The sequence below is a fragment of the Magnolia sinica genome, chromosome 13, assembly GCF_029962835.1.
Source record: "Magnolia sinica isolate HGM2019 chromosome 13, MsV1, whole genome shotgun sequence".
Classification (NCBI taxonomy): Eukaryota; Viridiplantae; Streptophyta; class Magnoliopsida; order Magnoliales; family Magnoliaceae; genus Magnolia; species Magnolia sinica.
The window spans coordinates 49834848-49906936 of NC_080585.1; the positions used below are offsets into that span (position 1 = coordinate 49834848).

At 39.0% G+C, this 72089-nt stretch overlaps 1 pseudogene; it reads left to right on the top strand.

Moving 5' to 3' along the window:
- The first annotated feature begins 5628 nt into the window (after positions 1 to 5628).
- LOC131224276 (uncharacterized) lies at positions 5629 to 48042 on the top strand (annotated as a pseudogene).
- The last annotated feature ends 24047 nt before the right edge of the window (positions 48043 to 72089 follow it).

Here is a 72089-nt window from a genome sequence, read left to right on the forward strand (position 1 = left end):
AGAAATGAAGGGGAGGATGTTCCCACTGAGAGTCACCATTTTGGCGTCTATACATACGCCAAAAAGTGATAAATGTTCTTTGAATATTTTCTAAGTTATCATTGAAAAGATCACCAACAGAGTCGCCATTTTGTTTCGATAAGAAAACAAATGCGTTCGATTTGGGGGAATTATTCAATGATAACAAAGAAAGAATGAGAGAACAATGATCACAAGAAGGCTATCCTGAATTCATTTACATCCTTAGATTCCCTTGATTCTGAAAACAGAGTATAATCAATCAAAGTAGTGAATGAAAGATAAGACAGTCCGAGATGGCAATTTTGGCAGCATTTTGATACTTTTGATCTTCCTCACCAAGGCGAAAAGGTTGTGCGGGCTTGAAACCCTTGATCTGGCTGTTGAGATTAGTTCTAATCATCCTTCCATTCATTCTTCATTGATCTGACCGTTGAGATCAGTTCTGATCATCCTTCCATTCATTCTTCCTTGATTTGACCATTTTGATCAGTTCTGATCATCCTTCCTTTTATTCTTCCTTGAAACCCTCAAAATGTGGAGCAAACATCCCTTGAAATGTGGAGCGACAATCATCCCTTGAAATGTGGAGTGGCGATCATCCCTTGAAATGTGGAGGGATGATCCCCTGTAATGTGGAGCGAAGAGCATCCCTTGAAATGTGGAGCGATGATCATCCCTTGAAATGTGGAGCTATGATCCCTTGAAATGTGGACTGATGATCCCTTGAAATGTGGAGCAATGATCATCCCTTGAAATGTGGAGTGATGATCATCCCTTGAAATGTGGAGTGATAATCCCTTGAAATGTGGAGTGATGATCATCCCTTGAAATGTGGAGTGGCCACCATCCCTTGAAATGTGGAGCGATCATTTGTCTGAGGGTAGGAGTACACAGGCTTAGGCAGGGAATGTAGAGTGCATAAAGCTTACTTTAGGACAGAAGCTATGCATCAATACAAGTTCCCTCATAAGGTGGCACATGGGTTATCTGTTAAGACAACATAAGCCTCTCCTTAAGACAAAAGGAGAGAGAAGTGGCGCATGGGCTATCTATTAAGACAACATAACCCTTCCCTTAAGACAAAGAAAGAGAGAGAGAGAAGTGGTGCACGGGGTTTCCTTTGCACACATAGTTGTGTGGACTCGCACAAAGAACTCCTTTTGCAAAAGTGGTTGCGCGGGCTCGCACAACGAACTTCTCTGCAAACATAGTTGCGCGGGCTCGCGCAACGGACTTCTCTGCAAACATGGTTGCTCGCGCTCGCACAATGAACTTCTCCAAGGCTTTTCTCCAAGGTGCTTTGCGCGCACAGGCGCAAGGGGTCTTTTCTCGAAAGTGCTTTGCGCGGATAGGCGCCTCTCCACAAAAAGTTGCGCAAGGACTTCTTTTTAAGACAAGGAGTCCATGAAAAGTGGTGCACCCCCTTTAAAAGTGGCGCAAAAGGCCTTTCACCCTTTTGTTGCACGTAACGGCGCAAGACTTCTCTCTCTTTCTTCTTTAGTTGTGCAGAGCCGTGCAATCACTTTACATTGCCCAGAGCCACGTAAACCCTCTCTCTCTCTCTTGTCTTCCTTCTTTCTTATCCCTCTTCCTTCTTGTCTTCCTTCCTTCTTGTCTTACAACCAACAACAACTAATAACTCAAATGTGGCATGGGGAGGGGTATTTATAGGCATCCCAGGCCCCTTCCTCATTAAATTGTGGTGATCACCACCACTTCTTCCTTCACACAATATCCAACCTCCTTTCTTAAAAAATGGTGTCCACCAAGCTCTCCCTTAAATAGTGGTGTACAACCACTTCCTCCTCCATACAAGGCAATACCCATCCACTCATTTTTACCAAAATACCCTCACTCACTCCCTTTTACCAAAATACCCTAACTTATTGATTTTTACCAAAATACTCCAACTTACTGATTTTTACCAAAATAAGGAGTGAGTGACCCTTGAAAAGATCTGCACCATGGAATTCTCTGATAAATGCAATGAAATATTTTTTGTGCCTTAACAACAGTGAAACAAAGGTCACAAACGAATGAGTAAATATTATATTAGAAAGTGTAATAACAAAAGGTTTCAATATCCATGGTCAGGATTTCTCTTAGAAATCTCTGAGCCTGATCGAAAGCAGTCATGGGGGTTACAACCATTGGAAAAGGGGAAAATACTTAAAGATAAGAATGAAATTAGATATGCAGTGGAATAAGCACTGGTGATTCCTTTAAATAAGCATTCAACATGAACAATCACATTGAAGAAGAGGTATCGTGTTGGTTAAAGTGTCTCATTAATGGTGTGAAACAATTCCTAAAGAAAGAAAATGAATAGGTGCACAACTTCTCATAAATAGTTTGCCATTAATACAATTACACACAGAAAAACGCTAAGTACCAGAGAACACAACATAAATAAGAAGTTTTATGGTCGATTGCATTAAAGATAAAAAAATTACATGATTGATAGCGGACAAGTACAAAGCAATAAAAAATTAAAAGATGAAAAAGATCCAATTACATCTTAAAGCTTTAAGCACTTGGCTTCCTGCCAATGGAGAGCAGCTGTTGAGTGTGAAATATTACATATTTCTCCCTATTTATACCTTGGTTTTATAAATATGATAGTGCTTAATCGATTTAATTATGCATGTTTTCATGTGCGAGGTGATTTCGAGAGCTTAAGGTGAAATTCATGCCAAAAGAAATATTTATGCTCAAAAGATTACTAAATGAAGATTTAGAGATTTGGAAGTCATTAATGAATAATTCAAATACCAAAGATCCAAGAAAACCAAGTGAAAAGTGAAGAGAATCAAACATTTGAAGTGAAGAAAAAGAATTCTGAAATTGTCCTGAAAACAAACATATTCCTTAAATTGTCCTGAAAAAGAATATTTTGAAACTCGGAGTCTATTTTAGTTGTGCAGAGTGAAGTATATTTTGGAAAATTACGCAGAGTGAAGTTTAATTTAGCAAATTGTGGAGAGTGTGTAAATTTGAGGCGATTTCTAGATTTTTTCAACTAGGTGCGAAAGTTGGAGTTTCATAACTATAAATAGGACTCCTTAGGATGCTCCAAAGCATCTTCTAGGGTTTGAAAAGGTCTCAAGGAGCATAACAAAGGGGTGGAGCAGTCGCCAAAGAGTTTTTCTTCTTCCCTAGTTTATTTTTCATACTTAGTTTAAGAAATTTGGTTTTAATCATGTCTATGGTTAACTACACCTCTTAGATAAGGCTAAGAGGTGAAACTTGTAGTGTGTTGGGATGTCTATTTTGCTTTGATTATTGTTCTTATTGAACTTCATTGATTTCTAGTTTGATATTAAAGGAATAATTTCAGTTTTCTATGATTTATTATGACTCAAATTACAATAGATGTTGTGATAGCTTTAGATATCTTCTTTTCCTATTTCAAGATAGTGAGATTGGTAAATCCCATTGTTCACCATCATCTCCTTGGCATGGTAGGGTGATGGAATCCCTTCCAATCTTCACAATTCTCCTCCATTGAGAATTAGGTTAATAAAAAGTTCAGATTTGATTTAAATTGCTTTATCTTCTAATTGGATAGGATATGACTCTAATTCCAATTGTGTTTATTGAATCAACAAGGTAGCATCTTAATAGCTACAAGTGGATCCTTGACACCCTATTTATCACCTTTAATGGATAGTTTAAACATTATTCACAGTTACTCTCTTTTATTCCAGAATTCAGATTTAGATATTTTTCTAGTTCTAGTTCTAGTTCTATTTAGAATACGTACAAGTTTAGTCCCTGTGGATTCGACCTCGTTCTTACGAGTTATTACTACATCGTGACCCTGCACTTGGGGTTGTGAATAAGTTTTTGGCGCCGTTGTCGGGGACTATGGCTACATGTTTTTGAAATTAATTGGTATTAAAATTAGGTTAAGATTAGGGTTAAGTTTCTACTTTGATTTTATGTTAAGATTTTTTTCTTTGAAATTATTTTTAGAAACTAACATTGTTTTCTGTTTTGTAGGATCCTAACATAGCAACTCAAATCTGGTAACCTCTTTCCAATTCTCTCTTTCTTTTCTTTTTTAGATATCTTATTTGTTTTAATTTTTCTAGTTTTCTTTTTAAGTTTAATTGTTTAGTTACTTGAGGGTTGTGCGTATTTCATTCCTAAGTGGATTCGTGAGAACACTCAACGTCTCTTGAGTGAAGGAGGATTAGTCGAAGGGTTGCCTATCCATCAAAGGATTAGACACCAGTTGAGATCCTCTCAGTTAATCAAAGTGATGGATGTAAATCAACCTCAACCTCAACTTCAACCTCAACCATTGGTTGAGGAAGTTCAAGATGAAAATGAGGTGCATCATGCACCCCCGCCTCGTACTCTACGCGATTATTTACAACCAGCGGGGGTAAATACACCTTCCTGCATGGTCTTTCCACTTAATGCAGGAAGCGTGGATATCAAACCTGGAGTGATACAACTCCTTCCTACGTTTCATGGACTAGATTCTAAAAGTCCATATTTACACATCAAGGAGTTTGATGAGATAATCGCTACATTATACTTTCCAAATGTGTCTGAGGACATAATGTGACTTAAATTATTTCATTTTTCATTGAAAGAGAAGGTTAAGATGTGGATGCACTCCTTAAAATCAAGATCCATTAGCACATGGGTCGAGATGACCCAGGAATTTCTCAAAAAGTTTTTCTCGTTTAATAAAACTAACACTTTAAGGAAGGCAATCATGAACTTTGCCCAAAAAGAGGAAGAGTCATTCTTCCAATGCTGGGAAAGGTTCAAAGATCTCATAAATTCCTGTCCACATCATGGCTACAAAGTATGACAATAAGCTTTTTCTATAATAGATTGACTTTACCGATGAGCCAGTTCATAGAGATGATGTGTAATGGTGAATTCATGAACAAAGAGGTAGATGATACGTGGGATTACCTTGATCAATTGGCAGAAAACGCACAATCATGGGACACCTCTCCAAGACTCACCACTTCTAAGCTTACTCAATCAAAGGAAAGGGGAGGAATTTATGTTCTAAAAGAGGAAGATGATATGAGTGTAAGAGTGGCCAATCTCACAAGAAAAGTCAAGGCCATGGAACTTAAGAAGGCAGAACCTATCAAATCTGATAAGGCTGCGGAAGTTGTTTGTGGTATTTGTGCTTTTAACATACATACAACTGAGAATTGCCCAACAATTCCTACTTTTCAAGATATATTGAATGAGCAATTGAATGCTGTGAACAACTACCAAAGACCTTTCAGAGGACCCACCTCAAATACATACAATTCCAGCTGGAGAAACCAACCAAATTTCAGTTGGAGGAATGGACAAACAGCTAACCTACAAGAGACCCTTACTCAAATTTTAAATCAGAAGAGGCCTCAAGAGGATACGGTTCAAAAATTCATGTAAAACCAAGAGCTATTCAACTAGAATACGGTACAAGCATTACAGGATATCAAAACAACAATGAGAATGTTTGCATCGTCCGTTCAAAAGATTGAGTCACACTTAGTGAGTGGGGAGAAAGGGATGCTTCCAGCCCAACCTCTCCCCAATCCAAGGCCACAATGTGAAATTAGTAACCCAAGCTCTTCAAATCAAATGGAGTAAGCCAAGTCTATCACCACTCTTAGGAGTGGATAGACAATTGACAAATCTATTCCAGTAAGGGCTGAAAAGCCTAAGGACCCTGAAGAAGATAAAATGATAGACCTAACATTACTCCACATGGGTTAGACTCGAAACCTCAAAGTAAGCCAATTATGCCATTCCCTCAACGATTGATTGCGCCAAAACCTCTATCTAATTCTCAGGATATTCTAGAGGTGCTTAAACAAGTGAAGGTCAACATCCCTCTATTGGGTGCCGTTAAATAAACCCTTCATATGCCAAATTTCTGAAAGATCTATGCACTACCAAAAGACGAAAAAATATATAAAAGAAAATCTTTTTGACAGAAAAAGTGAGTGTCATCCTCAAACAAGATGTGCTACAAAAATACAAAGATCCAGGTAGCCCAACCATCACTTGTGTAATTGGGAATTATTGGATTGAGCATGCACTTCTTGACTTGGGGGAGAGTGTAAATCTAATTCCTTACTCAGTCTACGAACTACTGGGTCTTAGTAAATTAAAACCCACCCGGACCACATTACAACTTCCTGATTGATCAGTTCGTGTACTGAGAGTGATGATCGAGGATGTGTTTGTCCAGGTTGATAAATTCTACTACCTAGTAAATTTTATTGTTCTGGATACTCAACCCATCATGGATGTGAGCACTCAGATACCCGTCATTCTTAGTCGCCCATTCCTTGCTACATCAAATGCTATCATTAATTGTTGGAATAGGATTATGAATCTATCTTTCGAAAATATGACATTGGAGCTCAACATCTTTTTCAATATGAGCAAACAGTCAGAGGATGATGACGATACCCATGACATTAACATGATCGATTCTTTCATAGAAGTAGAGCACTTTTGACTTTATATTTTGACACTCTAGAGACGTGTTTGGCCCCCTCCAATGATTTGGATGATGACACAATTAGGGAGATGGATGCTATGCATGATACTACGCCAATACTTCAAGTTAACCGGTGGAGGCCACAATTTGAAGAAATACCCCAAATTAATGTAGTGCCTCTACCGTATAGCCTCAAAGCACCGAAGCTTGACCTAAAACCTTTGCTCTTTGATCTTAAATATGTTTATTTAGGTCAAGATGAGACATACTCGGTGGTGATTTCTTCTCACCTTGAGCAAGAACATGAGAGTATGCTTATATCTACTCTTATTGAGTATAAAGGAGCCCTTGGATGCTTGATTGCGGACCTCAAGGGAATTGACCCCTTTGATTTGTACTCACGCATTTATCTTGAAGATAATGTGAAGACCTCCCGACAACCGTAACACCGATTAAATCCAAATATGAAGGAAGTGGTTAAGGCCGATGTACTTAAGTTGTTGGATGTGGGTATCATATACCCCATATTCGATAGCCAATGGGTGAGTCCAACTCAGGTGGTTCCTAAGAAGTCCGGAATCACCATCGTAGCCAATGCCGACAATGAACTCATGCCAACTAGAGTTACAATTGGTTGGAGAGTGTGCACTAACTACAGAAAGTTGAATACCATCACAAGGAAGGATCAGTTTCCTTTGCCTTTTATTGATCAAATCTTGGAATGTTAGTTGGTCACTCTTACTATTGCTTCCTTGACGGATATTCGGGCTACAATTAGATAGAGATAGCCCTTGAAGATTACGAGAAGACCACATTCACATGCCCCTCTGGCACATTTGCTTACCGAAGGATGCCATTCGGACTTTGTAATGCCCCCCGCCACTTTTTAGCGATGCATGTTGAGTATATTTTCTAACATGGTGGGGCAATATTTAGAGGTCTTCATAGATGACTTCTCTGTCTTTGGTTCATCCTTCAGCAAGTGTTTGGAAAATTTGAAAAATGTGCTAAAGCGATGTGAGGAAAAGAATTTGGTACTAAATTGGGAGAAGTGTCATTTCATGGTTCGTAAGGGAATTGTTGTCACGCCCAAAACTCGGTGACCGGACTCACAAGGAACCGATAGCTAGTTCCGACCGCAACAACCTCTGTAGTACCCTCCTGGGACAGTTCCGATCCTGGGATCCTATAAGGGGAATTTCTATATCATAAATCTGATTCAATTGAGCATACCCAATATCATATCAAGTAAATCTTAGAAATATAACCATAGGAAACACATTATAAAATCTACTAAGAATTAAAACCTTTCAGGTACAAAGGCTCAAAAGGAAATACATAATGAAAGAAGGGAAAGGAAAGGTTTGCAACAGGTCCTCAGCTCGTGCCAATCCAATGCTCCACCGCTACCGTGATGACCTAGGATCTCCTGCATGCATCAATTGTACATAAGCTTATAAAATGCTTAGAGGGTGGTGAAGGAGTGTGACAGTGGTGCACAGAAGAATATAGGGGAATGCAGAAGGGAACATGAACAATGCCAAAGCTAATAGCCATACCGAGGCTAAGCTATGAATGTAGGAAGCTGTACCAAGGCTATGCAATGAAATACATGAGTGCTAGACACCATGCCAAGGTGATGCAATATAAGGCTTATACAGCCGATGTAATGAAATGCGAAGTAATGGTAGTCCTCATATCCAATCCACATATCAAGTACAGTTCCATCATAAGAAATCCACTGGGGTAAAGTACACTACAGGATGACTGCCGCTTTCCAAGACCCGCACAGTCAAACGAGCATAGGAGACCTCACTATCCACTTGTGGACAGCCAATCACCAGCGAGGCTCGACGATAGCAGACCCATTTAAGAGCTGGTCAGACTCAGCCTAGGTATGCCCCCTCACTCAGGCGGGTAAGGCCACACCCCATCTCAACTAACCTCACAACAATGGGAGTCGCGGCCTAACAGTATAAGGCACTTGGACGCTCATGATTTTTACTCGGTCTCGGCATTGAGGCATCTCCTCGGTACCGTCAAGGTTTAGGGGCTTTCACCCAAGGACATCTTATGCGCCCCAAATGCTCAAGTATCATTTCCGGTGTCCACACACGACTATCCACGATATACCTGTGGAGGCTACGGCCTTGCTGAAGCAAGGACAGATATCCACATGCTATGCAATGCCAGATGCATGAATCACACAATCACCCATGCATCAATCCCAATAATCCATCATGCTTAAGAGGAGAAAACTTCATTCCTCGGGGAGATACTAACATGTCCTACACAATGACACAACCATGGCTAATCATACCTCAACCAAACATGCATATGATGAGTATGGGAGTGGGCCATGAACATGAATAAGGGTGCCAATGAGGTGAAGATGAATTCTCTACCTAACCATGAATGATCTAGGTACTTAACCAATTACTCATAAGGAATACAACTTCTAGTGGGGGCTCATTTACCTGGGGTAGCCCACGAGACTAATCATACAAAACTACGGGCCTAGATAATATAGATGGGCCTAACAAGAGACTAAGGTGGGTATTTAACCACTCTTAGACACTAATGGGCCTAGAGGGGTCCAAATGGGGACTTTCAACCACCATTTTCGCAAGGCATAACCAACCATACATCACATAGCTATGAGGCCCAAGGCCCATATCCAAACCATATGTACATAAGTCCCATATAAGGCATAAGGAATTGAGCTAATACTACCATCAACAATCATGGGCCCAAAGAGAGGAATCAAGGCCCAAGTCCTAAGTCCCAATGGCCATAGGATCCATGCATTTAGCTGGACTTAGTGGGCAGCCCATATACACAAATACATGACCCAAAATAAGTTTAAGTTGGGTGGATTGGGCCCCACTACATCTGCTCAATAATTAACAATTTAAGTGAGCAACCAAGGGCCCAATACCATCCTTATCTCAGCCCATAAGTCCATCAAAATGGTGAAAGATCGGCCCAACATATGGTTGACCAAGGTGGCACATTCTAGCCCAACTTGGGCCCACAAGGAAGTCCCAAAAATTTGGTATGTGTTTGGGTCCCACAAATGGTCATTAATGGGTGGCCCAATCATGCATCAATTAAGCCCAAGAGAATACTAAAATATAAAGGGGCAGCAAATACCCAAATCCCTAAATGTGGTGGGTCCCTTATCCAATGAAAATCCAGCCATACAATATACATTTAGTGCCCAATGGCTGGACTTTCGTCCACCTAATTCCTGGGCCTATTGAGGCCCAGAAACTTGTTCAAGTATGTGTGAATTATTTCTAAAAGGACCAGCATTACTTATAGGGGGCCCACCAAATGGAAGAAGCAGTTTTGGCACCCAAACTAAGTGGGCCTACTGCTGGAATGCAGGCCCAGTAGTAGCCCATGGCATGGGCGTCCTAAGGGGTGGGACAGTCCAAGGCCTGGACGGCCCAGCCAAACACCTGCAACAAGGTGGGCTCCACACATCCCAAGTGGGCCCCACATGGGACATCCACCTAGGGTGGACCCAACCTACGTGGGCCTCATAAAAAAATAGAGGGACGACGTGGATGAAAACATACATCATGGTGGGCCAGCATGTTTGGACGGCCAGCCCTGCTGGACGTCCAGTAAGACTTGTTGGTCCAGCTAGTTATCCCCACAAACATGGCCTCTAAGGGCCTCAATAACATCAGGGATGGGTCCCACAAGCATTCACCAAAAACCAATGGTCTGGGGCCTAATTACTGCTACAAACATGAAGAGGACAACAAGGTAGAAAAAAATTCTGCAACGTACATGTTGCTGTCCTGAATTTGGGCACTCCAATGGAGTGGGTCTAGGGCCTCTAAAATTCTTAAAATTGAGGGCCAAGGTCCCTCATCATGTACACAAAAAGGTGGGACCCAGAAAGATGGCCCACCATTAGAGAAAATATTTTTAAATTATGGTTTTATGGGACAATGTTGCTGGACTGCACAACAGAAATTTCTGTTAGTCCACCATGTTGGCCCACCCTTTTGGAGGCTCAAATGGGGTCAGTTGGGTCTGAAATTTGGCATGCTAATAGGTGGGATATACGCCTTTAAGAATCAAATAGTACATGGTACCAATCGCCCCACCAAATGCCCAAAAATAAGCCCCAAGATGGCCTAAAAATCTATCCAGACAGTTCTGGACAACAACATATATCTAAAATAAATAAATTATAAACATTATTTAAAAGGGGATTTAATCCCAGAAAATCATGGTGTGGTCCACCCTAGTGGGCCCCACAAACATCCAAACCATCCACACCTTCCAAACACCTTTGCATGCACCCCATTTAGGTGCATTTTGGGGGTCACACGTCCAAGGGATAGATTGTCAAAAACATGATCTTGTTGGTGTAAGTGCTATGGTTTCTTGCTCCTTTGATTGTCAAATTTTGTAGTGCTAAAACCACAATCTGTGTCTTGTGTAGCACATTGATATATCTGTTTAAGGTAATGCATCACATGTACAAGGATAATGATTCAAGTCAAGAACAAAGATCTACTTCAAGAAATGCAAGATCAAGTACATTGTTCACTACTTTAAACTTCAAAGTTCAATGTTTTAAAGCAACATTGAAAGACAAGTTAACTGTTCATACTCAAGACTCAAGGTGAAGTACAACTCATGTACTACAAATTCAAGCTTCAAAAGATCTCAAGTTCAAGCTTCATTATGTGTGGAGATCTTAAGCTTCATGAACTTCAAAGATCGTCTATCATCTGAAGAAAAGAAGATTCAATGTTCATACATCATGTCCAAGGTATGAAAGACCATAGATTGACCTTAGGGTAGGTCATTTTGAATACATAATTCAAATTAAATCATTTTATAAGTGTTTGGTTTATTCTTCGACTAGTCATAGACTCTGTTCGACTAGTTCTAACACTAGCTCAACCAGTCTAAGAAATTCTAAGACCAGTCCTAAGTTTGTTACAAAATTTTAGAATTTTTTTAAGCCACGACCAGTCATGGAGACTGCTCGACTAGTCGTGTGAACAGTGCTCGACTCGTTCACGACCAATCCTGCAGCTACGACTCAAACTCCAGCAACTGTTTCTGGTTCCACACAACTAGTCGTGGAGGTCCCTCGACCAGTCGTGGAAAGCCTACAACCAGTCATGGAATGACTTTATTCGATCGCGCTCAAAATTTCAAAATTCCATTGGTCGTACGAGCAGTCGTGGTGTGCACAGGACCAGTTGTGAATGTGATTTCTTTACATATAAATAAAGCACGTTTCAGAGTATTTTATTCAATTGAAGTATAATCATGACATTACTTTGAGAGATAAGTTTGTAAACTTCTTAAGCTATATTGTGCATATTTAATATTCTCTTTTATTAGCTTTTTATATTTAATTTTGTATTCTGCATTCCAATTTGATTTGAAAGAGTGATTGAAGTATTCCCACTTCTTGGAATCAAAATCAAACAGAGCTAGCCCAACTTGATTTAATTTAAAATTAATTTAGAACCTAGAACCATTTCATAAGTGAGTTTGGACATTGAACTTCTACATTGAAATTCTACTCCGATTTAGTTCTTCCGGGCTGCAACAAAAGGAGAAATCTAGGTATTTTACATTATTGTAATTTCCATTGTTATGATTTCTTTTGAGATTGAGTCAGAAAAATCTCATTCTTTTGGTTATCTAAGGAGATCCAGAAAACTCAGAGTGTGGGGTTTTTTGAATTGTGTAAGCCCACTTGAAAGACACAATTGTGAGGGTTTTAGGTGAACCTGGAAAAACCTATTTTCATAATGAACGCTAATATCCACTGTGTGAGGTATTAGGAGTGGAGTAGTTGTGTGTCTGTTGTTTAACAGTTGGTGTACACACAGATGAACCACTATAATTCTTTGTGTTTTGTAGATGTGTAGTTTATTTTCTATATATTTTATCATTCAAGATTGTGGGATGTATTTATGGATGTGAATGTTGTAATCTTTACATTTCAAGCATTGTGGGGAATGTTGTAATAACTTAGATTTTCTTTCTTACTATTTCATTTTTATTCCTCTGTATCAAGTTTGATTTTTTGATACTCAAATCATTCTAGTAAGGTTGTCCTACCATAAACCTTTGGTTTTTGGTGTAAGGTTGTCCTTAGAATAACATCTGTATCAATCTCTCAATACTCGTACATTTGAGGTTGTATTTACATTTCGTATTATGGATTGTTTATAGTGCTATCTTTCCTTTAATTATTTTATTCCGCTGTTATTTTTTAATTTGGCATTGTCGTATGACCCCCCCCCCCCCCCCCTCTAGGACATATAGCTCGGCCTTTTCAAGTAGTATTAGAGCCTAATAGCTCGTTTTAATTGTTATTTTTTTTGGATTAATTTTCTGAGCTAATCGATCTGAGCTATTTATAAGATGTCAAATTTTGAGAGTCTATCAGTCACTAGGCCTCCACCAGTTGATGGCTCCAATTATGCCCATTAGAAAGTCAGAATGAGGATTTTCCTAAAATCCATGGATGAGAGCGTGTGGCAAGCCACAGTGACTGAATGGACCCCTCCTACCACTGAAGTAACTGGTATCGATGGATCCAAATCTATGAGAGTAGCACCTTATTTTTCTTGGACCACTCTTCAGAAAAGTGAGAGTAGTGCCAATGCAAAAGCACTAAATGTAATCACTTGTACACTATCACTAGATGAATTTAAAAGAATTATATCCCGTGATTTTGCAAAGCAAGCTTGGAATATTTTAGAAATGACACACGAGGGAACATCAATTGTCAAGAAATCTAAAGTCCAAATCCTCACAACCAAATTTGAGGAAATACATATGGAAGAAAATGAAATGTTCATGGACTTCTATACAAGATTAAATGACATTATGAACTCTATATGGGGTCTTGGTGATAAAATTCCAGAAAGTAAAGTGTATGCAAAGATACTACGCTCACTACCTGAACGGTTCAACTCAAAGGTGACTGCGATCCAGGAACTTCATGATACGGATAATATGAGGGTAGAAGAACTAGTTGGTTCTTTATAGACTTATGAGTTAACTTTTAAAGCTCCTAAAGAAAAATCAATTGCCCTTTAAATCTTCTAAATGTCTTTCTCAAGAAAACTGTAGTAATTCTGATTTAGAAAATTCCAAAGATGATATGGCCCTTTTAGCTAAAAAGTTTTACAAAAATTTTAAAAGTAAAAAGAGGGTTGATTCTAAAAAATCAAATGATAAGAATATATCTAAATCTAAAACTCGAAAATCTTTAAAAGACAGTCAGTGTTACAACTACCATGAATATGAACATTTACCAAACAAGTGTCTTAAAAAGGACAAACTTAAAAAGAAAGGAATGTTGGCTACTTGGGATGAATCTTCTGGCTTTGAAGCTTCTTCTGAATCAGAAGATTCTGAAATCGAGTCGGGTAATGAAGTCAAAGCCCTTATAACTCTAGCCAAGTTCACTTTTTTAGATCATGATGATTCAACAGGTGAAGAAAATCTGAATAGTGATCATGAAAATGAAGAAGATCATCAAGATGCTTACAATGCCCTATACAAGGAAAGTTGTAAGATTGCGGTAAAACTTAAACTTCAGAAAGAGAAGTTTTTGAAACTTAAAGAAAATTTTGATTCTCTTGTTTTGGAAAAATCCCACATTTCAGATTGTTTTGAAAAATCGAAATGCGACTTAGATTTCAAAATCTTCCTTATTGAAAATCTTAAATCTGAAAATGAAAAACTTAAACTTGAAGTCTCTTCACTTTTGAGTTTAAAGGATACATGGAGGTATGCCCAAGGTGATCCAAAGTTAGAAAAGCTTTTGTCTGGATCAAGAAAATGTGATGACCGATCCGGTTTGGGCTACGATAAAAATATTCCTCCCAAATATAAGAATACTCCTCCTAAGTTTGTGAAAGGAGAGTCTTCAAACTCAAAAGGGAATAAATCAAATCAAATTTTTTCTAAAAATGCTAAAACTTTTCAATCTTTAAAACCTAAATACAACCATATCAACTATAAAAATCAGAACCGAAATCCTTTAGATAAGAAAATAGTTGATTTACTTAAGGAGCTCTTAAAATCTAACTTAGTAGGTCATTCTTATAACAACTACAAACATAAGAAGACCAACTATACTCTTAAACCCAAAACTGTAATGAAATGGGTTCCTAAGGTTACTTGTTTGGTTGCCCACACGACTTTCAAAGCTTCAAGCCATTCAAAGTGGTACCTAGACAGTGGATGCTCCAGGCACATGACTGGTGACAAAGGTTTGTTCACCACTCTTAAAGACATGATTGATGGTTCAGTCACATTTGGTGATGGTAGCAACTGCAGGATTATTGGCCAAGGTACGGTTCAACTCTATAACCTCCTCTTATTTTAGAATGTTTTATACGTTGAAGGGTTAAAACACAACCTGTTAAGCATATCTCAAATATGTGATAACAATCATAGCGTAAAATTTACTAACCAAGGTTGTGAAATTTTAAATAAGAAGGGTTCTGTAATATTAACTGGTCGTAGAACTTCTGAAAACTGCTACATTGTAAGTGATTCTAGCTCATCTAATCAAACGTGTTACATGGTCCATACCAATGAAACTGTGCTATGACATAAATGCCTTGGACATGTACATTACCACAATTTGTATAGAGTGAGCAAAAGAGAACTAATAGGAGGTGTACCTAAATTACAGAAAGTAGACAAAATATGTGGCGAATGCCAAATTAGCAAGCAAACTAGGAGTGCTCACAAAAAAGTGGACTCCAATGCCACACCAAACATCTTGAACTTCTCTACATGGATCTTATACGACCAACCAGGACGGAGAGTCGAGGTGGCAAAAAATACATACTGGTAATAATGGATGATTTTACCAGATTCACTTGGGTAGCCTTCTTAAGGGATAAATCAGAAACCCTTGATGAAGTAAAAAGGATTTTCAAACGGATCCAAACGGAAAAAGGTTCTCAAGTCAATAAGATCCATAGTGATCATGGATCAGAATTTGAGAATAGCAGTTTTAAGAAATTCTGTAGAGATCAGGGAATATCACATGAATTCTCTGCGCCTAAAACACCATAACAAAATAGAATTGTTGAAAGAAAAAATAGAGTACTTCAAGAAATGGCAAATGTAATGTTGAATAGTATGAAGCTCTCTAAAAATCTTTGGGCTGAAGCTGTAAATACTGCATGCTATATAATCAACCGGGTTTATACAAGTAAGTCAAATAATAAAATTGCTTATGAAATATGGTTTAATAAGAAGCCTACTGTCAAATACTTTCGAGTTTTTAGCAGCAAGTGCTATATTTTACGTGACCATGAAAATCTGGGTAAGTTTGACACCAAAAGTGATGAAGGGATCTTTTTAGGATATGCTTTGAACAATCGAGGGTATCGAGTACTGAATAAGAAGACTAGTGTAATTCAAGAGTCCATTAATGTGGTCATTGACGATCACTTGAATACACCTGCCTCAAGTTTAGATAATGATGAAGTTCTTCTAACTGACAAACCAGATACCTCATCAAGTCAAAATAACTCTGAACTAAGGACTGTTAAAGATCATCCAACCACTCAGATTCTTGGAAACCCTCTCACAGGTCTGCGCACTCGTAGACAATTAGAAGATATATGTAATTACGTGTACTTTACATCTCAGATAGAACTGACTAACATAAAAGAAGCTCTTACTGACGAAAATTGGATAGTAGCGAGAGAAGAAGAGCTTAATCAATTTATTAGAAATGATGTTTGGTATCTTGTTCCGAGACCTAAAGTTAAACATATCATTGAAACTAAGTAGATATTAAAAAATAAGTCTGATGAACTGGTAATATAATTAGAAACAGGCTAGACTGGTTATACAAGGGTACACTCAAATTGAAGGAATAGATTATGATGAAACCTTTGCCCCAGTAGCTCGTTTTGAATCAATCAGACTATTTATATCCATTGCTTGCTTTAGAAAGTTCAAAATTTATCAAATGGATGTGAAGAGTGCCTTTTTAAATGACGATTTGTATGAAGAAGTGTATGTTGAACAACCAATGGGTTTTGAAGATCCTAAGAATACTGGTCATGTTTATCGCATAAAAAAGGCTCTCTATGGTTTAAAACAAGCTCCCAGGGCATGGTATAAAAAATTGACTAAGTTTCTACTAAGTCATAATTTTCTAATGGGAAGTGTTGATAAGACTCTTTTTGTTAAGAAACATAACAATCATATCTTATTAGTGTAGATCTATGTTGATGATATTATTTATGGATCTACCTGTACTAACATGATTGTTGAGTTTGCAGATATTATGAAATCTAAATTCAAAATGAGCATGGTTGGGGAATTGAACTATTTCCTAGGGTTGCAAATGAAACAACAACCTGATGGTATCTTTATTTCTCAAACCAAATATGCTATGAACTTAATTAAAAAGTTCGGATTTGAGAATGAAAAATTTTTTGATACTCTTATGAGTACTACATTAAGACTCTCAAAGGACTCTAAAGGTAAAAGTGTGAATCCTAAATTATATCGTAATATGATTGGTAGTTTATTTAACTGTAAGTAGACCTGATATTGCTTTTATCGTTGGGATTTGTGCTAGATATTAATCTGACCCTAAAGAATCTCATTTAACTGCTGTTAAGCAGATTATGTGATATGTCATAAGTTTAGCTAATTTGGGTCTTTGGTATCCTCATGATACTAGTGTTCAGTTGGTTGGTTACACTGATGCTGATTGGGTTGGTAACATTGATGATAGGAAATCAACCAGTGGTGGTTGTTTCTATGTTGGGAATTGTTTAGTTTCTTGGAAAAGTAAGAAATAAAGTTCCGTATCGCTCTCAACTGTTGAGGCCGAATATATTGCAGAAGGAAATGCATGTACTCAGCTTGTATGGATGAAAAGAATGTAAAGCGATTACGGAATTGCATAGGATTCTATAGTTTTATATTGTAATAATTCCAATGCAATAAATATATCTAAAAATCCAATCTAGCATTCACGAACCAAGCACATTGACATTAGATATCACTACATTCGTGAATTAGTGGAAGAAAAGATAATTTCATTGGAATACATTCCGACCGAGACTCAACTTGCTGACATTTTCACTAAACCACTTGACAAAAGCAGGTTTAATAAATTGAAATTTGATCTTGGTATGTGCAATTTAAATTAATTATTCATGCATTTCTGTATGATAGTATATATATTTATTAAATTATAATTTTAAATTTTAAAATTATGTGAAAAATGCATGTTTTTGGCTGTGCATGACCAGTCGAGGACGTACTCGACTAGTCATGGCACGACCGATCGAGGACGTCCCACGACCAGTCGTGTAGCGCGTTAGTGCTTTTTAATTTGGGGAAAAACCCTTTCTTCCTTATTTGCTCTTTCTCTCCAACGAGTCTAAGCTCGACAGGTCATACCCAACTTCTTGATTCTTCAAGGTTAGTTCATTATTTTCATTTTTCTTGTAGATTCAAGTGTATATCACTTCATTTTCTTATTTGGAGTAATTTATTTCTTGTTTCCTTGAAGTTTTTGAGGTTTTCTTCTCCAAAATTTGATTTTAAGAAAACCCATTCTACATCTTTTGTAACTTCTTGATTTCTTGTATTCCAAGTTGCAAATGGATGTTAGAGGTAAAAATAAAAACACTTGTGGTCTTTCATCATCCAGATCATTAACTATAATAAGGTGCCACCTTCGGTCACCCGAAGATGATCTCTCCTATGTGCGGGATTTAAGATTGCGTAATGTTTTTGTTGAACGACCTGTTCATCTTGAACATATTGCTCCTTTTGATCTCCTCCCTCTTCTCTAATCTATAGGATGGGCTAACATCCTACATTGGGGTGGGCCGGCATACCGGTCTATTGCGCAGGCTATGTTTGTTTGCATTTCTGATTTTTCATTTGAAAATTTAACATTTATAATAGCAACTAGAGAAGGTCCATTTGAAGTTGATTGTCATTTAATTTCTGGCTTAATGGACATACCTGTCAATGATAAAGGTATTCCTATTAGCTCTCTAGTTTAGAAACCTTCTGAATCAGAAAAACGTATGCTTACTCGAGGATTATGCAACATAAATGCACAATGGAGTCAAAATGGGAATATGCTCGCTTCAAAGTACTTATTACCCAGATACAAGGTTCTTCATAGGATATTTATTTCAAATCTGTATCCTCGTTCTGGTAACAAAACCGAACTCACCTCTTTTATGGTTCGAATTTTGCATTCCATCATCTCTGGTACAAATGTCTGTCTTCCTTCTTTAATCTGTCATTCCATCATTTAATTTCGTATCCATCCTGGACATAGTGATATCCCCTTTGCATATCTTATAACTGTGTTAGCCACTCATATGTTAGTAGCTATGCCTATTAGAGAGGCTCCTATTCATCACCTTATTTTCAACAACTCAAATATAAATAAGACGAATTTGTAGTTGGCTGATGGCCAAGTGGATGTGGGTGGTGGAGGAGCTGAAGCAGTGAATAAAGAAGAAGGTGACAATTTACCTCTAGATGATATAAACATGGATGATATCTTTAATGAGCTTGAATCAAATTCTGAGGCTGACCCTGATTTCAGCCTTCTGATTTTGCTGAGAGGTTACATTCTCTTGAGGAACAGGTGGCTTAGATTCGTGTAACCCAAGATTCTTAATTTGCTTATATGTGCAAATATATGAGGCACCTTAACAAGGGTTTACACCAAATTGATCCATCTATTCCTGCTCCCTCTTCTGGATCTGATTAAATGTTTTCTCAAATGGCTGTAATAACTCTTATGACACTTTATTCTCTTTCAGTTTATGTGACTGATTTTGGATGAACTTGGTTCATGTTGGTTACTTATATGTGAACATTATTTGCTTATATCTTGCCTAGTTTGATCCCTTATTCCTCTTATGTTTATTTTCCTATTCCATATCTTAGTTGCTTCCTTTGTCATATTATGACAAAAAGGGGGAGAATATATTTTGTTATGATTGCTTATGGATATGGATATGGATTGTGGGTAGTAGCATGTTTTTTTGATGTGTGCTACTCAGGGGGAGTAAGTAAGAAGATTGAATATTGTGTGTTCTGGTTATTGTAACTAGTGCATCATCCTTTCATGTGTATACATGGTGCATGATTCTTTATTGAGCATGTAATATTTCTCTTATTGTTAATAGAGTGTGTTTTGTCACAAATTTGTTAAGGGGGAGATTGTAAGTGCTATGGTTTCTTGCTCCTTTGATTGTCAAATTTTGTAGTGCCAAAACCACAATCTGTGTCTTGTGTAGTACATTGATATATCTGTTCAAGGTAATGCATCAAATGTACAAGAACAATGCTTTAAGTCAAGAATAAAGATCTACTTCAAGAAATGCAAGATCAAGTACATTGTTCACTACTTTAAACTTCAAAGTTTAATCTTTTAAAGAAACATCGAAAGACAAGTCAACTATTCATACTCAAGACTCAAGGTGAAGTACAACTCATGTACTACAAATTCAATCTTCAAAAGATCTCAAGTTCAAGCTTCATTATGTGTTAAGATCTTAAGCTTCATGAACTTTAAAATCGTCTATCATCTGAAGAAAAGAAGGTTCAATGTTCATACATCATGTCCAAGGTATGAAAGACCTTAGATTGACCTTAGGACAGGTCATTTTGAATACATAATTCAAATTAAATCATTTTATAAGTGTTTGGTCTGTTCTTCGACTAGTCCTAGCACTGGCTCGACCAGTCTAAGAAATTCCAAGACCAGTCCTAAGTTTGTTGTAAAATTTTGAAAATTTTTGTTAAGCCACGACTAGTCCTGGAGACTGCTCGACAATCCTGTAGCTACGACTCAAACTCCAGCAACTGTTTCTTGTTCTACATGACCAGTCATGGATAAGTCACGACCAGTCGTGGAGGTCCCTCGACCAGTCATGGATGGCCTACGACCAATCGTGGAACGGCTTTATCCGATCGCGTTCAAAATTTTAAAAATCCGTTGGTCCTACAACCAGTCGTGGTGTGCACAGGACCAGTCGTGAACGTGATTTCTTTACCTATAATAGAGTATGATTTTCAGAGTATTTTATTCAATTAAAGTATAATCAATACATCACTCTGATAGATAAGTTTGTAAACTTCTTAAGCTATATTGTGCATATTTAATATTCTCTTTTATTAGCTTTTTATATTTAATTTTGTATTCTGCATTCCAATCTGATTTGAAAGATGGATTGAAGTATTCCCACTTTTTGGAATCAAAATCAAATAGAGCTAGCCCAACTTGATTTAATTTAAAATCAATTTAGAACCTAGAACCATTTCATAAGTGAGTTTGGACATTGAACTTCTACGTTGAAATTCTACTCCGATTTGGTTTTTTCGGGCTGCAACAAAAGGAGAAATCTAGGTATTTTACATTATTGTAATTTGCATTGTTTTGGTTTCTTTTGAGATTGAACTAGAAAAATCTCATTCTTTTGGTTATCTGAGGAGATCCAGAAAACTCAGAGTGTGGAGTTTTTTGAATTGTGTAAGCCCACTTGAAAGACAATTGTGAGGGTTTTAGATGAACCTGGAAAAACCTATTTTCATAGTGAACGCTAATATCCACTGTGTGAGGATATTAGGAGTGGAGTAGTTGTGTGGCTATTATTTAACAATTGGTGCACACACAGACGAACCATTATAATTTTGTGTTTTGTGGATGTGTGGTTTATTTTCTATATCTTTTATCATTCAAGATTGTGGGATGTATTTGTGGATGTGAATGTTGTAATCTTTACATTTCAAGCATTGTGGGGAATGTTGTAATAGCTTAGATGTTCTTTCTTACTATTTCGTTTTTATTCCTTTGTATCAAGTTTGAGTTTTTGATACTCAAATCGTTCTAGTAAGGTTATCCTACCATAAACCTTTGGTTTTTGGTGTAAGGTTGTCCTTAGAATAACATCTGTATCAATCTCTCAATACTCGTACATTTGAGGTTGTATTTACATTTCCGTATTATGAATTATTTATAGTGCTATCTTTCCTTTAATTGTTTTATTCCGCTGTTTTTTTTTTAAAATTTGGCATTGTCTTATTCACCCCCCTATAGGACATATAGCTTGGTCTTTTCAGTTGGTCCACAAGGTGGGCCACACACAATAGTCAGAAGCATAATAACAAGAAAAGAAGGAAGACCGGCTACAAGGAAAGGGTCTCTGCCTCATTGAGGCCCTTCCCCTCATTACACATATATGCACATTCCATTATCACAATATGCACAAGATCTACAAGATCAAAGGGTCATCTACTTGGGATCTATGGCGGAGATCCAATATCCACCAAGGATCAAGGGTCTAGATGACCCAAAGACCCCTGATCAAAGGAAGAAAAAGTATGAAGGGATCCATGGAGAATGGTCCCTTGCATGCAACATGCATGCAATGTAGGATGGGCTATAAGCCACATCCATGGAGACTTGGGGCCACCATCATTACTTGATGGGTCCCACAAGCTCCATCATGAGAAGAAGAATGAAGAATAAGAAAGGAACTAAAGAAATCTAATTTTTTTTACAAATGTTAGCACACCTACCTATGGATCAAGCTTGAAAGTTACATCATCTTCATCTAGAAGCTCTAAGGATCATAAATCTAAGGTTGAGATGAGTTAAGAAGGGATGGATTGGGAGGTATTTGGGGTAGCAAGGATTAGAAAATAGAGGGGAGGTGAGACATTTGGAGAGTTGCTAAGGAGAGGAGAGAGGAAGGAGTTAGAGAGAAATGAGAAGAAATGAGGGTTGCTTGGGAGGTGTAGATAAGCAATCATTACTTTCTCTACCTAGGTTAGAGAAAACACTCATTAGGCTATGGTGATATAAACAAGGTTGCTAAGGAGGTAGGCTTATAGGGTAGTAGGTTTTCTAGAAACCCTACACTAGGCATGACATCATCATCCACATGCTCATGGGAAAATGTGTGGGGTGGGCTCCACCATTCACACATCAAGGGTCCATATCGAATGTTGCCCACAACTTGAGATGTACACGTCAGATTCATGCATGGGACACAGCGTTGGAACCGCGGTGCCGATATGGACAAAATAACATAGGGTTCGGGTCGATCTGAGTTGGGTCGATGTGACCGAACTTGAGAATGACTGCAAACACTATTCGTAGGTCACGGGTCACCGAAATTCAGCCGGTAGGACCGCGTGACCTAAAGAAACGGTGTGTAAACTTGTGTTAGGATCTTACAATTGTTCTTGGACATATCATCTTGTTCAATGGAATTGAGGTAGATAAGGCTAAAATTGATCTTATCTCTAACTTACCTCCACGCAAGAGTATACGAGACGTGCGATCCTTCTTAGGATATGCCAAATTTTACAAACGATTTATAAAGGAATTTAGTCACCTCTCTCATGCTTTATGCAATCTACTTCAAAAAGATATACCATATAAGTGGACTGAGCAATGCCAGGAAGCTTTCACTTAGCTCAATGGCATGTTAACTACTACACCTATCATGCAACCACCCGATTGGAGTATTCCTTTTGAGATTATGTGTGATGCATCTGACTATGCTATTGGGGTGGCATTAGACTAGAGAAGAAAAGAAGCTATACGTTATTCACTATGCAAGTAAAACTCTAAATCCTGCCCAAGTGAACTATCTACTATGGAGAAGGAACTCTTAGCCATAGTGTTCGCTTTGGACAAATTTAGGTCCTACTTGATTGGATCCAAGATCATCATCTACACTGATCATGTGGTGTTGAAGTACCTTCTCTCTAAGAATGATGCTAAGCCCCGCTTGATAAGATAGATCCTCCAACTCCGGAAATTTGATTTGGAAATTTGGTACAAAAAGGGATAGAGAACGTAGTAGCTGACCATCTTTTGAGACTTGATCTCCCCGATTCCCTTGAAACGCCATCTATAAACGATATGTTCCCTGACGAACAATTGTTTAAACTCTCCCAATTACCTTAGTTTGCTAACATCGCTAATTATCTTGCCACATGTTTCACGCCGACCTATTGGAATGCGCAAGATAAGAAAAAATTCTTCGCCGAGGTTCGTAAGTTCTTCTAGGATGACCCATATTTATTCAAATATTGTCCAGACCAAATTCTAAGGAGATGTGCGCCAGACAATGAACACCAAAGTGTCATCTCCTTTTGTCATTCGCCAGCCTGTGGTGGCCACTTTTTTTCTAAAAAGACCATGACCAAAATTCTGTAGTGCTGCTTTTACTGACCCAATATGTTCAAGGACATTCATGAGTTTTGCAAAGCTTGTGAGAATTATCAGAAATTGGGTGCATTGTCCCATCGAAATATGATTGCTGGGTCATCAATTTCATGGGGCCATTCCCCCAATCCTTTGGAAATTTATACATTTTACTAGCAGTAGACTATGTCACTAAGCGGGTCGAAATGATCCCGTACCAGAACAATGACCATCGTATGGTCATTCGATTTTTAAAAGAAAATATCCTCTCCTGGTTCGGAATGCCTCGGGCCATCATTAGTGATGGAGGTTCACACTTCTATAATAGGCCATTTGAAAACTTAATGAAGAAATATGGCATCTCTCATAAGGTGAGCACTCCATACCACCTGCAGGCAAGTAGGCAAGTTGAGATTTCTAACAGGAAAATTACACACATTCTAGAGAATACGGTTAACCCTGGCCGTAAGGATTTGTCAATCTGTTTGACCGATGCTTTATGGGGATATTGTACAACTTTTAAGACCCCCATTGGAATGTCTCCTTTTAGACTCATCTATGGGAAAGCTTGCCACTTGTCCGTAGAGTTAGAACATAGAGCCTATTGGGCTATCAAAAATCTAAAGTCAATTTGGACAACACTGGTTCACTGCGTAAACTACTGTTAAATGAACTTGAGGAAATACAGAATGATGCATATGAGAACTCGAGAATTTATAAGGACAGGATGAAGGTGTTCCACGATAAGAACATCCTTCGAAAATCATTCATAACCGGTCAAAAGTCCCTTTGTACAATTCTTGGTTACACCTTTTTCTAGGTAAACTCCGATCTCGATGGACTGGCCCTTTCACTGTTACTAATGTCTATCCACATGGGGCCGTTGAGATAAAGAATCCTATGAATGACCATGTTTTTAAAGTGAACAGACAACTTTTAGAGCCATTTGTTGAGAAATTTGACTCAGAGGGCATGTCCATGCCTCTGACTGATCCTGTATACCAGGATTGATCTCCTAGTCTGATGGAGGTGTAGTTAGCTTTATTACTTTCGTATGATTTATGATTAGGATAGTTTTCTTTCAGTTTGTTGGAGTCTTTGTGCTAACCCATCTTCACATTGAGAACCTTGGAAAAGCTTCAATCTCATTTCTTTTGGTACTACCTTTCCATCACATCTCATTTCTTTTCATTGTCTCATATGCATTGAATGCTTATATTTTTTTTTACATTGAGGATGATATGGATTTTAGGTTGGGGGGTGTAGATTAGGTAAACTAATCAGTGTTTTCTTAGTTCTGAGCAATTTGTTTTTTGAAATTTTCAATGTTTCAAATTGAAATCTATTTAGAAAATGATAAATTGTGTATGTAAAGAATGTTTTGAGTATGATGATAAGATTGAGATTAAATTTTGAATTGTTGGAGTTTGATTAACTAAGTAATTTATCACCTACAGTTCTTGCATTTAATTGATTAAGAGGAAGTTTGAATATCATGTTAATCTAAGTCACAAGACACGTTCAAGTTACTTTTTGTGAATTATTGTAATGACCCCGAAAATTTTGTGCCAATACCCGAGTACTACCTCTATTTTTTTCCTTAGAAGTTATTTCTGGGTTATTAGCGCTAACTCGATTGCTTGTGAAATTTGCATCAATCACTTTAAATTTGATCTGCATGACTCAAAACCTGTAGAATCATTAGCGCTATGTTACTCTGAAATCTGGGATTCATCGCTAAATCCAGTTGCTCTTAGGAATTTTTGGAAGTTCTGGATCAGACCTGGACCGCGCGTCGAAAGTCCGATAGCGATGATCTTAGGCTGTATTGGTCACCATGTTGGACTTGGCCATCACCTCAAAAATTAAGTCCAGATAATGTTCTGGGTTGATTTGATTGAGTCCGGAGTGAAGAGTGTGAGAACGGTGAGAAATTAAATAAGATTTTATGAAATTTGAGTCGTGTCGCTTGCGTGACGATTTTAAGCAATCTGATCATTGGATTCTGACCCAATTTCACCCTCGGATCAGGGAAGGTGGCCCAGGCATGTCATTATGCTTGTGTACCTGATCGAGTTTCGGTGACCGATGAATTGAGTGTGGTCCGCCATGACTGATCTGAAGATCCAATCAGTACGAAAACTCAGCCTGACCTAGATCCATGGTCAGTGAGCTTAAGTCTGACCTCTCATGGAAAAAGGCCCACTGGAAGTGCTCCGTTGGATCGAGAGAAGCCTGTTTTGGTTATAACCTAAGTATACCTTGGCCCTGGGGTTATTTTCATCAATGTTAGGCCTATATATAGACCGTAAAACCCTAACTCTCTTTTTCATACGAATTTCCTAACCCTAGTTAAGAAAAAGAGAGAGGAAAAGAGAGAGAAAGTGAGAGAGAGGTTGGTGAATCATCTTCAGATTCTTTCCTGTTCTTCTTCATCCTTAAACCTTCACTTTTGAATCATTCTTCTGGCGATTCCAAGTTCGTTCTTGGGTAAGTTAACCTAACCCTAATCTATTTTAGAGCTTAGATTAGTCTATGTGTTGTTGTAGCTCATTTCTATTCTTGCCTTAGGTTATCTTGTCGCCGTTGACGAAGACATATCGTCTGAATCAGTTCGGTGTTCTATTTCTGGTTTAAGGTGTGGACTTTAATCGTATAGGTTATGGTTTTTAAGGCTTTCAATGCCAGTGAATGGTTTATTCTTGTTATGGATGAGATTTCACATGCTAAATGTTATGTTTATTTTGCGTTCCTAATATGCATGTGTTATATTAAGATTTGTGTATTCTATGTGTATGTAGGAAGTACCGTATACGTATAAATTATGAACATGTGATTGCCATGATTATTTGTCGTGTACCTGTGCTAATTGTATGTGTGACTATTCCTTGGCAAAAGGAATTGTCCAAATGTGTGTATTCCAACATACATCATGTATGTTGACCTATGTATTCTAAGTGTCTGTAGAAATGTCTGAATGATCTAAAGTGTAATATATTGACCTAATTGTGGGCATTGAGAAGCGATTCTCAACACTCCTAGTGTTGTGTATGATTTACCACATGCAAGTCATATTCCTTGTTGTTTAATTTCAAGTATTACTTGTGAAAATCCATGTTGAGTTGATATTCTTCAAATGCTTACATACCATATGATTTGAGTTGTTGTTCCATTACTATTCTAAATTGTTGATATAAATATCTGTTGTAGTGGAATATATTTGGGACTATGAATCAGTCCAGGAGATCGGTAATCGGCCTTGAGATCGTGGCTGAGGTTGCTTTCGCCACGTAGGACATGATTAGACGAACCCGAGTCGTATTAGAGTTGTCGGCAGTGGTTTGGCCACACGGAGTGTTTGCGCACTCTATGTCGTTCAACCCAACGTGCGCTCGTGTTAGTTAAGTTCGTCAAGTAACCCGATTGTTCGATGTATGTTCACCATGTATGGACGCTATTGTTTGAATCTAGGGTACAAACTTACCGATGAAATCCTGTTAACCATGGTACCTTGATCCGCTAAGACTCATGAGCCGGACATGGTGGTATGGGACACCGTGGTCGAGCTGTCAGCCTACGCTGGGGTGACGAGCCTCCCCGTAGTGACCAGTGAGCAACCAAACTCGTGAGTCGATTATAGTGGTATGGGACACTATATTCGTGCTGTCGGCCTACATTGATTGGTGATGAGCCCTTTGTAGTGACCTCGAGCATACCTGGATACTGCATTGAGGTGACGAGCCTTATTGTAGTAACGAAGGTATGATAGGCATGCATTGATTGGTGATAAGCCCTTTGCAGTGACCTAAAACTATATGATCGTATGAGATTGTCTAGGACTGACGACCCTAGAATGGATCACTGTTTGGACGTTGATATGAGGAAGGTACCTTAGCTTCCCAATCCTGCTGTATGAAAAGGACTAATAATAACTTGATAATCATGTTCATGCACCGCATTTGCATGTGCCTGGAAGAGGTGGCGCACTTTGAGACGATGTCATGCGTAACGTAAGATGAAGACGCTGAGGGTGTACGTGTGAGGGCACGTATCATTCTACATACATCTTTGCATTAACAAGAGTACTTAGGACATGTTTGATTGTTCTGCTTTATCATTACTGCTTGATTGAATTGATAACATGTTAACCTTTGCTTTATTGTTCCACTGAGTTGATCACTCATCTCCTTGTTCTGGGGCGGTGTTTAAACACCCACCAGACTCTGTCTTAGTTGCAGATGTTGATGCGACCTCTGAGGCTGAGCAGGAGATCGAGGATGATGAGGTTGCTTTTTCTTTCATGCAGTTTTTAGGCGGGTTCTAGTGAGCCTTGTCCTGATGCATGGGATTCTAGTATTTCTTTTGGGAATAGATAATGTAATTTGATACTTGTAATTTTGATAGCAACACTTATAATACGACCTGGTATGTATATGTATTTCAGGGATTTGCACATGTATGCATATGATTCTATAAGTCTTCTGCTTGCGTTCTTCACTTATCCCTGAATTATGTTTACAGTTTGGCTTAATCTATTCCATGTTTTATGTACTCATATAGACAACATACATCCATCACTCAATATGTTGCATAAGTGATGTTTTGAAACTCGGGAGCTGAGTTATGCTCAACCCCCGAATTTCAGGGCGTTACAAGTTGGTATCAGAGCATGAATTGGATTAAACCAGACCTGGGTTATGGTCACACACCGCACGCTGTCGCCACTTTAGTGTATTTGGGTGCGAGTTTATCGTAGATTTTGTGTTTGTGTCTCGTTTCTTCTATCGGCAAAAGTTTACTGAAAATGATCACCGAGATTGAGTCTGTCCGCACTCCTGATCACACACAGCGACCCGAAATCTCTTCCAGACCATCTATTAATGAGTCTAGATGGTTTATCTCCCCATCTCAACCCTTCAATTGTCAAGAAATCTCTGTTTGTATCAGATTTCTACCCGAATGGCCCGATAGGCGTCGAACCAAGCAAAGGGGCCGATCGGGGCATTTCCAGGGGGACCCACATCATTTTTCACATAAGGGACCAAGAGGACCGCGCCCAAACGGCGAGCCATCGCCAGACGGTCCAGAGACCAGCGATGTCCTCGCCGGTTCGGCCAGCCCTTGCCGATCAGCGGGCCAGGCCAGGCAGGCCAGCTCGGGTCGACGAGTTTGTGGCCTAGTGTGGCCCACCCTTCCATGGTTTGCTGATTAAAACCTTCCCTAAACCCTATCTCCTTCACAATCTACCCTCCCAAGCTCTTCTTTTCTCCAAGTTCCTCTCAAAACTCCACCAAATCTCTCCCAAATCTTCTTCATCTTCCATTTTAATGCACACCCAACCAACCCATCTCAAAACCTCACCCCCCATTGCTGTTACATTTCCTTTTCTTCTCATTTGGGCTCTCAAATCCTCCTTTGGGATCTCAAGTGTGTGAAAGCTTCACCATCCTTCCTATTTCTCTCTTTCTCTCATTTCTCATGGCTCTCTTTAAGTTTATTACGGCCATATTTTCCATCTCTACCCTTCTTTCTTTGATGGGGAAGAAGAGAGCGCCCGTGGATGAAGCCGGGCCTAGCCGCCCAATCGGTGCACGGAGGCCGAGAGGTGCCGCCACGAGCACGACTGCCGCCCGTGAGTTTCAGACCAAGCGGGACCTTGATCCTCAAGCTCCCATCAGAAGAACCCTGTTGGCAGAGTTATCTCATGGAGTCTATGAAGGCCGTAGGGTCCTTTTTGAGGCTCATGTTGATTCGCAGCTATTTGGCGAGTTTCTGTTGTTGGAGCGTCTGGAAGGGGCCGGTTGGTGTCCCTTGTTTGAGTGCGAGTATCGTGCCAATGCAAGCACTGTTCAAGCTTTTTATGCCAACATTCGTGATCCTTCGCTAGAGCCTCTGCAGTTTAAGATTCCTTATGGTAGTGGTCGGGAGGTCACGGTTAACGTCGCTTTGATATCCCGACTCCTGAATGTGCCACTTGGTGAGGTGCATGCCAGTGAGAAGAATTTGAACAGTATGCCCGAGAGGGATCGTCGCACCCAGTTCTTGTGTGGTCGTCTGGTCGAATGACAGCCTAATAGAAGTCTTTTAGCTACCAACATGACGGACGACTTCCGCATGCTTCACCACATGTGTACATTCAATGTATATCCAAGGTGGAGCAATCGCAGTGAGTGTACGCGCCTGATGGTGGATTTTCTGTATCAAGTGGGGCAAGGAGAGCAGTTATGTGTGCCGACATACATCTTGGGTCAGATTATCCTTATCTCTCGTTCGACTAGGAGGACCGAATCGCTCCCATTTGGCCAACTCATTTGTAAGCTTGCACATGAGTTTGGCTATAGGCTTGGGGTAGAGAAGCCGGTTCCTGTTCGTCACATTAATCTGACGACCCTTAAGCAGATGGAGATTGGTCCTCATCGGCAGGCCTCAGAGAGTGAGGATGAGTCAGAGAGTGATGATGATGAGAGTTATGCTGAGGGTGGAGATGAGATTGAAGAAGAATCAAAGCAGGATGAGGAAGATGTAGAGGCACTAGATACGAGTGAGAGCTCTCCTCCTGTGGCACTAGAGCAGAGCGCAGATCAGGCTACCAGGGATGCCCGTATCGCTCGGCTTGAGGAAGGGTAGGCTGTTCTCCGCCAAGATATCATGGATCTTTAAGGCCTTGTGAAGCATAAGTTCAAGAAGGTGACTCGAACTCTGAAGTCTATCCTGTGTTGTTTGAAGGATAAGGGTGCCCCGCCTCCATCTCCTGATTCTGACGAGTAGTTGTCGTTGTAGTCGTCCTTTACTTTGTTTTGTTGTTTCTTTCTGTGTGTAGCCGTTGTTGGCTTTGTTGTTGGAGGTTGTTTGTTGTTGTTTGAAGATTTAGATGTTGTAGTTCACATGCTTTCCCTGTCATGATTCTTGTAATGCTACACTACTTGTATTGTGACAATTTTGTTAAATGGAATGCATGTTGTTTATCGTTAAAGTTGTGCTGTGAATGCTGTGTGGGTGGATTATGTGGATGTAGAATCTTACAGGTTGCATTCTCTTTTAAATGTAGGGTATGCCTCCTAAGGGTTCGAAGACTTCGGCCCGTCTCTCCTTAGTTGAGTTACTTGTTGGGGTTCCTCCCCTGAGCGATAGCCAGACGGATCCACAGTCGAGCCCCTCTCATTCTGGTGTTAGGCCGACACTGGAGATTCCACCTATGGCTCCTCCAGTCACGCCTTCGGTTCTTGAGCTAACCGTACATCTTCGTCTACTCTGCCTTCTGATAGGTTTGAGCAGATGATGCTATTGATGCAGTAGTAGCAGATTCAGCAGCAGCAGCACTAGCAGTAGCAGTAACAGCAGCAGCACCAGTTTCTGTCTTCCATGGCTGACATCTTTGCTCAGTTAGTGGGGGCGACTCCACCTGCTTCACCTATGCCCCCATCTGGGAGCACTAGTACGAGCGGCACTTTTGAGCGATTTCAGCACTTACGACCTCCCACATTTGCTGGTTCTCATAGACCCGAGGAGGCCAAGTACTGGATTGATCGCATCTCTAAGATGCTGAGACCGCTACACTGTTCAGAGGTTGAGCAGGTCGAGCTTACCACCTTCATGTTTGAGAAGGAGTCCAGTTTATGGTGGGACAGTGTTCTTCGCACTATCGAGGAAGGATATGAGTGGTCGTGGCAGGCGTTTGAGGCATGCTTCCATGAGAAGTATTTCCCGGTTACGTACCGAGATGAGAAGGAGAGTGAGTTCCTTCGCCTCCGCCAGGGAGGGATGTCGGTGACGGAATATGAGAACCGGTTCACTGAGCTAGGTCGCTATGCTCCCTTGATTCTGAGCGATCAGCTGATGAAGATGCGGCATTTTTCTGAGGGATTGAGGCCTGAGATCCGATCGAAGATATGCTGTGCCAGCATATCTTCCTATGCGGAGTTGGTGAGCATGTCCTTGAGAGCAGAGCAGGATGGGGACAGGTCATCCCATATGCGAGCACCTATGGTTCCCAGACCTACACCTTTTCTCGGCAAGAGGCCGCGGGCAGATTCTCCTCCTAGGCGTCCAGCGCCGCCCGCTCAGCAGATGTGAGATGATCTTCACTGTTCGTACTATGGAAAGATGGGGCATTTGGATCGTTTTTACTTTTCGTGTATGCAGGCCAGTGGTTTTACTCCACCGCAGAGGATCAATCGTCTGATGCCTCAGGTTATTTCACCTCCACCTCTTCATTCAGTCCCAGCTCATCCATCCTTCAGACCTGCTGTACCTAGCTTCAGGCCACCTTAGCAGCCCATGGTTCCTCCGCCGAATCATCAGCAACAGGCTCGAGTTCATGCGCTCTTAGCTAAAGCACCTATGTCTGACTTGGTGCCGAGATCCTTCGAGATTATAGCGCACATTGAAGGTAGTCCCGTTTCTATGTTAGTGGATACAGGGTCCACTACCTCTCTTATATCATATGTGGCAGTTAGGCGTTTAAGTTTGAGCACTATTTCTATGAAGAGAGTGACGCTCACTACCGCTACGGGGATTTCCTCTGCTATGAACAAGCATTGTATGAATTGTTTGGTTGATCTAGGAAGTGGATCGATTCGTGTTGACTTTTTTGTCACACCTCTTTTTCATTACGATGTTATTATAGGTATGGATTGGCTCACGAGGATGCGAGCAGAGATTGATTGTGAAGCAAGGTCGGTGACAATCCATGGACCTGAGGGCGAGATAGTTTTTTCCCAGTTAAGGTCAGTTACCCTTTCGTCTTGATTATTATACTTCTCTGTTGGAGAGTATGGCTGAATCGGCATTTGAAAGCATGCCTGTAGTTCGGGAGTTTGAAGATGTGTTTGAGTCGATTCCTGGATTACCTCCTCAGCACTTTGATTTTACTATCGATCTCATGCTTGGTGCGACGCCCATTTCTTTGCACACCTATCGTATGCCTCCGAGTGAAATGGAGGAATTGAGGAAGCAGATAGATGGTTTACTGAATTTGGGCTTTATTCGGCCTAGTGTATCTCCTTGGAGAGCACTTGTCTTGTTTGTGAAGAAGAAAGATGGTTCTTTGCGATTATGTATTGATTATCGCAGGTTAAATCAGGTCACTGTGAAGAATAAGTATCCTTTGCCCAGGATTGATGATCTGTTTGATCAGTTGAAGGGGGCACGGTACTTTTCGAAGGTTGATCTGCAGTCAGGGTCTCACCAGTTACGCGTCAAGAATGAGGACGTGTAGAAGACCGCTTTCAGGACTAGCTTCGGTCACTATGAGTTCCTTGTGATGTCGTTCGGTCTTACGAACGCACCGACCGTGTTCATGGATCTGATGAACAGGGTGTTTCGGCCTTTCTTACTCCGATTCGTCATTGTCTTTATCGATGACATCTTGATATATTCTACGAGGAGCACTTAAGAGCGGTTTTGGATACTCTTAGAAAGAATTAGCTTTTTGCACAGTTCAAGAAGTGTGATTTCTGAAATGAGGAAGTCAAGTTCCTAGGACATGTGGTGTCCAAGGAAGGGATAGCTGTCGATCTTGCTGAGGTAGCTACAGTGCAGGATTGGAAGCAGCCTGGTTCAGTTACTGAGGTAAGGAGCTTTCTGGGTCTACCAGGCTATTATCGACGCTTCATACAAAACTTCTCGAAGATTGCCAGACCGTTGTCTCAGCTGACACGGAAAGATTTGAAGTTTGCTTGGAATGAGAGGGTGGAGGAAGCTTTTCAAGAGCTGAAGGACAAGTTGACGTCCGCCCTTGTGCTAGTATTGCCAGAGCAAGGGGTTAAGTATATTATATATACTGATGCCTCACGCGTTGGACTGGGTTGTGTCCTTATGCAGAAGGACAGGGTGATTGCTTATGCTTCGAGACAGTTGAGGAAACACGAAGAGAATTACCCTATGCACGACCTGGAGTTAACAGCTGTCATTTTTGCATTAAAGCTCTGGAGACATTACCTCTATGGAGAGGAGTTCGAGCTCTTTTGCGACCACAAGAGCCTTAAGTATATTTTCACGCATCGTGATTTAAATATGAGGCAGCGCCGATGGATGGAAACATTGAAAGACTTTAAGTTCGATGTTTCTTACCATCCGGGCAAGGCGAACCTTGTGGCAGATGTGTTGAGTCGTAAGAAGGCCATAGAGTTTGCGGCTCTGCTAATGATAGCAGAATGGGACATGTTGGAGTTTGTGCGAGACTTCAAGCAAAAGCTTACGGTGGAAGAGCCGTATGAAGTTATCGCACACATTCGTGTACAACCCTTCATTGACGAGAAGATCGTTGCAGCTCAGGCAGATGATGAGCTTTTGGCGAAGATGAGAAAGCGGGTTGGTACAGATGAGAACTCCGAGTAGAGTGTTAGTTCTAATGGGGGCCTACGATTTCGTGGCCGGTTATGTGTCCCAGACATTCCTGACTTGAGACGGGAGGTTCTCGAGTTAGCCCATAGTTCTAAGCTTGCGATGCATCCAGGTAGCACGAAGATGTATCAGGATATGAGAAGATCTTATTGGTGGGACAACATGAAGGTCCATATTGCTGAGTTTGTCTCTCGTTGTCTCACGTGCCGGCAGGTCAAGGCAGAGCATCGCCGACCTCCTGGGTTGCTTCAGCCCATGCCCATAGCAGAATGGAAGTGGGACTTCATCTCTATGGACTTTATTTCTGGGTTGCCGAGAACGAGGAAGGGACATGACTCTATTTGGGTGATCGTCGACCGATTGACGAAGTCGGCTCACTTCTTACCTAACAGAGTCACAAACTCTGCAGACGAGTTGGCTAGGTTGTATATCAAGGAGATTGTACATCTGCATGGAGTTTCCTTGGAGATTGTGTCTGACAGAGACACGCGTTTCACATCTATCTTCTGGACTCGTATCCAGGAAGCGATGGGTGTGAAATTGAAGTTCAGCACCGTGTTTCATCCGCAGAAAGATGGGCAGACGGAACGCGTGAATTAGATCTTGGAAGACATGTTGTGAGCTTATGTTTTGGATTTCAAGGACAGTTGGGATGATTGTCTCCAGTATGCAGAGTTCGCGTATAATAACAGTTTCCTGGCGAGTATTGGCATGGCTCCCTATGAGGCGTTGTATGGTCGCCCGTGTAGAGTACCGTATTGCTGGGCAGAAGTTGGCGAGCGTAGTTTGATTGGCCCGGAGTTGGTGCAGGCGACTTCAGAGAAAGTTGACATTATTCGAAGTCGACTTCTGACAGCCCAGAGTAGGAAGAAGAGTTACGCTGATACGAGGCGGCGACCGCTTGAGTTTGACGTTGGAGACCATGTATTTCTTAGGGGTCGTATGACACCTTGGATTAAAGGGGATTGGAGGGGATTAGAGGGGGTTTCAAATCCCCTTGGTTGTTTGGCAGCATAAAGCAACTGGGGATTGCCAATCCAGGGGGTTCCCAATCCCCTCTTTGAGGGGGTTTGTAATCCAAGGTGAGAGCTTGGATTACACCTAAAATCATTTCAATAGTTGCAGGTATAAATGTATGTCACTATACACTATCATTCTACTGGGCACATGGCCCACTAACGATGATCAGCACCATCCAAACATTGTTCATGTAGATCAGCACCATCCAAATATTGTCCAGCACCATCCAAACATTGTCCATATTAATCAACGGTTAAAAATCGTTGGTTAGTCACTCGAACATGATCTTGTGCTTGCGGTCCATCTGAGACTTGGAATTTCATCATTTTTAGGCAAAGCATATATTTTAGCGGGCTTATCACAACCATGGTGTCAAAAATTATATATCTCACTAATTGGGGATATTAAAGTTGATTTAGTAATTAAATTCAAACCCCCGTAAATATACCATGTATAGGTATTTTTGAATTAAAGTTGATTCACACTCCAGGGTGCCAAACACACCAAGGGGATTGCCAATCCAGGGGGTTTCCAATCCTGGGGGTTGCGAATCTAGGGGGTTCCAAATCCACGCTCCCAAACAGGCCCTTAAGGTTTCCCCTATAAAGGGAGTTCTGCGGTTCAGTAAGAAGGGAAAGCTTATGTCGAGATTTATTGGTCCATTTCAAATTCTGGATTGAGTGGGAGCGGTAGCATACCGCCTTGCTTTACTCACACCTCTTGCGGGCGTGCATAATGTATTTCATGTTTTTATGCTGAAGAAGTACGTTCCTAATCCTTCGCATATTATCAGTTAAGAGGTGCAGTTGAGTGAGGATGCCATATATGTACTGCGACCGACGCGTATTCTAGACAGGAAGGAGCAAGTATTGCGTAGCAAGGTCATCCCTCTTGTGAAAGTTCTATGGACGCATCATAGTGAAGAAGAGGCTACTTGGAAAACCGAAGTTGAGGTCAGAAAGAGCTACCCTTAGATCCTTGAGGAATATGAGAAGGTATGAATTTCGAGGACGAAATTTTCTTTAAGGGGGGTAGATTGTAATGACCTGAAAAATTTTGTGCCAAGACCTGAGTACTACCTCTATTTTTTTCCTTAGAAGTTATTTTTGGGTTATTAGCGCTAACTCGATTGCTTGTGAAATTTGCATCAATCACTTTAAATTTGATTTGCATGACTCAAAACCTGTAGAATCATTGGCGCTATGTTACTCTGAAATCTGGGATTCATCGCTAAATCCAGTTGCTCTTGGAAATTTTTAGAAGTTCTGGATCGGACCTGGACCGCGCGTTGAAAGTCCGATAGCGATGATCTTAGGCTGCATTGGTCACCATGTTGGACTTGGCCATCACCTCAAAAATCAAGTCCAGATGATGTTCTGGGTCGATTTGATTGAGTCCGGAGTGAAGAGTGTGAGAACGGTGAGAAATTAAATAAGATTTTATGAAATCTGAGTCGTGTCGCTTGCGCGACGATTTTAAGCAATCTGACCGTTGGATTCTTACCCAATTTCACCCTCAGATCAGGGAAGGTGGCCCAGTCATGTCTTTATGCTTGTGGACCTGATCGAGTTTCGGTGACCGTTGAATTGAGTGTGGTTCACCACGGCTGATTTGAAGATCCGATTAGTACGAAAACTCAGCCTGACCTAGATCCATGGTCAGTGAGCTTAAGTCTGACCTCTCGTGGAAAAAGGCCCACCGGAAGTGCTCCGTTGGATCGAGAGAAGCCTGTTTTGGTTATAACCAAAGTATACCTTGGCCCTGGGGTTATTTTCATCAAGTTAGGCCTATATATAGACCTTAAAACCCTAACTCTCTTTTCCATACGAATTTCCTAACCTTAGCTAAGAAAAAGAGAGCAAAAGAGAGAGAAAGTGAGAGAGAAGTTGGTGAATCATCTTCAGATTCTTTCCTGTTCTTCTTCATCCTTAAACCTTCACTTTTGAATCGTTCTTCCGGCGATTCCAAGTTCGTTCTTGGGTAAGTTAACCTAACCATAATCTGTTTTAGAGCTTAGAATAGTCTATGTGTTGTTGTAACTCATTTCTATTCTTGCCTTAGGTTATCTTGTCGCCGTTGACGAAGACATATCGTCTGAATCAGTTCGGTGTTCTATTTCTGGTTTAAGGTGCGGACTTTAATCGTATAGGTTATGGTTTTTAAGGCTTTCAATGCCAGTGAATGGTTTATTCTTGTTATGGATGAGATTTCACATGCTAAATGCTATGTTTATTTTGCGTTCCTGATATGCATGTGTTATATTGAGATTTGTGTATTCTATGTGTATGTAGGAAGTACCGTATACGTATAAATTGTGAACATGTGATTGCCATGATTATTTGTCGTGTACCTGTGCTAATTGTATGTGTGACTATTCCTTGGTAAAAGGAATTGTCCAAATGTGTGTATTCCAACATACATCATGTATGTTGACCTATGTATTCTAAGTGTTTGTAGAAATGTCTGAATGATCTAAAGTGTAATATATTGACCTAATTGCGGGCGTTGAGAAGCGATTCTCAACACTCCTAGTGTTGTGTATGATTTACCACATGTAAGTCATATTCCTTGTTGTTTAATTTCAAGTATTACTTGTGAAAATCCATGTTGAGTTGATATTCTTCAAATGCTTACATACCATATGATTTGAGTTGTTGTTCTATTACTATTCTAAATTGTTGATATGAATATCTGTTGTAGTGGAATATGTTTGGGACTATGAATCAGTCTAGGAGATCGGTAATCGGCCTTGAGATCGTGGCTGAGGTTGCTTTCGCCACGTAGGACGTGATTAGACGAACCCGAGTCGTATTAGAGTTGTCGGCAGTGGTTTGGCCACACGGAGTGTTTGCGCACTCTATGTCGTTCAACCCAACATGCGCTCGTGCTAGTCGAGTTCGTCAAGTAACCCGATTTTTCGATGTATGTTCACCATGTATGGATGCTATTGTTTGAATCTAGGGTACCGAACTTACCGATGAAATCCTGTTAACCATGGTACCTTGATCCGCTAAGACTCATGAGCCGGACATGGTGGTATGGGACACTGTGGTCGAGCTGTCGGCCTACACTGGGGTGACGAGCCTCCCCGTAGTGACCAGTGAGTAACCAAACTCGTGAGCCGATTATAGTGGTATGGGACACTATATTCGTGCTGTCGGCCTACATTGATTGGTGACGAGCCCTTTGTAATGACCTCGAGCATACCTGGATACCGCATTGAGGTGACGAGCCTTATTGTAGTAACGAAGGTATGATAAGCGTGCATTGATTGGTGATGAGCCCTTTGCAATGACCTAAAACCATATGCTCGTATGAGATTGTCTAGGCCTGACGACCCTAGAATGGATCACTGTTTGGACGTTAATATGAGGAAGGTACCTTAGCTTCCCAATCCTGCTGTATGAAAAGGACTAATAATAACTTGATAATCATGTTCATGCACCGCATTTGCATGTGCTTGGAAGAGGTGGCGCACTTTGAGGCGATGTCATGCGTAACGTAAGATGAAGACGCTGAGGGTGTACGCGTGAGGGCACGCATCATTCTACATACATCCTTGCATTAACAAGAGTACTTAGGACATGTTTGATTGTTCTGCTTTATCATTACTACTTGATTGAATTGATAACATGTTAACCTTTGCTTTATTGTTCTACTGAGTTGATCACTCATCCCCTCGTTTTGGGGCGGTGTTTAAACACCCACCAGACTTTGTCTTAGTTACAATGTTGATGTGACCTCTAAGGCTGAGCAGGAGATCGAGGACGATGAGGCTGCTTTTTCTTTCATGCAGTTTTCAGGCGGGTTCTAGTGAGCCTTATCCTGATGCGTGGGATGCTGGGATTTCTTTTGGGAATAGATAATGTAATTTGATACTTGTAATTTTGATAGCAACACTTGTAATATGACCTGGTATGTATATGTATTTCAGGGATTTGCACATGTACACATATGATTCTATAAGTCTTCCGCTTGCGTTCTTCACTTATCCCTGAATTATGTTTACAGTTTGTCTTAATCTATTCCCTGTTTTATGTACTCATATAGACAACATACATCCATCACTCAATACGTTGCATAAGTGATGTTTTGAAACTCGGGAGCTGAGTTATGCTTGACCCCCGAATTTCAGGGCGTTACAATTATGCTAGAATTTCTTATTGTTAGTATGTGAAGCATTGATAGATGATTGTGAATTAAGTCTAGAGAATTTTATCCACCTTAAAAGATAAAAAGAACTAGTAAAAAAAAATAGTGAGATCGACAAAAAGGTCATATATGATGAAAAGACTGGAAAAGAATGAAAAGAGTGTAAAAGAATGAAAAAGAATGGAAAGTCTGAAAAGAATGAATAAATAAAAAGAGACCGTCGATATAAAATTAAAAACTGAAAAAAGAAGGAAAAAGGGATAAGTTCAGAATCGGTACTTGATTATTCAATTAATCTTGAAGTGATGATCATGGCTAATATTATTTAATGATAGTATACTTTTATGGAAAGTAAGTTGAAATTCACTAAGCACATTGGGAAAACTTGATATATGAACTTATGCTCTAGATTGATTGATGAAGAATCTATTTGATTGATTACTTATTTGATTCGGCTCTAGGTTTATAAATTTTCACTCTCGCTTCTTTGGATTATACTCATTCATACTTGTTTACACAAATGATTGTTTTCTTGAAAAACTTTGAACATTGAGAATCGAAGATCACTTTATGCATGTTTTGCTCGGGACTAGCAAAATGCTGGTTAGGGGGTGTGATAAGTGTGAAATATTGTATATTTCTCCCTATTTATACGTTGGTTTTATAAACATGATAGTGCTTAATCGATTTAATTATGAATGTTTTCATGTGCGAGGTGATTTCGAGAGCTTAAGGTGAAATTCACGCCAAAAGGAGATTTATGCTTAAAAGATTTCTAATTGAAGATTTGGAGATTTGGAAGTCATTAATAAAGAATTCACATGCCAAAGATCCAAGAAAACCAAGTGAGGAATGAAGAGAATCAAAGATTTGAAGTGAATAAAAAGAATCTTGAAATTATTTTGAAAACAAACATATTCCTGAAATTGTCTTGAAAAAGCATATTCTGAAATTCAGAGTCTATTTTAGATGTGCAGATTGAAGTATATTTTGAGAAATTATGCAGAGTGAAGTTTAATTTAGCAAACTACAAAGAGTGCATAAATTTGAGGCGGTTTCTAAATTTTTCCAACTAGGTGCGAAAGTTGGAGTTCCACAACTATAAATAGGACTCCCTAGGATGTTCCAAAGCATCTTCTAGAGTTTAGAAAGGTCTCAAGGAGCATAACAAAGGGGTAGAGCAGCCGTCAAAGAGTTTTTCTTCTTCCCTGATTTGTTTTTCATACTTTGTTTAAGAGATTTGGTTTCAATCATGTCAATGGTTAGCTAAACCTCTTAGCTAGGGCTAAAAGGTGAAGCTTGTAGTGTGTTGGGATGTCTATTTTGCTTTGATTCTTGTTCTTATTGAACTTCATTGATAGCTTTGGATATCTTCTTTTCCTATTTTGAAATAGTGAGAGTGGTAAATCCCATTGTTCACCATCATCTCCTGGGCATGGTAGGGTGATGGAATCCCTTCCAATCTTCACAATTCTCCTCCATTGAGAATTAGGTCAATAAAAAGTTTAGATTTGATTTAAATTATTTTATCTTCCAATTGGATATGATAGGACTCCAATTCTGATTGTATTTATTGAATTAAGCAAGGTAGCATCTTAATAGCTATAAATGGATCCTTGACACCCTAGTTCCTAGATTTAATTGATAGTTTAAACATTATTCACAATTACTCTCCTTTATTCCAGAATTCAGATTTAGATCTTTTTTTAATTATAGTTCTTGTTCTTTTCAGAATATGTACAAGTTTAGTCCCTGTGGATTCGACCTCATTCTCACAAGTTATTACTACATCGCGACCTTACAATTGGGGTTTTGAATAACAGCTTTGGTTTTGACTTTAGAGCATGGAATCTCACCAATTAAAGGAGTATGCTCTTGTATGAAGGCACCTAATTGATTAATTTCGATCTTCTGACATTGTTTGTGCTCGGTTAACAATTTTATTTCTTCCTTTAGCAATCTCAATTTATCTTTCATAATTGAGACTTGAGCCTTTAGATTTGTCAAGGAAGCATCTGACTCCAAATTGTTATATGCTACAGTAAGTTGCTCCCTTACTTCTATGATCGTAGTCATCTTGAGGAAGGTGATGGAATACTCAACGTGAAGTCTGTCAACCATAGCGATTGTATTCTAGTGTTCATGAATCAAACCTAGGAATTCATACAGTGTAGGTTGCTTGGTCGATAAAGTTTCATTCGATCGAGTAAGAGTTTGGTATCGTTGAATGATGAAGTTTAATCTCTCGATCGATCCTGATGCAATGATGTCAACAGTACCAGATTGAATAAGGATTCATAATTCTTCCTACAGTTGCTGAATTTTCGTTGAAGGTGCAGGTTTTATAATTCTTCCTACAGTTGCTGAATTTTCATTGAAGGTGCAGGAGACTTGGCCACTAGGATGTCACGCGGAAAGGCTTGGTCGAAGGAAGATAATATGTCTTTTATAGGAATTAGGTCCTCTGAAGAAAACAAGGCATGAGCGTCATTGGCTGATGAGACTGGAGGAGAGAAGATATCGACCGTTGAAATTTTTATATTTCTACTAAGAGTAGTTTTAATTAGTTGAGGTATCTCTTGCTCAAATATTTTTGCTTTATTCGAAGGAGTAATCTGGTGCTCATCGACTGGAGCAATTGGTTGATCAGTCAGTTCTGAGGAAGAAGCAAGCGACATAATTGATTCTGTAACTTCTTCATCCTGATCAAATGCAAGTGACATAATTATGGATTGAAAAAGGATAATGAAGGACTCCATAAGCCGCTATATTATTACCTAATCTTGGACTTTAATTTGATTTGACGGTTGCTGAATGTTTCTCATAGTCCTTTCTGAGTTAGAAACTTTAAGTTTTCAGCCTGGGACTGAGCAGCGTCGGTTGGATGTTTGAAGTAGATACCTTGGCCTGAAGAGTTAATGTAACAGTTGACTTTTCTGTGGCTGAGAGTTCTCCGGTCACCGTGAAAAAAAGAGAGTAAAGTTAGTAAAGGAAACTACATAATCATTATAGGAAAAGAAAAGAGTGTAATGTTGAAATAACATATATACCTAGATTTGACCAAATAACAACAATAATGAATCAGTCGTCCGTTTGTAAAAGTTTGGAAGGATCACTGACTAGGGGTGTACACGAATCGAGCTAGCTTGCTCAACTCGCTCAACTCGACTCGGCTCGAAAAAGCTCGATTCGGCTTGGTTCGAAGCTAAGTTCGATCCGAGTCGAGCTAGTTTTTAGAGCTGGAAACTGAGTTTGAGCTGGCCCAAGGTCGACTCGACTCTGTTCGATATATAACTCGAACCTAACTTGACTCGGATCAACTCAGTTAGATGGTATAAAAAGTTATAAAAAAACCCTAACATTTACCCTTTCCCCTTTGTTTGAAAAAAGAACCCGCAGCCCACCCAACCCTAGCTCTTTGCCTTTCTCTCTCTCTCTCTCTCTCTCTCTCTCTCTCTCTCTCTCTCTCTCTCTCTCTCTCTCTCTCTCTCTCTTTGCTCGTCCCACCCAACCAGCAACTCTCCCTCTCTCTCTGCTCGTCCCGCCCGACTAGCAGCAATCGACTCTGCCTCTCTCTCTCTACTCGTCCCACCCCACCAACAGCGAGAGACTCTGCCTAACTGCCTCTCTCTCTCTCTCTCTGCTCGGCTCGCTCGACCAGCAGTGGCCCGCTCGCCAATGACTTTGCCTCTCTCTCTCTCTCTCTCTCTCTCTCTGGAGTCAGGCCTCTGCTCGACCAACGACTTGCTTGCTCGGCCGTCTGTAGCCTGCTGCTCGCTCTCCTCCTGCCGCCACTTAACAATCCGGCCATCGCCTGCCTTGCTAGCCAGTAAGTACTCGAATCAGACCCATTTTTTTTATAGAATTTTAATTTATCAAATTTCTTTATATATTATAAAAAAATATATAAATATATTATATATAAAAACAATAAATAAAAATATATTATATATTATTTATGAAATAATAAATTTATAAACAATAAATACTTATGATACTATATAGAATTATAGATTATATTATAATATTATATTATTAAAACCCTATATTATATTTATATATTACATATAAATATGTGTATGGATGGATGATTAGTTAGATTGATGGATGAAAATTGGGAGGGATGGATGGTTGAATGAATGATTGGTTGGATGTTTGGATGGATGGGAGGTATTGATGGATGGATCATGGATGGGATGGATTGATGGATACTATGTACTATTATATATATATATAGATTAAATTAATTTTATATATTATATAAATTATATTATAATATTATATTATGAACATCCTATATTATATTTATATATTACATATAAATATGTGGATAGGTGAATGATTGGTTGGATGTTTGGATGGATGTGAGGTATTGATGGATGGATGGGAGGGATTGATGGATGGATGGATAATTTGTTTGGTTGGATGGTTGAATCATGTATAATAAATAAATTATAATATATCAATATTATTATATATATTTAATTAATGTTAGATTGGTAATTATATAACTTAATTTTATTGTTAATTGTTATTGCTAATTGTTAATTTAATTAGTAGGTAGTAGGATCATTTTTTAAAAATGTTTTATTGTTTTAGTGTAAGATAATCAGTTGCCCATTTGAGGATTTTTATGTTGCCAGACATATATTCAGTGTATTTTTTGTTACATAGAAATTCTCAAATTGTCCATTTTTGGACAGTTCAATGTTGGATAGATAATAATTTTTTTATTCATTCTAATTTAAATGTACATGTTTGTTTCAGTTCACCTCTCTTAATTCTCTGTGGATATATTTCTTGAATTTATTTCTTCATCAAATATCCACACTTTGTGTGGATAGTTGACGCGTGAATCAAATATATGATTAATATATTATGGAGAGATAAGGGGAGATACTATTAAAATTTTGGTGTGGCATTTCAATTGAATAATGAAAGCATTACAATCTATTCAACATTGAATGGGTGACTGATTTAAACACTCAAAAAATTGTTAAAATTTTAGAGGACATTTATATACACATGACACGCCACTTATGTTCATAATTGCCTAAAAGTTAGTTTCATATATTTATATTTAATTATTTAGAGATGGCTAGTAAGGATAAAGTCCCAACTACCCCCGGTGCCGGTGCGTCGGCCACATCTCCTCTTATTGTTGAGGGAGAGGGATCTTCAGCTGCAATTGCAAGTAAAGGAACGAAACGGTCAGCATGTGGGATGATTTTCAAGAAATTCTAAATAATGATGTCGCTAAGATCAGATGTTTATATTGCAAAGCTCTGTACAACAAAAATACCGGGGGGGTCGACTACTCATTTAAACAGACATAGGAAAAGTTGTTTAAAGAGACCAACCATTTAACATGATAGAGAGTAAAGTTTTTATGGGATACAATAAATTTCTTAATCCTCATGTTGAGAAGGCCTCCTGTATTTCGGTGAAGAGGAAGTGCATGAATATGTACACAAGTGAGAAAATGAAACTGAAAGCAGTTTTGGCATTAGTCTCAAGGGTAAGTTTGACTTATGATATGTGGACGACATCTAATCTAAGAAACGGATACATTTCATTTTCTGCACACTATGTTGATGAAATTAGAAGCTTTGCAAGAGAATATTAAACTTCTGCTACCTTCCACCTCCTAATACCGGTTTAGTTATTTCAGATTGCATTTATAACTGTCTACGAGATTGGGGTATTGAAAATAAAGTCTCTTCATTAACTTTAGATAATGCTTCAACAAATGATAGTGCAATATCATTATTACATAACCAGTTCAAGGCAACTAATGATTTTTTTTTTTAAAATTTTAAGTTCAGTGTTGTGCACAAATACTAAACCTAATTGTACAAGAATGATTGAAAACAATTGACCAAACTATCGAAAATATGAGGGAGAGTGTAAAGTATATAAGTGACTCACCTTCAAGATTGAGTATATGGAATGATATAGTCCAACGTTTGAATATGAAGTCTCAAAAAATGTTGAAGTTAGATGTATGCATACGTTGGAATTTGACTTTTGAAATGTTAGATTTGGCCGTGGAATCGGAACTTAATTTTCGAAATATGCAGGGTGTGATAGAACGTATGCTTAGTTGCCTACTAAAGAAGATTGTAGCGAAGCAAAAGAAGTTCACAAGTTTTTAAAAGTTATTTATGACTGCACGAAGATATTTTCTGGAAATAAATTTCCTATAGCAAATATGTTTCTTCTAACTGTGTGGAAGATCAAGGAAGCCCTAAGGAAGAGTGCTAGTGAAGGTCCAGATTTTATGCAACTTATGACACTTAGTATGCAAATGAAGTTCAATAAGTACTGAGATAAATGTTATTTGTTAATATCCTCAGCAGTTGTTCTTAATCCTTGGTGTAGGATGAGCTATATAAAGTTCATCTTTATGAAGATTCTTTCAGATGAAAAGGCAATAACTGAAACCTCGAAGGTTCGTGATGCAATTGAAACATTGTACAATATGTACATAACCACATGATACACACCAAGTGTTAAAGAAGTTAGATCGCATGCTGCTACAAGCTCTGATATTATGCTCGACGATGAATACATGTCTTTCTTAGCAAAAGAAAATACAAACACTGAAACGAAAGAATCAGAGTTAGACTTATATCTTAAAGAGTCAGTCGTAATGTGGTAGGATTCAGACTTCAATGTTTTGGAGTGGTGGAAAATAAGAGTTAGTGAAAGAAAAAACCTTACACTATTGGTGGTTGCACGAGATATATTGTCAATTCCTATTTCAGCAGTGGTATCAAAATCTACTTTTAGCACAGGGAGTAGGGTTGTGAGTAAGACTCAAAGCTCCCTTGCACCAAATACAGTTGAAGCATTAATTTGTGCAAAAGATTGGTTGCGTCCGAGTTGGGGAGGTAATAGTTTGATATTGATGAGGAAGATGAGGAGGAGAATGAGTTTCAAGACGTAACACATGTAACAACAGCAACATGAATGAAGTTAAGTTAACATTTCTTATTAATTTATTGAAACATGAAAATGAAGTAATGTGTACTATTTTACTTTATGTTATGTTGATGGATGCTATAAGTGCTGTTGAGGTACAAAATTCGGTTAAGGAAAGAAACTTTAAGAAGGAAAATTGGTGAAAGAAGTGAAGGATGGATCATATGAGTGAGGATGAGCCGAGTTGCATTGGGTCGTACAAATCGTTTGAGTTGTGCAGGTCCGCGCAACTCACCTGAGTTGAGCCGGGTCACGCAACTTTCACCATAGAATGAGGAATTAGGAATGCGAAGTGGGGTCCATGGCAAAAGATTCGAGGGATCACATGTGGGGAAGCCTATAAATACCTCCCTACCCCCTCATTTGAAGCATCGAATGTTCAGAAGACTAGTGCCTTTGATAGGTATTGGAGACAAAGAGAAGGAGAGGGAGTGTGGAGTGTTAAAGGCACCCGCCGTGCTACTCCTGGCGAGTTGCATGGGCCCGTGCAACTCCTCGGCCTGCGTAACTCTCATGAGTTACATAGATGCTCTTTGAGGCAGCTACCATGTTGCAAATTTTCAATTTCTCAGGCTATTTCAGATGTTTCAAAGGGATTCAAACACTCCTTTATCATGCCAATAAGGGATGAAATGCATAGGAAGGCTGCACAACTCATCTCTCCTAGAGATATGACTAATATAAGCCAGAGTGCTGTCAAAATTCATATTTCGAATTTATTTAGTTCTTATATTTCTGGCATTTCTAAGAGATTCTATCTTGGAATCAAAGGACTAAAAGGATGTAAATGAACTCAGAATGAATAAAATTGATGATTATTCTCTTCGTTCTATCTTTTGTTAATATTAAGTGAGATATTTCCCAAATCAAATGCTTTTTGTTTCTGGTTGAAACAAAATGGCGACTTTGCTTGGGAACTTATCTTACTTAGTATTGACTCAAGAATGACTTAGAGAATCTCATCACTGTTTGGCGTCCTATAAGGCGCCAAAATGGCGACTCTCAGTGGGAACATCATTCCTTTCATCTCTAGAATAGAATATATTTGTGAACAAAATACTAATTAAGTTCTATTGTTGGTCTCTAACAGATATAAGAGCACTATATCAATAACAAGTGCACAGATTGTTGCGAAAGTGCTGGTAAAAAGATAAAGGGTAGGAAAATGGATGACAATCATTTTCTCTGGCAAATGGGCAAAGCTGCGGTAGTTACGTTATGTTCAGAGGGAAAAGGATAAAGAGCCCCTTTAAACAGAACACTGAGGTAATAAGAAAAGAAACATATGAAGAATGTCATGACAGTACTAGAGAGAAAGGGAAAGATAAAGTGAAAAGGGTAACATACGATGTAGTGAGTCATTTGAAAGGCATTCTAGCTCGACTAAGTGTGTATAATGCGTTACGATTGTCCGAAGATTCTCGAAACAATCTGATTCAAGCTTTATCTGATAATAACGGCAGAAGACTGTTGCTTACGAAAATGGAACACGAAGAATGGAACGTTGCTTACGATTGTATGCCAGTCATTTCTTTCTCCGATGATGACCTAATTTGTGGAGAGGACCACAACAGACCGCTGATGGTATGGGCCATGTCAGCGGTAAACAGATAAAATGAATAATGCTAGATAATGAGTCCGCAGTAAATTTGTTATCGTTAATGATGTTAAATTAACTGGGATATCGTTGTTCTCATTTGCATCCTAGTGGGATGATGATACAAGGGTTCAATTAAGATGGGCAGAGAGTGCTCCACAAGATCACATTGACACTAGAAATAGGGGAACTGATGACTGATGTCGTTTGTCATGTCATCAATGCAGTAATGACATATAATCTCCATTTAGGAAGACCTTGGATGCACTAATATGGCATCGTACCATCGACTCTCCATCAATGCTTCAAGTATTATAAAGATGGAATTTAGTGTAAGGTGATGGTTAATGCAAAACTGTATACAGAGGCAGAATCTTTCTTCGCCGACACCGGCTACTACGACAAGTTCGCCATAAGGAATAATAAGGGAAGCAATGATAATGAAATAACGAAAGGCAAAACAAGCACAATACAGAATATGGTTGCAAAGATAGAGTTATCTGAGAAAGAGAATGTAAAGTAGAAATTTTATTTTGTGCCAAGACATCTGAGACGACCAGGACAACCTCCACTGACATTATTATTGCCCAAACAGTTAGAAATTTTGTAGTCAAATTGCACGATGCTGCTACCACAAGCTGAAAGAAAGAAACCATTCCCAGTTATGCCTGAGAGGTTCCACGTTGAGGCCAATAGGAAGAATCCCGAACCTATTGAATTCTACATAGTGTTAGACATAGAGGTAGAAGAAAAGATAGATAATAAGATGAACTTTGCGAAGTTGACACCTGAAGATTTGAAAAGATACAGCTCTACTAGCAAAAAAGATAATGAAGAACATGGGCTTCAATTGTGAAGAGCCGACTGGCTTAAACAGTGGAAAAGACATCTTGATCCCAATTGGGGTCAATGAGAAAAAAAGAGAAAAGTTCGGCGGATTGAGAGGAGAATCCTCAGTAAATATGATCACTATAGAATCAACAGAAGAAAAAGAAGCTGAAATGATCAAACATCTTGAGGTGGCTCCAAAGCAGATGGAAGATGGGGGGCAATCGACAATTGACAGCTTACGAGAAATAAATCTAGGAACAGAAGAAGAACCTAAGAACATGTTCATAAGCGTCAGTCTCTCTGAACAAGAAGCTAACTAGTATATTAAACTTTTGAAAGAAAATAAAGATGTGTTTGCCTAGACATACGTTGAAATACCAGGTTTGGAACCATCAGTGGCGATGCATCAGTTAGATATTTCTAAAGACAAGAGGCCAGTTAAACAAGCACAGTGAAAATTCCACCCAGAGTTGATCCCTTTGATTGAAGAAGAAGTGAATAAGCTAATTAAAGTTGGGTTTATCAGAGAAGTCAAGTATCCTAAGTGGATATCAAACGTTGTCCCGGTGAAAAAGTAGAGCAGACAAATCAGAGTATGCGTTGACTTTAGAGACCTAAATGAAGCATGTTCGAAGGATGATTTTCCATTGCCAATCACTGAGCCGTTAATTTATAGTAGGACTAAGTACGCCGTTATGTCCTTTATGGATGGTTATGCTGGGTATAATCAGATAAGGATGGCCTCGAAGGACGAGGAAGCCACAACATTCAGAACGTCACTGGGAATTTATTGTTACAAAGTCATGCCATTTAGTCTCAAGAATGCTAGTGCAACATATCAAAGGGCGATGCAGAATATATTCCAAGACATGATGCACAAGCATGTTGAATGTTATGTGGATGATTTAGTGGTCAGGTCAAATGACCATGAGGAACATTGTGAACATCTAGTTTCAGTATTTCGTTGGCTCAGAAAGAAACAACTGAGGATGAATCCGTCTAAGTGTGCATTTGGTGTTTCATCAGGGAGGTTCCTTGGTTTTATTGTCAGGTACCGGGGAATTGAAGTTGATCTTGGAAAGATCAGATCTATTCAGGAAATTCCACCTCCAAAGACACTAAAAGAATTAAAAAGTTTGTAGGGAAAGTTGACATATATTCGTCGCTTTATCTCTAATCTCGTAGGAAGATGTCAGTTGTTTTCCCATCTAATGAAGAAAGAGGCGGAATTTGTGTGGGATCAGTCATACCAAAATGCATTCGATTCAATCAATGAATTATTGAAACAACCCCCAATACTAGTAGTGCTTGTAAAAGGTAAACCCCTCATTCTTTATATTTCTACAGCGGAAAATTCATTGGGGGCCTTATTAGCACAAACAAATGAGCAAGAGAACGAGATCGCATTGTATTATCTGAGCAGAACTTTGATAGGAGCTAAATGCAGCTATTCGCCCATAGAGAAAGTGTGTTTAGCCTTGATGTTCGCAGTTCAGAAATTAAGGCGTTATTGTCTCTCTCATGATATAATTTTAATTTCGCGAGTGGATCCTCTAAAATTCTTAATGACAAGGCCAATGCTATTAGGGAGACTGGCTAAGTGGATGCTTTTATTGTCAGAATATATGATCACATATGAACCGGCAAAGCAATAAAGGGATAAGCAGTGGCAGATTTCCTGGCAGCCCACCCTGTGTGGGATAATGAAACGATCAGTGATAACTTTCTAAACGAGCAAGTGATGATGACAAAATTGCCTAGTTTGTGGCAAATGTACTTCGACGGCGCTTCTAGAACTTCAGGAACGGGTGTTAGGGTAATATTTATTAGTTTGCAAGGTGACTTGCTGCCATATTCCTATATGTTAGGTGTAGCATGCACTAATAACGAAGTTGAATATCAAGCTCTCATTATAGGGATGGAAATAGCCCAGGAAATGAAGATAAAAGCGTTACAGATTTTTGGCGATTCGAAGCTAGTAATAAACCAACTTACTACAGAATTCGAAATAAGGAAGCAAGAACTCCTCCCATATTATCATCAAGTGCAATGGTTGTTGGAGCAATTTCAGGATGTTGAAATCAAGCATATATCGAGATCAGAGAATGCAAGGGCAGACGCCTTGGCTAGTTTGGCTGCAGCCTTGGCTTATCCTAATTGAAGCCGTCTCTAAGTAATAATCGAAGAAAGAAGGTTTTTGCCACCTGCTGAAGATGTTGAAGTTGCTGAAGTATTTCCTGTGTCATGTTTGGAGATTGCAATTGATGATTGGCGCCAGCCTTTTGTGGATTATCTTAAATATGATATCTTGCTGGAGGATCCAGCACAAAGGTTGCAAATAAAGCAAAGGGTGAAGAAATTCATCATGTGCAATGAAGAGCTTTACAGAAAGTCTTATAATGAGGTGCTGTTGAGATGCTTGGATACGAAAGAAGTGAATTAAATATTGCGCGAATCACATTCAGGAGAATGCAGGGCTCATCAGGCTAGTAGGAATTTGTTTCATCGAGTGCGTCAAATGGGGTACTACTGGCCTACGATATTCAACGACGCAATTGATTACACACAACGATGTCACGAATGTCAAATACATGGCGATGTCATACGTGTACCCCTTGAAGATTTGCATCAGTCAGTAGCTTCTTGGCCCTTTGCAGCTTGGGGACTCGATGTTATAGGTCCGATAAACCCATCATCATCCAGAGAAAATAGTACATTTTGGCAGCCACAAATTACTTCTCAAAATGGACTGAAGCCATCGCATTGAGAAATATTAAAGAAAAGGATGTCGTGAATTTCATACGACATGCAATAATATACTATTATGGTATTCCGAAGAAGATCATCATTGATAACGGGACCCCATTTAAGAACAGGGGAATGAAGAAATTGTGCCAAAAATTCGATATCCAGCATTCATTTTCGACGCCTTACTACCTGCCGGCTAATGGGTTGGCCGAAGCATTCAACAAGACGATTGTGAAAATACTGAAGAAAATGGTTGCAGGAAACAAATGCGATTGGGATGAGAGTTGTAAGAAGCTCTATGGGCTTATCGAACTACTCACTGTACTATTACAAAAGCAACGCCACATTCTCTGATTTACGGGGTTGAAGTTGTTATCCCCATTAAAATGTAAGTTACATTACTCAGAATAACAGTACATTAGTCGATTATTGATGATGGAAATGCTAAGATCAGGCTGACAGAGTTGGATCTGTTAGATGAAAAGTGATTAGTGGCCTAGCAACGATTACAGTTATATCAAGCAAGAATCTCTGCCGCTTTTGACAGAAAGGTCAATCATGGCTCCTTCAGAAGAGGCGATATGGTATTGATGCTGAAAAGACCGATAATAATCACTCGCAAGACAGGGGGTAAGTTCGACCCTAAATGGGATGGCCCATACATAATAATGGAAGTGTACTCTAATGGGGCCTATTGGGTGGTGGATCAAGATGGATGAGGCATATGTATACCAGTGAATGCCCATTTCATAAAAATATATCATCCCTGACCATATGTGCAATTTTAATCCAAAAGATTTATAGCATAATTCTTCTCCATCAAAAGGGGGTAGGCAAGAGTATACAAAGGCAGAATTCTGTAATTCTTTTTACATTGTATTTTCCTTTGAATACTTCTTCGAGTACTAATGAAGTGCAGACCTTCAAAGCATATCAAATTCAAGAAAGACAAATGAAAAGCGCCAATGATTGTTGCCATATCACTAATGGTTATCGCCAAAACACCAAATGAATATCGCTAAATGTAAATCGCCAATGCGGCAATGATTATCGCCAAATCGCCAAAGCTATTATTATCATTATCTTGCTAACACAAGGCCATTTAAATTTATCAAAATCAATAGCATCGCCAAGCTGATAACTATCTTAACTATAAAATTTTGTTTCATATCATCAGCGACTGCAGTATATTAATTTCGATTTATTATTTTAGCAAGGCCGATTCATCATTTACAGGTGGTAGGATAAGCTTATAAAGCTAAGTACGAGAATCGTGACAACAATGGTGATCTATCACACATGACAGCGAGAAAGACGCTGCTATGAAGCCGAACACATATAAGGCTTATCATTATTAGCGATGGAGATATGACATAACTATACAGGTAGCAATATTGCTTGTGGCCTTAAAAAATTGGAAAAAGCATCACGCGCACCCATGCGGGCAGTGACTTATGCCATCTGTACATCTTCAGGCAACGTCATGTGGGCAGCCAGAGAGCGCCCCCTCGTAAATGGGTCTGACCTTGCAGATGAAGGAAAAGTGAGTCTCTGAAGTAAGATGACTCCCCAGATCCCTGGTTTGATTTCAGTAGTAACGCGTGAGGACAGGTCTCAGAAGTAAGATGACCCCTCATTGATGGACTGACAGACTTGGATTTGGTACCCGACAGTAGCCTTATGCACCTTGTGAACTCTAGAGAGTTACTGTGGCCATCCCTGTGCGTAAATCATATTGAGTTCCCTGCCCTGGTAGCTTCACTGGGCCCCTTTGATGGATCGCGGTTTGTGAACTCCCCGGCCGCGATAAGCCCCGTGCACTCTAGAGAGTTACAGCGGCCATTCGTGTAAGACCAACTCCAACTACTTATGAGTCTAAACTGTGATTTCTCCAACTACTTATGAGTCTAAACTGTGATTCCTCCAACTACTTAACGAACCTAAACTTGTGTGCAACTAACTGGAATCGAAACTTAGTTCCACCCATTCTAAAATTTCATATAGGCAATGCTATGTTAACCATTATAATAGCTTATTACTTTGATTAGCATGTGCCTATCAAATATGCTTATGAGAATTACTCAAGCTTAGAAATAATGTGAATCTTAAATCAAATATGTAATTTTGAAAATGTGTATACTCATATGCTTCATATAGAGATGCGATGTCAAAATAAATGCGAGAAAATAAAATGTCATATTTTCTATTTGAATACACTAATGTCGATTTTAGTTAATACATTTGCTATTTTCGACTCCGAAGAAGATGAACTTTCAATAATGATATGTTTGTCCTTTTGAGGAAAACAACGATGTTTTTTATCTCTTGTCAACTTGATACTTTAGGAATATTGCCTTCCAAAATTCACAATGGAGGAGGAGGATAAAATTGCAAAGAATCATCATTTTTTATAGAAGATTCATGGGTATTCTTTAAAGGCATACCAAAGGCTATCCATCCTTCTCGAGTATCAGTGGGCTTTGTTTCAGAAATATTGTCTATTGAAGAAATCTTCATGCAGAACTGACCGGGACAAGGAGCATGGTTGGTCTCTTTGGAATAGCCTATGCCTTGGTGTAACGCCTTGAAAATCGGGGGTCGAGCAAAGCTCTACTCCCGAGTTCCAACGCATCACTTATGCAACATAGATAATGATGAATGAATGTTGTCCATATTAGTGCATTTAAACATGAGTGGGATTATACTAAAACAACATATCATATTCTAGAGTTGATGTAATTTGGCAAGCGGAAGACTGAAATATATGCATTTAATTATGAAAATGTTTCACAAATTTTGGAGTATGAGTATGGAACCGGGCTAAATATATACATGTTTTGTTTCTAAACATATAAAATGTAGGAAGTAAATGTGTTCAACTAAACAAGTATCCCAGTAGTCCCTGTGCATCGGTATGAGATCTACATAGATCCGCCTGATAGTTGAACGTATGAGAATCCATCATCCTCGCCTACAAAGTCCAACTCTGCTGTATAGACCTCACCATCACCTGCATATAAACCAGAGTCTGGGTGGTGTTTTAAAACACCGTCCCAGGTGGGAATGAGTAGCTAATTCAATGGCATTATAAAGCAAAGGTTAACATGTTATCAATGCAGTCAAGTAGTAATGATAAAGCAGTATAACAATCAGGTCATATTTACTCTTGTTAATACAATAATAGTATGCGATAATGATGTATGCCCTCGCCTTCACTCCCTCTGCGACATCATCTCACGATCGCTCATGCACCCCTTCCACTGTGCTCAACTCCAATGCTAAAGGCACATGCAATGCGGTGCATGTACGTGATTAACCAAGTTCTTAATTAGACTTATTCATATAGTAGGTTTGGGAAGCTAAGGTACCTCCCTTTATATCATTTACTCAAACAATGATTCATCTAGGGTCGTCAATCCTAGTTAATCACATACGATAGGCAACTTCATGAGTTTACACTGTAGGTTGATACGGGAGGCTCGTCACCTCAGCGTAGGCTTAACTCACACTCGAGGTCACACCACCATGCCCTACCAACTGACAGTCTATTTTTGAAAGCTCATCACCAACCCGACTGGGGACCGCAGCCAGGCTACGTCGGGGTAGGCCTATTTTACTCGAGGTCACTACGGGAAAGGCTCGTCACCTTAGCGTAGGCTGACAGCTCGAATACAGTGTCCCATACCACCGTATTCGGCTCACGAGTTTGGTTTGCTCACTGGTCACTACGGGGAGGCTCGTCGCCCTAGTATAGGTCGACAACTCGACTACGGTGTCCCATACCACCATGCCCGGCTCATGAGTCTTAGTGGATCGTGGTACTAAGGTTAAACGGGCTTTCCACTGGTAAGTTGGTACCTTATATTCAAGCAGCAGTGTCCATACATTGTAAACATACATTAGGCCAATCGGATTACTTGATAAGCTCGACTGGTACGAACGTACATTGACTTAATCGACATGGAGTGCGTAAGCATTCCGCGTGGCCTAACTACTGTCAACAAGTAGCGTACGACCTGGATTCATCAAACGTGTCCTGTGTGGCGAAACAACCTCGGCTACTAATTTGGGAATCGTTACTGATTGCTTGGACTATGCAGTAGTCCCAATCATACTTAAACACAATAAGCATCCATATGTGATAGTCAAACAACATGTAACAACCAATTCAAGTATAAATCTCATTTGAGCATTTTAACAAACACATCGTGCACATGTTGTCATACATAAGCATTTTATCCATAAAGCACATAGTAGTAAGATAGGTTATATGAAGGAAACTGTAACCATAGATAAGTAAATTGAGAATCATATCCCAACACCCTAATTAAATGCATTTCAATAAGCATTTTCTCATTCAGGCATTTTATTAAACATTTAGACTACACATATAAACATACATGTAATATATTAGTTGTAACGTATATTATAGCAAATCCTTTCACAAGGTAGTTGCCACACGTACAACAATCATGTATTCTCAAACATAAATCATGACAAGTACAAATCATAATTCCATATTCATTCAAATATTTCAACAAACACATGGAATGCATTAAAATCAATATAGTTTACATATGTGTAATATATGGAAAACAACGTATCTAAGCACATGTGATAGCAATCAGGTCAGTCATAAATAATTAACTGATATTAAAAGCCTTAAAAACCATAACCTAAATGTTTATAGTCTGCACATTTCGCCGGTAAACCTGTACCGAGCTCAGTTTGAACACTACGTCTTTCTCTACAGCACAACGGATACCTGAATCACGAAATAGGTTAACTATTTCATCGATTCATCTACTTGGATACCTAAAACAAATTAAGGTTAGGATTTTTACCCATAAATGGTTTTAGATTCGTCTGTTTAGCGACACAGGAGAAGGGATTCAGCCCGTGGAGTGGAAGGAATGAATCCCGGCATCAAACCACAACTCTCACTCACCTCTCCTCACTTTCTCCTTCTCTTTTCTCTCTTCTCTCTCCTAGGGTTAGGAAATTCGTATGGAATGAGAGAGGGGTGGGTTAAGGTCCTTATATAGGCCCAGAACTGACGCAAATGGCTCCAAGGCAATGGTATACTTAGGTTATAGCCAAAAGGCATTTGTTTCAGGCCAACGAAGCTCATCTGGAGGTCTATTACCTACACACAGTTAGGGGCAAGTTCCTTGACAATGGATCTAAGCCAGGTTAAGATTTCGGTCCGATCAGATTTGTGGATCGACCGTGGGGGACCGGTTTCAGTTCAACGACTATCGTCGCTTGATCAGGGCGACAAGTACACTGACCTGTGTAGGGAAATTTCCCTGATCCAAGGGTGTAGTTGGGTTAGAATCTAACAGTTTGAAACCTGAAATTTTCCCCGCAAGTGAATGGCCCAAATCACTTAAATCTAAGTTCATTTTCTAAAGATATTCGTGTTTCCCACATACTTTACTTAGGGCTCAAGTTGTGCATTTTTGGACACTAGTTAGGCTTGATTCCCATGATAGTTTTCAAGCCCAATAAGACGGTCATAATTGTATAGCTTCATGGTCATCGAACTTTCGACGTGCGGTCTAGGTCCGATAAGGTGTTCTAATGTGCTCCCATGAGCAACTGGGTTTTGAGATTGCCCCTAGGTTTTTAAGTAATGTTGGGTTAGTAATTTTAATGGTTTTGGGTCTTGTAGCTTGTATAGAAAGTGGTTCAAGCCAAATCCATCAATTGTTTAGTTTAGTACTTAATTAAATTCAGCCCTGATTACGATAGAATAAAGTCCTAGGATAGTTCTATGCCCTTTTTTGGCACTTTTAGATAGTATATTATTTTAATTATTTTTTTAGTAGTTCATTATCATGTCTACTTCAACTCTACTGAATTTCATTAGATTTCGTATTGTAGAAAAATTCAAAAAATTCAAGAAGCAGCAGCTATCCAAACTAATAATTTTTGGACAGTTGTAACAACAATCTATATTTAACTATATTAAAGTTTTTATTATATTTTTACTTATTTTTATATGAAACTAGATATATCAACTTCAATCTGTCTTTTGAATCACCTAAATCAGAGTTATATCAAGGGAGATAAGACTTTTCAAAGTTGAATGAAAAACTGTAGAAAATGGGGCAAAAAATGGGCCACCCGGCCCGCTGGACGGCGAGGCCTGTCCTGTCTGGTGGTGGTTTCGCCACCTGATATTCAAAATGGGTGTATATTTCAATCTGGAATGAGTTACGTGACATACAATATATGATTTTGAGGTAAGTGAAGCTGCTCTATCCAAATAACCTATTTATTTCATGATATTCCGAAAGGTTAATGGTCAAAAACCTATTTTTATTTATTTATTTACTATTTATGGTAAATTTTAATTTAAGTATTGTTCTTCATCACTTAAACTTTAAGATTCATGTCTAATATAAAAGTACTTAGAAAAATTTGAAGAATAAGGTGGTGAAAGGTGAGATTTTGAAGGAAATGGGTTAAAAAAAGGAATTTTAGACTTTGGGATTGAGTTCTGAGAAGTTAATAAGGTTTTAGGATCGACCCAGTGCCTAAGGATGTCCATCGCCAATTTGAGAAAAATCCAAGATGTTACAATCTACCCCCTTTAAAAATAAATTTGTCCTTGAAATTGGCTAAGGGTAATAAGTAAAGATTTTTATTATTTCTTTTGCGTAAGTTTTATTGATTTCAAGTTTATATCCGTGGTAGGGTGTATACTATCTATACTAGTTTGACTCAATTTAGTCTACCCTCTCAAAACTTTTTTTTACCCTGAAATTGGCTAAGGCTCCTATTAAGTTAATATTCAACGAGCACATTTATGGATACACTGACCTCGGCTATTATAATTCAGCTCGTACCCATTGTTACACCTATTCTTTAATATGAATTGGTTTAATACTTGAACCCTAATTGCTTTCCTTCAATGACTTTATTATTGACATTTAAAGGAAGATTCAGATCCTATTTAGTGACCTATCCTTACGTAAAGTTTGGATCAATTTCCTTCGATCCTGGGCCAGTGGGGCAGGGGCCCACCATGCTTCCACTACGCCACTTTGATATAATGGATGTATAAACTGACTTAACTAGATTGGGCTCATAATGTTCTACCCCCCTTAAAAATTATTTTCACTCTCAAGGCTCAAGGATCTATGTCCTGATCCGTATGTCGGAACAAGGTGTAATTTAGGACCTATCCTTGACATGAAATGGGATACGATCTCCCAATACATTGGTCTTCCTTCTATCGATGATGTATGCTATGGCATTGGTACCTATGGTTATAGAAAAGAGCTAAAATGATGGGTGTTGTGGTTGATTCCAGGGACGGGTGTGAGTTTGTGGCAAGATACCTAATTCTACCCAAGAAGGAACTTTTGCTACGGTCCCGAATTACCCTCTTTAATCATGTCCAGTTTAATACCGTAAGATAATCTATACATTATTAGTACATAAGGAAGTTGGAAAAAACAGGTTAAGGGGCAAACTATCCTTCTAAGTTCATATGCACAATATGTATGCCAGAATGGTCTGTGATTCAGGACCTATTCCCTAACTATCTGTTGCCCATTTGAGAAATATCTTGGGCAAAAAAAAGGGAAATCTCTATTGGCTATATATTTCTAACACTTCTTAAAGGTGAGTAATAAACTTTTGGTAGCAAGTGGTCAGGCCAACACGGAAGGAAGGTTGTGTAGTGGGTCTGAGTTGGATACATAGACCTTCTACCTAGTCAATGACAGAAAATTTGTCGTATCAGTTCTTAATCCTAGTTGATCCCGATCTTCTGCTTGATTAGAGCATTGAGTTCATTGGTAACTAATAGGATTTAGGATTTGATTCAAACTGCGAATACTTCGCTTATATGTAGTTCCTCTACTCCGTGTTCCCGATTGCAATAAGTCCTTGGGAAGATAATTTTAAGGGGTGTGTTGACTTGACCTAACGTTCAATCCGAGGGATATATAAGTTTCTCTGAATGTGACTAGTTTCTAAGTCAAAACAACTTTCTTAAAAGTAATTAAAGAAGTCTATAAGTATCAAGGGAATCCAGCGAAAGAATGAGGTCCACTCCAACCTAATCAAGCTGACTAACTAAGTCTATCATTCAATTATCTTAGCATAATTTGTCTTTTACATTCCTTAGTTTAACCAGTAGCTTAGTCTTAATTTAGGAGTAGTGGTAATCCAATAGTTGTAATCCAAAGTCTATGCTCATACGCTAGATGATTTCGTACCATTTCTAATACAGGGCATTGTTTTATCGCTCAGGGTCAAAAGTTGTCTGATTGGAATTGAGTTGCTTGGACTTGAATTTAACTACGCCCGAGCACTTCACATATGCCCATACCAGCTAAAGAGGTCCTAGGGTTCATGTTATTAATTTATTGGTTTTCCTATACTGTCAGATTTTATATAATCCTCGTTCCCAAGGTCCTACTTATTTCATTACTTCGCTTTGAAATTCTTAGTTTGGGTCCGTTTTTGTGGTCCAACGTGCCTATATTCGTGCTATTCGGATTTGTTTCAAGTTTGGAATTTGTCAACTAACGACTCAAACCCGTCGACTGACGGCCTAGAGGTGACCTAGGTTGATTTACGTGATCGAAGATACATTGTAGACTAAGTTACAGTATTCGGTCTCGCCTGTCGGCAAAACCTTGGGATCCTAATGTCATCTTTAAATTCCATTGCCCCCTTCCTAAATCAGAGTGTGTCAATGAGTGTCATGTTACCATAACCTAGGTCCAGTTTAATCCAAATCAGGCTCTGATACCATCTTGTAACGCCTTGAAAATCGGGGGTCGAGAAAAAGCTCTACTCCCGAGTTCTAACGCATCACTTATACAACATAGATAATAATGATTGAATGTTGTCCATATTAGTGCATTTAAACATGAGTGGGATTATACTAAAAGAGCATATCAAACTCCAGAGTTAATATAATTTGCCAAGCAGAAGACTGAAATATATGCATTTAATTATGAAAACGTTTTACAAATTTCAGAGTATGAGTATGGAACTGGGCTAAATATATACATGTATTATTTCTAAACATATAAAATGCAGGAAGTAAATATGTTCAACTAAACAAGTATCTCAGTAGTCCTGCGCATTGGTATGAGATCTACATAGATCCGCCCGATAGTTGAACATAGGAGAATCATTCCTCCTCTCCTACGAAGTCCAACTCTGCTGTATAGACCTCACCATCACCTGCATCTAAACTAGAGTTTGGGTGGTATTTTAAAACACCGTCCCAGGTGGGAATGAGTAGCAAATTCAGTGGAACTATAAAGTAAAGGTTAACATGTTATCAATTCAGTCAAGCAGTAATGATAAAGCAGTATAACAATCAGGTCCACATTACTCTTGTTAATGCAATAATGGTATCTGATAATGATGTATGCCCTCGCCTGCACTTCCGCTGCGACATCATCTCATGATCGCGCATGTACCCCTTCCACTGTGCTCAACTCTAACGCCAAAGGCACATGCAATACGATGCACGTATGTGATTAGCTAAGTTCTTAATTATACTTATTCATACAACAAGTTTGGGAAGCTAAGGTACTTCCCTTTATATCATTTACCCAAACAATGATCCATCAAGGGTCGTCAATCCTAGTTAATCACATACGATAGGCAAGTTCACAAGTTTACACTGTAGGTTCTACGGGAGGCTCGTCACCTCAGCGTAGGCTTAATTCGCACTCGAGGTCACACCACAAACGCCCTACCAATTGGCAGTCTATTTTCGAAGGCTCGTCATCAACCCTATTGGGGACCGCAGCCAGGCTACGTCAGGGTAGGTATATTTTACTCAAGGTCATTAAGGGAAAGGCTCGTCATCTTCACGTAAGCCGGCAGCTTGAATATAGTGTCCCATACCACCGTATTCGGATAACGAGTTTGGTTTCCTCACTGGTCACTATGAGGAGGCTCATCGCCCCAGCGTAGGCCGACAGCTCAACCACGGTGTCCCATACCACCATGCCCAGCTCATAAGTCTTAGCGGATCATGGTACCAAGGTTAAATGGGCTTTCCACTGGTAAGTTGGTACTTTAGATTCAAGCAGTAGCGTCCATATATGGTGAACATACATTAGGCTAATCGGGTTACTTGACAAGCTCGATTGGTACGAACGTACGTTGACTTAATTAACCTGAAGTGCGTAAGCATTGCGTATGGCCTAACCCCTGTTGACAAGTAACGTACGACCCGGATTCATCGAACGTGTCCTGTGTGGCGAAATGACCTCGGCCACTAATTCGGGAATCGTTATCGATTGCCTGGACTATGCAGTAGTCCCAATCATACTCAAACACAATAAACATCCATATGTGATAGTCAAACAACATGTAACAACCAATTCAAGTATAAATCTCATTTGAGCATTTTAACAAACACATCATGCACATGTTGTCATACATAAGAATTTTATCCACAAAGCACATAGTAGTAAGATAGGTTATATGAAGGAAACTGTAACCATAGATAAGTAAATTGAGAATCATATCTCAACACCCTAATTAAATGCATTTCACCAAGCATTTTCTCATTTAGACATTTTATCAAACACTTAGACTACACATATAAACATACATGTAATATATTAGTTATAACGTATGTTATAGCAAATCCTTTCACAAGGGAGTTGCCAAACGTACAACAATCATGTATTCTCAAACATAAATCATGACAAGCACAAATCATAATTCCATATTCATTCAAACATTTCAACAAACACATGGAATGCATTAAAATCAATATAGTTTACATATATGTGTAATATATGGAAAACAACGTATCTAAGCACATGTGATAGCAATTAGGTCAGTCATAAATAGTTAACTGACATTGAAAGCCTTGAAACCCATAACCTAAACATTTATAGTCCGCACCTTTCGCCTGTAAACCCATAACGAGCTTAGTTTGAACACTACGTCTTTGTCTACGGCACAACAGCTACCTGAATCACAAAATAAGTTAGCTATTTCGTCGATTCATCTACTTGGATACCTAAAACAGATTAGGGTTAGGATTTCTTACTTATAAATGGATTCAGATTCGTCAGTGTAACAACATGGGAGAAGGGATTCAGCCCGTGGAGTGGCAGGAACGAATCCCGGCATTAAACGACAACTCTCTATCACTTCTCCTCACTTTTCCCTTGTCTTTTCTCTATTCTCTCTCCTAGGGTTAGGAAATTCGTATGGAATGAGAGAGGGGTGGATTAAGGTCCTTATATAGGCACATAACTGATGCAAATGGCCCCAGGGCCATGGTATACTTAGGTTATAGCCAAAAGGCATCTGTTTCGGGCCAACAGAGCTCATCTGGAGGTCCATTACTTGTACACGGTCAGGGGCAAGTTCCCTGATAATGGATCTAAGCTAGGTTAAGATTTCGGTTCGATCAGATTTGTGGATCAACCATGGGGGACTAGTTTCAGTTCAACGGCTATCATCGCTCGATCAGGGCCACAAGTACACTGACTTGTGTAGGGATGTAACGTCCTAGATTTTTCCCAACTTGGTGATGGATGTCCTTAGGCACTGGGTTGATTATAACACCTTATTAACTTTTCAAAACTCAATCCCAAAGTCAAAAATCCCTTTTTAACCCATTTCCTTCAAAATCTCACCTTTCACCGCCTTATTCTTTAATTTTTTTTAAGTACTTTCATATTAGACATGGATCTTAAAGTTTAAGTGATGAAGAACAATACTTAAACTAAAATTTACCATAAATAGTAAATAAATAAATAAAATAGGTTTTTGACCACTAAAATTTTGGAATATCATGAAATAATTAGGTTATTTGGATAGAGCAGCTTCTCCTACCCCTAAATCATATATTGCACATCGTGTAACTCATTCAGGATTGAAAGATACACCCATTTCAAATATTGGGTGAAGAACCACCACCAGATAGGACAGCGAGCGGTGATGGCATCGCCGTCCAGTGGGCCTGGCGGGTCACAATGGGCCGGACGGCCCATTTTCTGCAGTTTTTCATCTGACTTCGAAAAATCATATCTCCCTCGATATAACTCCGATTTAGGAGATTCAAAAGAAAGATTGAAGCTTGATAAGTCTAGTTTCATATAAAAATAAGTGAAAAATATAATAAAAATAATTAAAATAATATACTAACTAAAAGTGCCAAAAAGGGGCATAAAACTACCCTAGGACCTTATTTTGTCGTAATTAGGGCAAAATTTAATTAAGTTCTAAACTAAACAATCGATGGATTTGGCTTGAACCACTTTTTATACAAGCTACAAGACCCAAAACCATTAAAATCACTAACCCAACATTACTTAAAAACCTAGGAGCAATCTCAGAACCCAGTTTTTCATGGAAGCACATTGGAACTCCGTATCGGACTTGGACCACGCGTCGAAAGTCCGACGACCGCGAAACTATACGGTTATGACCATCTTCTTGGGCTTGACAATCATCGTGGGAATCGAGCCCAACTAGTGTCCAGAAATGCACAACTTGAGCCCCAAGTGAAGTGTGTGGGAAACACGAATATCTTTAGAAAATGAACTCAGATTTTTGTGATTTGGGCCGTTCACATGAGGGCCAAATTTAAGGTTTCAGACCGTCAGATTCTGACCCAACTATACCATTGGATCAAGGAAATTTTCCTACACAAGTTAGTGTACTTGTCGCCCTGATCGAGCGACGATAGCCATTGAACTGAAACTGGACCTGGCTTAAATCCATTGTCAGGGAACTTGCCCCTGACCATGTGTAGGTAAAGTACCTCCAGATGAGCTCCGTTGGCCTGAAATAGCCACCCTTTGACTATATCCTAAGTATACAATGGCCCTGGGGCCATTGACATCAGTTCTGGGCCTATATAAGGGCCTTAACCCAACCCTCTCTCATTCCATATGAATTCCCTAAACCCTACGAGAGAGAAGAGAGAAAAGAGAAGGAGAGAGTGAAGAGAAGTGAGAGAAAGTGAGAAAGAGTTGCTGAGATTCGATCCCATCGCTTCACGTGCCGAATCATCCTCCTGTATCGCTACACTGGAAATTCTGATTCCATTTTTAGGTAAGAAATCCTAACCCTAATCTATTTTAGGTATCCAAGTAGATGAATTGATGAAATAGCTAACCTATTTCGTGATTCAGGTAGCCGTTGTGCTATAGACAAAGACGCAGTGTTCAAACTGAGCTCGGTACGTGTTTACCAGTGAAAGGTGCGGACTATAAAGGTTTAGGTTATGGTTTTCAAGGCTCTTAATGTCATTAATGATTTATGACTGACTTGATTGCTGTCACGTATGCTTAGATACGGTGGTTTTCGAGTATTACACCTATATATGAACTATGTTGAATATAAATACATCTATGTGTTTGTTGAAATGTTTGAATAAATATGGAATTATGATTTTTACTTACCATGCTTATTGATTGAGAATATATGATCATTGTATGTGTGGAAACTCCTTTGTGAAAGGATTCGCTATAATATAGGTTATAACTAATATATTATATGTATGTTGTAGTGTGTAGTCTAAGTGTTTGATAAAATGTCTAAATGAGAAATTGTTTAATGAAATGTATTTATTAAAGGTGTTGGGATGAGATCCTCAATTACCTTAGCTAATCGAATTGTTTTCTTCATGTAATTTACACTAGGCTTAATGATTCATGTATGAAAGGTGCATGTATGATGTCATGTTCACTATGTGTTTATAAAATACTCAAATGATTGCAATGCTTGAATTGTCTGCGCAATCCTGTTTTGACTACTATATGTGAATGCTATTACTTGGAGTGTGCTTGGGACTATGACGTAGTCCAAGCAATCGGTAACAGTCTCCGACCGAGTGGCTGAGTAATTTTGCCACCACGGATACGTTCGATGAATTTGAGTTGTACGATGATTGTCGACAGTGGTTAGGGCACGTGGAGTATTTACGCACTCCATGTCGATTATTTTCGCGTGTGCTCAGACCAGTCGAACTTGTCAAGTAACCCGATTAGCTTAAATGTGTGATTACCATGTATAAACGCAACTGCTTGAATCTAAGGTACCACTTACCAATGAAACCTGTTTAACCTTGGTACCATGATCCACTAAGACTCATGAGCCAGGCATGGTGGTGTATGGGACACCGTAGTCGAGTTGTCGGCCTATGCTGGGACGACGAGCCTCCCCGTAGTGTTCAATGAGCAACCCAAACTCACGAGCCAAAAATGGCGGTGCATGGGACACTGTATTCGAGCTGTCGGCCCACGATCAGGTAACGAGCCTCTCGTAGTGACCTCAAGTATAAACCGGGCCTGCGCCGAGGTGACGAGCCTCTCCGTTGTGACCTGGAACTATCTATCGTATGTGATTAACTAGGATTGACGACCCTAGATGAATCATTGTTTGGGTAAGTGATATAAAGGGAGGTGCCTTAGCTTCCCAAACATGCTGGCTGAATAAACCTAATTAAGAACTTGGCTAACACGAGCATGCACCTCACTACATGTGCTTTTACGAGGAAGTGCACGTTTAGGGATGTTACAATGCGCGATCGTGAGATGATGTCGTTGAGGGAGTGTAGGCGAGGGCATGCATCATTATCGCATACCATTCTTGCATTAACAAGAGTACTTAGGATATGATTGTTGTACTGCCTTATCATTATTGCTTGATAGAATTGATAACATGTTAACCTTTGCCTTATAGCTCCATTAAGTTGATCACTCACTCCCACTTTAGGACAGTATTTTAAAACACTAACCAAACTTTGTTTTAGTTGCAGATGGTGGTGATGCTTATGAAGCGGAGCCTGACTTTTATGATGATGAGGAGGAGTTCTCCTACATGCAACTCTCTGGTGGGTCTATGTAAACCTGGAGTTAAGCATCGGGGCTACAGGGATATGGATAGATAACATTACACTTCACCTTTTTGTGTATTTTGGAATTATATATGTAACTATTTGACCTGGTGACGTTCATACTCTGGGGACCTACAATCACTTATATGCTTATATGTACTTATCACAGTCTTTCGCTTGCGTTATTTAACTGTCTCTGGAGTATGATATGTTAATTTGGTATAATCTCACTCATGTTTAATGCACTAAAACGGATAAAAGTTAATCATCATTATCTATGTTGCATAAGTGATGTGTTGAAACTCGGGAGTTGGGCTCCTACTCGACCTCTGATTTTCAGGGCGTTACAAGTTGGTATCAGAGCATGATTTAGATTAAACTAGACCTGGGTTATGGTAACACAATGCACACTGATGCACTCTGATTTAGGAAGGGGGCGATGGAATTTAGATATGACATTAGGATCCCAAGGTTTCGCCGACAGGTAAGACCGAATACTGTAATTTATTCTAAAACGTATCTTCGATCACATGAATAGACCTAGGTCACCTCTAGGCCGTTAGACGACGAGTTTGAGTCGTTAGTTGATGAATTCCAAACCTGAAATGGATCCGAATGGCACGAATACGGGCGCGTTGGACCACAAAAACAGACCCAAACCAAGAATTTCAGAGCGAAGTAATGAGATAACTAGGACCTTGGGAATGAAGATTATATAAACCACAATGACCATCAAATGTTGGGGCATTTAGAGTTTTGGACCTAGAGTTGGTACTCCTAGATTTTGAAAGATCTGACAGTATAGGAAATCTAATAAATTAATAACATGAACCCTAAGACCGCCTTAGTTAGTATGGGCATATGTGAAGTGCTCAAGTGCAGTTAAATTCAAGTTCGGGCAACTAAATTTCAATCAGACAACTTTTGACCATAAGCGATAAAACAATTTCCTGTATTAGAAATGGTATGAAATCATCTAGCATATGAGCATAGACTTTGGATTACAACTATTGGATTACCGTTACCCCTGAATTAAGACTAGGCTATTGGTAATTATGCTAAGATAATTGAATGATAGACTTAGTCGGCTTGATTAGGTTGGAGTGAGACCTCATTCTTTCGTTGGATTCCCTTGATACTTATAGGCTTCTTTAATAACTCATAGGAAAGCAGTTTGACGTAGAAACTAGTTACGTTTAGAGAAAACTTATATATCCCTCGGATTGAACGTTAGGTCAAGTCAACAAACCCTTTAGAATTGCCTTCCCAAGGACTTATTACAATCGGGAACACGGAGTAGAGGAACTATATATAAGCGAAGTATTCGTGGTTTGAATCTAATTCTCAATCATGGTAGTTACCAATGAACTCAATGCTCTAATCAAGTAGAAGATCGGGATCAACTAGGATTAAGAACTGATACGACAAATTTTCTATCATAGACTAGACAGAAGGTCTATGTATCCGGCTCAGACCCACTACACAACCTTCCTTCCGTGTTCGCTCGACCACTTGCAACCAAAAGTTTATTACTTCACCTTTGAGAAGTTTTAAGAATATATCCCAATAGAGATTTTCCTTTTTTTTGGCCCAAGAAAATTCTCAAATGGGCAACAGACAGTTAGGGATTAGGTCCCGAATCACAGACCATTCTGGCATACATATTGTGCATATGAACTTCGAAGGATAGTCTGCCCGTTAACCTATTTTGTCTAACTTCCTTATGTACTAATAATGTATAGATTATCTTACGGTATTAAACTAGACATGATTAAAGAGGGTAAGTTGGGACCGTAGCAAAAGTTCCTTCTTGGGTAGAATTACGCATCTTGCCACAAACTCACACCCGTCCCAACACCCATCATTTTAGCTCCTTTCTATAACCATAGGTACCAATGCCATAACACACATCATCGATGGAAGGAAGACCAATGTATTAGGAGATCGTATCCCATTTCATGTCAAGGATAGGTCCTAAATTACACCTTGTTCCGACATACGGATCAGGACATAGATCCTTGAGCCTTGAGAGTGAAAATATTTTTTAAGGGGGGTAGAACATTATGAGCCCAATCTAGTTAAGTCAGTTTATACATCCATTGGATCAGAGTGGTGCAGCAGAAGTGTGGTGGGACCCTTCCCCACTGGCCCAAGATCGAAGGAAATTGAGTCAGGTTATCGTAAGGTTAGGTCACTAAATAAGATCTGAATTTTCATTAGAATGTCAATAATGAAGTCATTAAAGGAAAGAAATTAGGGTTCAAGTTTTAAATCAATTCATATTAAAGAATAGGCGTAACAATGGGTACAAGTTGAATTACAATAGCTGAGGTCAGTGTATCCACAAATGTGCTCGTTGAATATTAACTTAATAGGAGCCTTAGCCAATTTCAGGGCAAAAAAAAGTTTTAAGGAGGGTAGACTAAATTGAGCCAGACTAGTATAGATAGTAGACACTCTACCACGCATATAAACTTAAAATCAATAGGTAAAAGAAATAATAAAATCTTTACTTATTACCCTTAGCCAATTTTGGGGACGAAATTATTTTTAAGGGGGGTAGATTGTAACGTCCCGAAATTTTTCCGACTTGGCGATGGATGTCCTTAGGCACTGGGTCAATCATAACACTTTATTAACTTCTCAGAACTCAATCCTAAAGTCTAAAATCCCTTTTTAACCCATTTCCTTCAAAATCTCACCTTTCACCACCTTATTCTTCAAAATTTTCTAAGTACTTTCATATTAGACACGAATCCTAAAGTTTAAGTGATGAAGAACAATACTTAAACTAAAATTTACTATAAATAGTAAATGAATAAAAAAAATGGGTTTTTGACCATTAAATTTTTGGAATATAAAGAAATACATAAGTTATTTGGATAGAGAAGCTTCTCCTACCCCAAAATCATATATTGCACTTCGCGTAACTCATTCTGGATTGAAAGATACACCTATTTCAAATATCAGGTGGTGAAACCACCACCAGATAGGACAGCGAGTGGCGATGGCATCGCCGTGACGGTGAGGCATCGCCGTCCACCGGGCCGGGTGTCCCGTTTTCTACAGTTTTTCGTCTGACTTTGAAAAGTCATATCTCCCTCGATATAACTCTGATTTAGGTGATTCAAAAGACATATTGAAGCTTGATAAGTCTAATTTCATATAAAAATAAGTGAAAAAGATAATAAAAATTTTAATATAGTTGAATACAGGTTATTGTGACAACTAGCCAAAAATTATTAGTTTAGACAGCTGCTGCTTCTAGAATTTTTAGAATTTTTCTACAACATGAAATCTAATGAAAGTTGGTAAAGATGAAGTAAACTTGATGAAAAACTAATAAAAAAAATAATTAAAATAATATACTAACTAAAAGTGCCAAAAAGGGGTATAGAACTACCCTATGATCTTATTCTGTCGTAATTAGGGTGAAATTTAATTAAGTACTAAACTAAACAATAGATGGATTTGGCTTGAACCACTTTTTATATAAGTTATAAGACCCAAAACCATTAAAATTACTAACCCAACATTACTTAAAAACCTAGGGCAATCTCAAAACCCAGTTGCTCGCGGTCGTCGAACTTTCGACGCGTGGTCCAGGTCTGATACGGAGTTCCAATGTGTTCCCGTGAGCAACTGGGTTTTGAGATTGCCCCTAGGTTTTTAAGTAATATTGGGTTAGTGATTTTAATGGTTTTGAGTCTTGTAGCTTGTATAGAAAGTGGTTCAAGCCATATCCATTGATTGTTTAGTTTAGTACTTAATTAAATTTCACCCTAATTATGACAGAATAAGGTCCTAAGGTAGTTTTATCCCCCCTTTTGGCACTTTTTGTTAGTATATTATTTTAATTATTTTTGTAGTAGTTCTTTGTTAAGTCTACTTCATCTCTATCAAATTTCATTAGATTTTGTGTTGTGGAAAAATTCTAAATTCTAAAAATTCTAGAAACAGCAGCTATCCAAACTAATAATTTTTGGATAGTTGTCACAACAATCTAAATTTAATTATTTTAAAAATTTTATTATATTTTTTACTTATTTTTATATGAAACTAGACTTATCAAGCTTCAATTTGACTTTTGAATCACCTAAATCAGAGTTATATCGAGGGAGATATGACTTTTCGAAGTCGGATGAAAACTGTAGAAAATGGGGCAGAAAATGGGCCGCCCGGACCCCTGGATGGCGTGGCCTCACCGTTGGGGTGATGCCATCCTGTCTGGTGGTGGTTTCGCCACCTGATATTTGAAACGAGTGTATATTTCAATTCGGAATGAGTTACGCGACATACAACATATGATTTTGGGGTAGGAGAAGCTATTCTATCCAAATAACCTATTTATTTCATGAGATTCTGAAAGGTTAATATTCAAAAATTGATTTTATTTATTTATTTACTATTTATAGTAAATTTTAGTTTAAGTATTGTTCTTTATCACTTACACTTTAGGATTCGTGTCTAATATGAAAGTACTTAGAAAATTTTGAAGAATAAGGTGGTGAAAAGTGAGATTTTGATAGAAATGGGTTAAAAAAGGAATTTTAGACTTTGGGATTGAGTTCTAAGAAGTTAATAAGGTGTTATGATTGACCAAGTGCCTAAGGACATCCATTTCCAAGTTGGAAAAAATCCGGGACGTTACCATTTACCCTACTTAAAAATAATTTCGTCCTCGAAATTGGCTAAGGGTAATAAGTAAAGATTTTTATTATTTCTTTTTCCTAAGTTTTATTGATTTTAAGTTTATATGTGTGGTAGGGTGTATACTATCTATACTAGTCGGGCTCAATTTAGTCTACCCTCCTTAAAACTTTTTTTCACCTTGAAATTGGCTAAGGCTCCTATTAAGTTAATATTCAACGAGCACATTTGTGGATACACTAACCTCGGCTATTGTAATTCAACTCGTACCCATTGTTATGCCTATTCTTTAATATGAATTGGTTTAATAGTTGAACCCTAATTGCTTTTCTTCAATGACTTCATTATTGACATTCTAAGGAAGATTCAGATCCTGTTTAGTGACCTATCCTTACGTATAGTTTGGATCAATTTCCATCGATCCTGGGCTAGTGGGGAAGGGGCCCACCACACTTCCACTGCGCCACTTTGATCCAATGGATGTATAAACTAACTTAACTAGATTGGACTCATAATGTTCTACCCCCCTTAAAAAATATTTTCACTCTTAAGGCTCAAGGATTTATGTCCTGATCCGTATGTCGGAACAAGGTGTAATTTAGGACCTATCCTTGACATGAAATGCAATACGATCTCCCAATACATTGGTCTTCCTTCCATCGATGATGTGTGCTATGACATTGGTACCTATGGTTTAGAAAAGAGCTAAAATGATGGGTGTTGTGGTTGATTCCAGGGACGGGTGTGAGTTTGTGACAAGATGCCTAATTCTACCTAAGAAGGAACTTTTGCTACGGTCCTGACTTACCCTCTTTAATCATGTTCAGTTTAATATCGTAAGATAATCTATACATTATTAGTACATAAGGAAGTTGGACAAAACAGGTAAAGGGGCAGACTATCCTTCTAAGTTCATATGCACAATATGTATGCAAGAATGGTCTGTGATTCGGGACCTAATCCCTAATTGTCTGTTGCCCATTTGAGAATTTTCTTGGGCAGAAAAAGAGGAAAATCTCTATTGGCTATATATTCTTAACACTTCTCAAAGGTGAAGTAATAAACTTTTAGTTGTAAGTGGTCGGGCTAACATGGAAGGAAAGTTGTGTAGTGGGTCTGAGCCGGATACATAGACCTTTTACCTAGTCTATGACAAAAAATTTAT